This window comes from Physeter macrocephalus, chromosome 12, assembly GCF_002837175.3.
Source record: "Physeter macrocephalus isolate SW-GA chromosome 12, ASM283717v5, whole genome shotgun sequence".
NCBI classification, from domain to species: Eukaryota; Metazoa; Chordata; class Mammalia; order Artiodactyla; family Physeteridae; genus Physeter; species Physeter macrocephalus.
In genome coordinates, this window is record NC_041225.1 from 62,589,993 (window position 1) to 62,661,163 (window position 71,171).

The following is a 71,171-nucleotide window of genomic DNA, read 5'->3' on the forward strand; positions in this document are numbered from 1 at the left end:
GAACTTGATAGAGTGTTAGAGCTTCCTGGATTTTTCAAGTCAAGTTACATATTACATTTCTTTTCCTTAATAAGGGCAGTTCCAGAAATCCTTTCTGGATGATTAGACCATGTCCAAAAGCGGAGACCTACACTACTGACGCTGGTTTGGGGATTGTCATCTGGGTGCTTAGCAAAAACAGGATGGGAGGCACCGTTTCCAGAATGCTCCTACTTTCCTAGGTCTCAGCCCCTACTCTCCGGGTCCTTGCTAGGGAGGAGAGGAGCATGTAGACTATCCTAGGGTGAGGTGAGGGGAGGCCTGGAACAGAACAGGGAGATGTTCAGGGAACCCAGTAGCTAAAAGGTGATAGGGCCGAGGAGGGCTCCCACTAAGACGAGCTTTTTTTCTGGACACCTTGCCTGTTCATTGGCCTGTGCTCATCTCTATTTCAGTTTCTAAGAAAATAATAAGAGTTCTGTTAAAAAAAAAAAAACAAAACTTTCCTAAGGATAAAACACCACTGGCTATCTCTATAGTTTCTGCCTGCCTCACATGGACTATTAGACATTTTAATTTCCCTAGCTATTCCCTCACAAGCCAAGAAGTTCATCTATAGACATCAAGGTGCATCATTCACAGAAGGACTCATATCCAATTAGGAATGTGTAACTGCAGAACGTATTCTGCTTGAGGTCCCAGAACATTTGTGCTGCCCTGGGTTTGTTGTAACACGTAGAAGATATTTTAATTGTTTCCCTTTTCTTGAAACTTTTCCTCCAAGTTTCCATCTTCATGCTTTTAATCATGACCAATAAGCTCCGTGCTCCCCCATCCCTGTGATGGCATGAACTGCACCAGGCACCCCTAGTCCCACAGAGATCTACAGTACCAGGGCTTTATAAACAGAGCCCAGCAATGTGGATGTCTGTTGCTGAGCTGTTACTGCTTCGTTGCAGAGGCTGCCTTTCTCTGCACCCCAGCCCGCAGTCCCTGCACACGGGGAAGTTTAGTACACAGACCCTGAATTGAAAATACCCCACGAACAGGCTGCCTCCTGTCCTGCACCTGCTTAGTGCAGCTTATCTTTTAAAATAAGCCATCCTGCAAAGAGCAAGCTCCCTCGGTGGCCTCGGGGTTTGTTGGAGGTTCTCTAGAATCGGCAACTTAGCTGTGACCTCAGAAGCCTTGGCTCTGGCTAGGCAAGGTCTTTGCGCCAAAACAGGCTCAGTGCCCATGGAGATAATCACCTCCTGTAATATCCACACAATCATCTCATTGTCAAAGCACAAGGAATGCAAAAATAGAAGAAAGGCCACAACAGGGTTGCCCCATGGTTCAGCTAACCCAGGCTTCTGCTTCTGGCTGAGGGCACCATGGGACACCTCGGGAGGGACAGTCCCACCCGTTGTTCTGGGTCGGCCCTGATGCTCCTAACACCTGAGCTGAGTGCCTCTTTACCAGGCCTCACCAGGCCTGATTCTGCACCATCTTCTCGGGAACCCCTTCCCCCCCTTTGTCCTGGCTCGCTCCTGTTGTCCTTAATATCTCCCTGAGAAGCCCTCTGTAGTCTCCCTTTCTCCTCGCCTTGGTCAGGGCACCCGCTGTGCTCCCAGAGCTCTGGTTACTGACTTCCGCAGCAACGGTTTCAATCCTACATGTCAGGCGTGATTCTAAGCACACTGCTTGTGTGTAGCACTTATTCCACACAAGAGCCCGGGAGGCAGGGACTTTGAGAGGAGCTGTTTTACAGGACACCGAGGTCTAGAGAAACCTAAGTGACTTGCCCTGGGTCACAGAGGAAGCGTCTGAGCTCCCAAGCCCAGATGGTCCATCTGGCCCATGCCCTGGCCTGCTTGTCCATCTCCCTCACTAGGCTGTCAGCTCATTGTGGGCAGGGACCTGTCTTTCCTTCTGTATCCCCCAGTGCCGAGTGGACACTCAATAAATGTTGACTTAGTGAAAGCAAAATTTCACCAAACATAAATGCCAGATGGGATTTAAATTCCAAAGAGCCAAACTTCTTGCCAAAAGGCTAAAATGCAGAGGAGTACTTGCCCTTTGAGCTCAGTAATGGTGCCTTTTTAAAACCCTGGTTGCTTTAGGACTGTCTTCCACATGCCACAAAGTTGGGGGATGTAGTAGTGTGTATAGGACAGATGGGTTTGTCACAATCTCGAAGGCGATCAGAAGTCACTCCAATGAAACCAGAGCTGCCTCTGGCATTTTTTAAATAATTAGGAGAAACAACCAAGCGGGAACACAGAAAAGAGCATTTCTGAGTTGATTCTGGAGAAATGAACCTTATCCTCCTTCGCACCGGCAGCAGGATGTGCAGTGTCCCAGGCACAGCTGAGAGACAAGTCATGAGAACCACCACCAGGGTTACACAGCGCCCCTCCACTCAGGTCTCCCCACATGGGGGCTAATCTAAATGGTTTAGTCAAACCCACTGTGGCCTTTGAGGCTTCAGGGACTTTGGGGCTGTTTTTACCCTGGGCTTAAAGTCTTTCTCAGCTGCTGACTCACATGTTAATTATTGCTTTCCGCAGAACGGAATTAGCAGCGCTGCCCCACTCGCCTGACTGGATGTTATACGGCTGTGCAGCCCCCGGCCCTTTCCCGAGCAGTCAGGGGTCCAGCGTCGCAAATACAGAAACCAGCCTTTGCTTTAGAGTCTGTGGGGAAAGGGCTGCTGGGGGCGCTCCGCTTGGCCCAGGATTCTGAGGGTTAACCTCCCAGTCTTTTGACCAAAATCTCCTGAAAAGTGTAGGCAAGAGTTTCAGTTCCATGTCACCTGTCAGCATTAATGGACAGAACTGGTGTGTCACAGAAATAATATCGACTTATTTTCTCTTTGACTGCTGGGCTGGATAATGAAGTAAAAATGACATTATCTCTAATAAAAGTGATTTGCAGCAATCACTGATAGAATCTCAGTACCAGAGATTTGCCATTAGCAGGTTAGTCAGATAAGGGGAGCAGCTGGGTTCTGTTAACCCCCTCCTGGTCTGGTGTGTGTGTGTGTGGGTGTGTGTGTGTGTGTGTGTGTGTGTGTGTGAGGGGGTGGGGTTGAGGTTAGGGACTAGATTTTTAAACATTGACGTTTTAGCTAATGGTTTATTCCAAAGTGTGGGTTATTCTCCAACCCTACTTGCTTACCTTTAGGGTTGTATTGGGTTTTTAAATTGTTTGGTTCTTTTCCCTTAGGATTTTTGTGTTTGGTAGCTTTTTTTCTTCTTCTTTTCTTGGGTTGCCCCATTTTCTCACCTCCATGTTACATCACCGGAGGGGTGGAACCCTGGCCAAGCCCTGGCATCCTCCTTGCCAGAAATCTGACTCCCAGAAGGTCATCTACACATATGACATGAGGGCTTTGGGCAATGGGTGGTATTGGGCAACAGACTGTTCTGTTGTGTCAGGGAGGTGGGGTCAGAGGCAGAAACCTCCCTGCTCTCAACTGAAGGGTAGGGAAGAGGAGGGAGAGGAGGGGACAGGGGGAGTAGGGAAGGAGGGGGCCACCGCTGTCCGCGCTTGTTCACCAGTGTCAGTGAAAGCTGACTGGCATCTGGCTCACTGAACACCCCCTGTGATGTGGACAGCAGGCACAGCCAGCAGCTTCGGATGAAAACATCCTTAGGGTATGGGGATCTGTTTCCCAGGAGCAGCGAGGAGTCATCAGATATTAGGTAACCTAGTGATGAATGCAGCCACCATCACACCTCTTTATTAACCCACTTTCTACCCAGAAAGCAGCAAAGCATTATAACTCTGCAATCCTAATCCCACTGCTGGGGGATCACGGCTGGTTTAGCCTTCATCCAGCTCGCTGTGCGTATCTGAAAGAGCTAGACAAAATTGTTATCGTTGGGGTAAGATGCATATCTGAAAGAGCTAGACAAAATTGTTATCGTTGGGGTAAGATGCAGTGCCAGCCTCTGTCATACATAAGCAGCTTGAAATTTTGCCTCTGCCCTCAGAGAAGAGCCTTGAGATGAGGAACACTAAGGTGACGCTACCTTGCGGTTAAGTGAAACAGCTCAGTTCTCCGGGCGTTCGGGGCAGGGGTGAGAGGGGAGATCAATGTGGGCTGAGTAGTGTGATCAGGAAAACCTCTGATGGTGGTGGGCCTATGTTGGTTCTGAAAGTATAGGGTTTGGAATGTAGGAAAGGGAAGGATCACATTTCAGGTGGGGAAAAAAATAGCTGGGTGGCAGGTGGGGAGCTGAGTTATGGGTGGTGGTGCAGAGTGTAGCCTGGCTGGAGCAGGGGGTGTGCTGCAGACTTGTGGCAACTAGGGTTGGAAAGCAAAGCCGGGGCTGGTGGACCTTGAGGGGCATCTAGAGCTTGAACTTCATCGTGAGGGCAGTAGGGCGCCACTCCTCTTTTTTAAATAGGGGAATGACACGCTGAAATGGTTTGGGGGAAAAGGGGGGCGGGCTGGTGTGCTGTGCCTCTCTCTGAGGTCTGATTGGAAGTGTATTCTTCTTGATTGGCGGTCAAGGAGGTGAGGGGCAAAGGGGAAAGAGCTAGAGGACAGGGGCTAAAGTCTGAAAATAAACGCAACACCACTGGAGCCAGAGGAGGCGTGCCCCCTTGGTCAAGTTTGTTTTTCATCCCATGGGTAGTGTTTGAGTTACTATTCAGCAAGAATGCCTTGCTGAGGTCTCTGTGGGCTGAGCCGAGGCTCCAGCTTGTGGTGGCCCAAGGGTTGCTGCCATATTTAGAGCTCTTAACAAAGGGACTTGTTTCCCCTGGCTTTTCTCCCAAGGAAGAGGGGTTCTCATATTTGCTGTCCCATGTGGCAAAAACACAGCCAGCAGAAGAGGGATCCAGGCTGGGTTCTACGCTGCCCACCACCTGGTACCTCAGCCACTAACTAGTCAGTGGGGTAGGCAATTACCTGATCATCAGCTTTATTTCCCAGTTCTTTTGTTGTGTTGACAGCCCTTCTCTGCGCTTGGCATCTCGTGGTCACTCAGCCATGTGTGTTGAGTGAAGGCATTCTCCCCACTCTGACTTTTCCCATCTTGCACCCTCCCCTCCAGCCCCTCTCCTGAACGCCGGCACCCCTGCTCATTCCCCAGCAGTGTCTTTGTTCTCATTCCTCCTGCCCTCGTGACTGCCCCCCCGTAACTGCTCCTCCTTCGAATGCCCCCTCCGGTGCCGGGTTCCCCCCATGTTGTCCAGCCTTGCAGACTTTCTTTGCTCAAACTACTGTGGCATCCACTGACCACTGGGCCAGTCCTTTGGGACTTGACTCTTCACTTCTCTGCAAGCTCCCTGAGGTCAGGAGTGGCCGTCCGTCTTTCACTCTATTGCTCACAGCCCCAGCACATGAAAAGAGATTCACAAATATTTGTTGAATGAGTGGAGAGAAAAAGCTATTGCTGGGGGGATAAAAAGCCACAACCCTGTTTCCCAGATTGCTCAGTCAGTATTATCATTTGAGAGCATGATAGTAATATGGGGAAGACTTTTTGGCATTTCCCATGGTTTTTGATGACTTCTCTACCAAAAAATGGAGCGTAGCTTCTTAAATATGTGTGAACATCTCACTTCACATCGTAGTATGACGGGGCAGAAATGGGACAAAGCAAAGGCTTGACATGTGACCATATAAACAGGCTGAAAATTGTGGTTCTAATGGAGAGAAAGGGTCTCTGAGTTCTCTCTGGGTTCCTTTCTCTCTCCTTTCATTTTGCCTTTGCTTGCTTTCTTCATTTCTGTAGACAGGGAGGCTAGAAGGGGTTATGGGATGGGGGTGGGGGCGGGGAGGAACGAGAGATCCCATTCAGATCCCACCCTTCTCTTGCTGTTTTGAAATACTTTAAATACCAGGCACCAGAAGTTCTGGCATCCAATTGGGATTAGTAAGGCAGATCCTATGGGTGTTTCACTATTAACATATGATCAGGCATCAGTCCTGATGAAAAGACTAAACAAATGTTGTTTCCTTTGAAATTAAAGTGTCTAAAATAAAGAAGAGAGAACTGACCCTTAAAATCATGTTCAGTACTTGAGAAGAGTTCCCTCTGACAACTGTCTATTCCAGTTTGGGCTTTAAAAATTTTTTTCAGCCAGAATGTCTGACGACACTGCCAGGGGAATTTCTGCCCCCTCCTTCCTGAATATACCCAGCGCTGGCCCCTGAGGCAGCCCAGTTCTGTTTTCTCATGACACAGTGATTATTTTTGGCACTGCACATATTTTCTCTAATGTTATTACTCCCCCCTCACCCCCCACCCCGAGCCCTTGGTTGCCTTTTGAGGAGCAATTGTTTGGGCAACTGGGTGTAAAGCAGGGGGTTAAGTTTAGTTCCGTGTGGTGTGCAGGGGGAGTGGGAGACAGGAGGACTTCTCCTTTGCCTCCTCTGCAGCACCCCGGCCCCCATGAGGGTGCCAGCGCAGGGGTCCTGTCCCCCTCACCCCCGCTCATGAAAGAGCCTGCTCTCACCAGGCTCTGGGCTCACCATTCATCCTCTCTGCCGACAAGATTTGAGGGGCTATCTCGAGGTGACGCTGGGGGCTGCACCTCAGGGACGGCATCTTAATGACTTGACTTGGCGGGCGTTAGAACAGACCCATTCAGAGTGAGTTCACTCCCTGTGCAGTTGGCTCACTCGGCCTCTGTCCATAGATGTTCTCTTGTTCACGCTGCGTGAGGAAATGGAGATTTCCAAGTGGGAAGCAGACTTCCCAGCGCTTTAACTCTTCCCTGAAGGGGAGAGGAGCTGCAGAGAACGAAACACAGTCTAAGCTGACCCAGCTGCAGCTCCCGGGAGAGGAGCAAGGTTTTTATCTAATGTCTCCAGGGCTGGGGATGGAGGCCACGGCACCAGGGATCACATTTTCTTTCCTCCCCGAGAGGGAAAGGAGAAGAGTAAAGGGCGCACTTGAATTGTCCTTACAGTCAAGCAGCAAATACTTACTTAGTTTGTCTGCCCTGGTCCAAGGTCCCATGAAGGATGCACAGAAGTAGAAGATGTTGTGTCTGTGCCCCACCCCACCAAGGCACCAAGGTACTTACAGTCTAGTTACAGCAGCAGGAGGTTTGCATCGAAAAGCCAGCAAGACCCTTTAATGAGGGCCAGTGAGAAATTTGGGCAGGAAGCGCCTTGGAGAAGGGAGTGAAGGTGGCCAGGGAAGTGGCTGGGGGAAGTAGGGCTGGAACTGGCCCCAGGACAGCATCCGGGTAGCACTGACCCAGCCAGACGTTGGTATCTCCCTCATGTCCTTGGTCTCCAGATCTCATGTGTCCCCGGGTCTCTTTCTATTAAAACTGTGGACACAGACCAGTAGAATCAGCATCATCTAGGAGGTTGTTAGAAATGCAGAACCTTAGGCCCCAGCCCAGACCTACTGAGTCAGAAACTGCATTGTAACAGGATCCTGGGGTGATTCGTGGGCGGAGTCAAGTTTGAGAAGTTCTAGACTGTGTGACCCCACTGGCAACTGTCATCAGCGCTAGTTCAGACCCCAACTTTGATTCAAAGAGCTGGGGAAACACACACACACAAACATCTTTGAGTGTCTCTGAACTACGGCTCTTCCCAGATGGAAATCTTTTATTCTAATTAGGAATTGGATTAGAATTTTTGTGTCTTCCATTGTTTGTTTGTTTTTGTAATTACTTAATTTATTTTTTGGCTGCATTGGGTCTTCTTTGCTGCGCGCGGGCTTCTCATTGCGGTGGCTTCTCTTGTTGTGGAGCACGGGCTCTAGGCGCACGGGCTTCAGTACTTGTGGCACACGGGGGCGCAGGCTCAGTAGTTGTGGAGCATGGGCTTAGTTGCTCCGCGGCGCGTGGGATCTTCCCGGACCAGGGCTCGAACCCGTGTCCCCTGCATCGGCAGGCGGATTCTTAACCACTGAGCCACCAGGAAAGTCCTAGATTTTTAGGAATGATCTAGAACAGCAAGCAACTTTGAAGAATTCACAGAACAGAAATCATTTAAGTGGTTTTTATCTAATGTCTCCAATTTGTACCACTTTGTACTAATTATGCTTTGGAGGACTCCAGAAGAACAGATGATGGGGTCCTTTCCCTCCAGAATAGGTGGTCTAGTTAGGGGGACAAAAGCTACAGAAGTGAAGTGAGTGGAGAACAACACAGGGCCGGATGGTGCAGCACAGAGTCAGTCTCTGAACTGGGATGTGGAGAGGTCAGCACAGGTGAGGCCTTCCTGGAGAACATGGACGGTGGGAGGTCCTGGAAGATGAGTGCAGTTAGGTCGAGGGGTGAAGAGTATGTCCTCCAGGAAAGGTGTGGGGAGGGGAAGAGCAGGTGCTAGGTCTCAGCCACCGAGGGGACAGTAAGCTGCTCCCCACTCCCTCGAGAGAAAGTGCTTGCCTCATGCTGGGAAACCCATTTTACATCTGGGGCAGGGCACTGTTTTCTTTATCCTTCTGCTGTGCCATTTCTTTGTCGGTGCTCTTAGCTGAAGGCAGTGTTGCAGGAACAGGATGGCTGCATAGGCAGAATGCCTTGAGCCAAACCATAGATTGTGCTGTTGGAAGCTTGTGGGATCCAGAGGACGTAGGCTGCTGACAGATAGAAGCCTTAAGGAAAACCCTAAATCAGATCGGGTACCAGCTTGGGTGTGGGGAAACAGCCTCACGCCCAGGGAAGTGGCACCAAGGAAAGGAGTCTAGTGAGAGTGAAACCTGTAACCTGTGGTGTCTGTAGATGCTGAGAGCAAAGTAGGAACTTTTCTCCTTTGTGAGACAGACATCTCCAAGCAGAGACAAATGATCCCGCTGGGCCTGGTTTGTCACTGTGGGTCTGACCTAGGACAAGTGGGTGACCAGGATGTCCCCTCTGCTGCTTCCCAGACCAAGAGCTCATCAAATTAAGTATCCTTAGAGGGTTTCACGCCCGATACACCCGGCTCAGCTAAACCTTATGAACTTGCGAGAGGGATCTGCTCATGGGCATTTTGGGGAAGGTTGCCTGATTGCCATCAAGAGTATAGGATTTAGGGTCAAATGGTAGGTTTGAGTGCTAGCTCCATCACTGGGTGACACCAGGCATGTCACTAACATCCTTGGAGTCTGTTTTGTCATGTGTGAAATAGGGATGATGCATTCCTACCTCCCCAGATTGTTTCAGGATTAAGTCAGAGGCAGTGTGATGAGAGTTCTCCATCAAACGACAAGCACTGCGTGTGGTTCTTTCTTAGCTGTAGCAGCAGCAGCCCTTCAGCTTGCTGAGGTTAATTAGCCCCTCAGCTGGAGTCTGCACAGTGGAGGGGTTCGGGCAGTAGCGGGCATCAGAGGCCGGAGAGAACGGTGGGGAGCCAGGCAAATGCTCCTTGTGGACGCGCACTTTCCTCCCCTCTTCATGGGGAGTCTTCTCTATCAGTGCACTAGACATGCTGAGATCGGGGTAGGTGGAGAGAAAACCTTATTTTTACACTGGGGCATGAGGTCCTGCTGACCAACAAGAGTGGCCATCTTCGCAGAACTGGATTCTCCAGGTTCAGTACAGCTGGTCGTCTTTCTTCAGACGTTTTAACCTGGACACTGCATGAGGGGAAGAGGAAGCCCGAGAGAGCCGGTCAGAGGGCAGGGAAAGTTGCTGAGACAGTATGCACACTCGGCTTTCCTTCCCCGGGTATCTCCCTCTGCAGCACTTCCTCTGGGGCTCCACATTCAGTGATGGTGGCCATGAGCCTGCAGATGCTGTTACCAAATTCATCTCCTCAACTTTCAGAGGCGATCACGGTGAGGAAGCCATGGGCAGCTGGCAGCAAGCTGGATGTGTGTCATCTTGCGTTATAAAAATAAATTAAAAAGCAACACCTGATACAAAGGTAGTTATCATAGTGTTATTTATAACAGCTGGAAATTAGAAACCATTTCTGAACATCTGTCAAGCGCATTGTGATCCACCCATACAATATGATAGTGCTGGCTGTTAGGAATATTTCTAAAGAGTTCTCTAAAATGTGATAAAATGTTAAGTAACAAGCATAAATCCGGTGAGAGCTCAGTTTTTTTCTTAATACCTTTCTGTATTTTCAAAATTGCCTGCACTAAATATGCATTACCCTTATTCCACCAAAGCCTTTTTAAAAGGTGATATCTTAAACTAGGTTATGAGATGGTAATGCATAATAAAGGTCTATTTCCGATTGTGTGACACATCTAGTGCTGCGTGGCAATGGGCTCTCTGTTCACGTGTCCTTGAAAAAGTCGGAGCTCAGGGGTTTGGTTCCAGCTCCACGCATTCCCATTACCTTTCTGAGCCTCAATTTTCCTCATCTCTAAAATGGGAATAACGGTACCTGCTCTTTGTATCCTACTGGGCGAGATTTACAGATTAACGTATAAAGTGCTTTATAAGGTGTAATGAGTGATACAAACGTAAGGCCGTGTTACTCACTAATATGTTGAATAGAGAACCCCGCTAAGGTTTGGGCTTGGTGAAGCTCGGCATAGACACAGATCGTCACTGTCACTCCTGTGCATGCACGCTTTTCCCAGCTGGGCTGGAGACTGCACATGTCCTCAGATGACGTAAGGAGCTGGGTTATCTGGAGCCCCAGATGGGCTATACCTATGGGGCTGCTTGGTAATTGGGTCTGCTGCTCTCTTCCCCAAGGCTGCCTGGGGCCTAGAAGGCCACCAGATAAGCATCTCCAGTGGGCCCCGAGCAGATCTGACCATTAGAGGGCCATGTTGGGTGGGCCCCAGATATTACTGTCAGCTCTGAATGCAGTCCAGGCCCTGTCTTCAGGGGCACAGACCACCAGAGTGGGTCAGGGAGCTGGGGGCTTGGCCCCAGGGGAGGGGAGGTGGGGAGGTTGAGAAATGAGACACTTCCCAGGATTCCTCCTTCAGGGCAGGGCTGAGTGAAAATATCTGTTCTTGTTTTAGCCACTCCAGCCCTGACCTCTTCTTTGTATCCCTTCTTTTAGGGCTTTTGATACACTAGTCTGGAGTATTAGTCTTATCTCTCAGTTGGGCTGTGCTCTCTTTCAGGGCAGAGACCAGACCTCTCACAGAGGTATGCATATTGAAGTGTACTGATGCCTTTCCCCCTTGTGGGGTTCTGTCTGATCTGCCCAGTTTCTCCTGAATTTGCTAATGTCATTTCTTCCATTTTGACTGTCTAACTTTGATGCCCTTTCCTCTCCTATATAATATATAATCTATATAATAGATTCCCCTACGCATCACTACTGTCTCCGGCAAACATCAGACTATCCCAGAAAGTTGGCCAACGCCCCGCTCTTTTAAAATATTTTGCCACTCCTTTGGAATTGCCTTCAGAGCCAAAGACCATTCTTTTCACTACCTTCAGGTGTGGCAAGGCCTTAGCTTTGAGGGCCTATTTTATTCTTTCAAACAACTGAGACCCATCCACAGCCAAGTCGGGTGACTAAAGGGGGTGGCTACACAGGATAATGTCATTTGGGGTTTAAAATGATGTATGTTCTATGAAGTATTATGAAGGATTTTCTTGTGTGCCTCTGAGGTTCTTTCTAAAGGACCTCCCAAAATACTTACAGCAGTGGCCATTTCACCAGAATAAAGTTTGTACCTTCTCCCGAGGTGGCTATTTTGAGGGGTTGTTGCCTTTTCTGTGGCCTCGATTCAAGTCTGTCTCCTTATTTTCACCTCCCTCTTTCTGTCAGTCATAGCCTCTGGGACAGTGATGGCCACATGAACTCCTAGATAAATAACTGTTTGGTTTATGATGGTGACTCCAAAGTAGCCTGAGTGTGGACACGGTGCATGGTAGGGGGAGAGATGTGGTTAGGTTTAAGAAGTAGATCTGGGTTTCAGTCCTCCAGAGACAGGTGATCACAGGCTCAGAAACCTTTTACTAAGCCCTCCAGGTGATTCTTCTGCAGGCTAAAGTTGAGATCCATTGCTCTGCAAAATTGGGACCAATACCACTGCATAATATAAATAAGGATCAGATGAGAATGTTTATGAAATGCACCTAGCCCCAGTGCTCAGTAAATATCAGTTTCCTTTTCCTTCCACCAAAGAAACAAAACAAAACAAAACAACACACACACAAAACAGCCTTTTTATTTTAAAGCTGACTGCTTTGCAACAGCGGTTCCCAGCCCTGGCTGCACAGGAGAATCACACGGGAAGCTTCAAAACCCCTTGATAGGCTGCACCGCAGGCCTATTAAATAGGACTCTCTGGGGGTAGGTGTAGAACCCAGGCATCAGTTTTTTGAGGCTTCTCTGATGATTGCTGTGAGCAGCCAAGATTGAGAAGCACCAGCTTTGGTTCCGCTCTAATTTATTTAAATTTATTTATTTTATTTATTTATTTTTGACTGTGTTGGGTCTTCGTTGCTTCGCGCGGGCTTTCTCTAGTTGCGGTGAGTGGGGGCTACTCCTCCTTGCGGTGCGTGGGCTTCTCATTGCGGGGGCTTCTCTCATTGCGGAGCACGGGCTCTAGGCACGCAGGCTTCAGTAGTTGTGGCTCGCGGGCTCTAGAGCGCAGGCTCAGTAGTCGTGGCGCACGGGTTTAGTTGCCGCGCGGCATGTGGGATCTTCCCAGACCAGGGCTCGAATCTGCGTCCCCTGCATTGGCAGGTGGATTCTTAACCACTGCGCCACCAGGGAAGTCCTATTCTTCTCTAATTTAATCCATGAAGCAATCAACCCCTAGGTGTAGGGCAGCCACTCGTCCTGATCTCTGGGACCTGAAGCTGGCACGTTCCTTCCTTCAGGCAGCCCTCGTGCAGCAGTGGCACAGCCTCAGTGAAGGGTCACAAAAGCCCCCTTCCCACTGCATTTGACCTTCACTTCATCCATTTACAGCCTTCCGCGAATTGGCACCAGCTTAGAATTTCACCACCAGCCAATAGACTGATCCAAGCTGGCTGAATTAGCTTCAGTCTTTCTCCTTAACCTGCTGAAATCCATTCTGCTTCTAAGCCTTCGAACCTTATAGGGAACAGGTGTATTGTTTTGATACCCTGATGGCCCACAGGCATTAGGCATGGGAGCCCTAATCACGCTAAAGATCAGGAGACTATGGCTAATTAAGCAAGCAACCCCATTGGTTGCAGTGGGTGACATCTTGGGGGCTGCAAGCCAGGCTGACCAAGAGCTGATAATGGTTCTATTACTGACTTAAGTACGGATCTCTAAGCCAGGCTTAGAGCAATAACCCCAAAGTTAAGGAGAAATTTTTAAGATAATGAAGCTCTGGGCAAAGCGGTTTTTCCCTGGTTGAGTTATAGCATGTGCATGCTGAAGCTTTAGGACCGTCAGTTTTGTCTTATCTTTTGATTGGCTGCCTGGTCCCTAAGTGGTTTTTTTCCCTTAGTTGGGATCAAGTGTTTCAGAATTTGAGTTTTTAACTTGGGGAGAATACGTATAAATTTGTGTATATGAAATGTCCCCCCAAAATGAGAGAAACCGCTTGTTCTCCACCTGTAGCTTGGAGAGAGACATTCATGCAGGCTGGACCTGCAGCTTTTATGGAGCACTGTAGAGTCACTTCGGATGGCACTGCACCACACGCCCAGCCTTGCGTGATGCAGGCTGCGTTCCTGCACCGATTCCCCTTCTTCCTACTCACACTCCATGTAAGCTCGGGTATTGGTTCTTAATCCTCCACCTAAGGTTCCAGGTCTTTTTCCGAGGTGAGTGGGTGCTCACCTAAGGGCAGCATCCCCCCACCCCACCCCACCATGGAGTATGTCACTGTATCTTTTCCAAATCGTCACCCTTCTCTTCTTCCTGTAGTGTACACGGACATCCAGTTGGTGGGAAGGTGTCTAACACAGCCTGGTCCATGTTGAAGGTAGACAATAAATAGCAATTTCCTTGCTGCCAGGGGAAACCCTTTGATCTTGGACCCAGAAGAACTAGGTTTGAGACAATGTCTTTTAGCAAGTCACTCTACCTCTCTAAATCTCCACTTCTTCATCTACTAAATGGGGATAGGAGTTTCTATCTCTCGGGTTTTGTGAGACTCACATGAGATAAAGTGTAAAAAATGTGCTTTCTGCACCCCTCAAACACTGTAAGCTATTGCCACTTGTCCTTCTAGGATCAGCTGGACTCCTGCCTCACTGGGTAGCCTGCCCTGACCTTGTTTGCTGACATCAGCTTGTTTCTTATCTTAACCACCTATCGTGCTTATTGCCTGTGTTTATTTCTCTGGTTCATGGGCATGTTTCAAGTTGTTGGCTCCCCAAACAGACTGCGTACTCCTCGAGAACAAGGAACGTGCACCTCCTCCACAAGGTCCAGAACGGAGCTCAGTAAACACTTCTGGGTCCACCCGAGACACAGTCAACCAGGGCCACGTTCATGTGGTGTGTTCCGTATACCACGTATGGTGCAGGAACCCCCTGTGGTCTCAGGAGGACCGCCAAGAAAGACAGGAGCAGGGACTTTGTAGAAAGAGCAATTGGAATAAGAAATACATTTCTGAGTCTTTTCTGATGATCCGGAAAACTTAGATAAAATATCTTTTTACAAAAAACCAGAGAATTCTAATATGCCATGTCTAGAATTATCATTAAAAAAAAATTCTGGTCTATTGCAGTGAATTCTAACACCCACCTAGGGAGAGAAAATAAGGCACAAGTACTTCAGGAAATGAAGCCTCGTTGACCTAAGAAGGGTCAGCTGCATGACCCAACAAACTGATCAAAATCAGCCTGACCAACAAATACACCTGCAGCCCTGAGACAGCATTGACTTGGCAATGAGCAGCTGTAGGGCCAAAGTCTGACCGTGACTAATGCTCAGATTAGCCTGGCAGTGGGATCATTACTATCTGTCTTGAGGGTTTCATTGGTGGAGAGCTTTCTAGTACTTCCAGCCCTTCTATCCTCATCTCATTTGATCCTGACACAAAGAAGACACGAGATGGCTCCCATTTCAGAGATGAGGCAATCAGGGCACCGAGAATGCATTTTCTTGTTCAACATCAGACAGCTAGATAGTGTGCGGCCAGCATGTTAAAACACCAGTCCTCCTAACTTCCCGTCCCCTGATCCGTTGGCTCGAGAGGCCCAACCTGTGGTAGATGGGGTGAGGAGGTCAACTGGGTGCATCAGTTAGGCCAAGGCAGGTCTCACCTTTACACTTAGCATTAATTATTCTTGTTCTTCCGTGTTGCTAATTCAATATGGCAGCATTACACATGTTTGTCTGTTCTTCCCAGAGTCAACGTTAGACAGATATCTCTGGGCTGTGTCAAGGTTAACTAGATAATCCAATTAAAGTCATGCTGGTCCCAGAGCACAACTGCAAAAACAAGGTAGCTAAAGTGGAGCTCAGACTTTTAAACCAAGAGACTGCATGAGATTCTCAACCTTTCTTTTTCTAAACCTTAAGATGTTGCTGTTTCTTTATTTCTTGCTAACGCCACCATCTCCTACTGTTAAGCAGTAGGAAGAGTATGTATTGGCCTGAGAAGAGATGGGTTCTAGCCCTAGCTCTGCCACTAATTAGAAGAACTGGCCTAAGTAAGTAACTTAACCTGGTCGGGCCTCAGTTTCCAGATCTGTGAAATGGGGACAACAGTAGTGCCTGCCTTGCCCATCTGATACGCAGGGGGTGAGGATGGAATTAGACAGGGAGCATCCACGTGTCTCAGGACTTCTAAGTGTCTGCTCACTGACTGTACACCCTCCAAGAGCTTATGTAAGCACTTGCTTTGTGACCTTGAGAAGTTACGGATGACCTCTGAGCCTCAGTTCCCACGTGTGTAAATATGCTCACAATACCTACCATAATTGTGTTGTTAAGAGGATTATAATGAGGTAATATATGTAAGGTTCTCGGTGCAGCACCTGACACAAAAGTGGGTGTCAATAAACATTTGTGTGGCCAAGGGAGCGTAGTAGGAGCCAAATCTCAAAGGCCATTGGCAGACAGAGCACCGACTCCAGACGGGCTTTTCCTTCCCTGGCTCTTCCTCTCTGTCTGCTCTTCCACTTCAAAGAAGGGGCAGTGGCAAAGGGAAGCGCTCTGGATGCAGACATTGATGTAAATGTCACATCGATGTAAATGTGCTGGTATCTCTTTCACCCAGGAGGCCTTCTCTAGAGGCCCCTACTGGCTGGTCATGCGTTGATGATGCCTCTGTTGGGGAGCACGATGGTTGTGCTGGAGAGTGGAATCCAGTGTCCTAAAGACGCTGGCTCTCATGACACGCAGGTGTGATGGGTACAGTTGTAGCATCCTGTCCCCTTCCCACCCTCCCTTCCTGGGCCAGGATGCGTGCAAACCTCGAACAACTCCTTTCGCTCCACAATCAGAGGTCAGGATTAAAATGCAAATGAGAGGGACTGGTATACAAACTGCCCCTACAGGCTGGAGCAAGAGCAGAATGATCCTAAGGGCAGGTTCTGAAGGCGTGTGGGGTGCAGGGACGAGAGTTCTGAGAGCTGGGAGTCAGGGGCAGAGGAGGAAATGTGAGTTGGGGAAAGGAAACAGAAAAGGGAGATAGGACAAGAAAAACAATTTCACTCCTTTCACAATTTTTCTGAAGGCTCTTCCTGACCATCAACAGCTGTTGGAGTTTCCTCCTGCAGTCTGAGTCTATGATGCTTGATCCATCCAAGGAGCTGGTTGTTTTGTTTTTCTAAAATGAAGCATGTGGTAAAGTCAAAACCGTGCCTCTGCCCCACATCTTGGCGGTTTGAGAGGCGGCGTGCCAACATTCCGGGAATCCCCAAATACTGAATTTTCAGTCCAGATAACAGGCTGCAAAGCTAAACAAAAGGAGAAGCAGCCCCTGGTTTTGGAAGTCTCAGGAGAGAGGATAGAGCAAGCTGGAGTGGGTTGGGTGAGGCCTTGAGAGCCATGAACTGCATTGGACACCTTTTTTTTTTCAAAAAAATAAAGACAAACTTGTTTATTAAACAAGCAATATAGGTTTTTTTTTTTTTTTATAGAAACATAAGAAAATACAGAGAAGCACTAAGAAAAAAATTCCTACTAACCTCACTGACCTGACACTGTAAGATTTTTGAGGCTAGGGAGGCAGGACATCATTGATGGAGAAGAGCCTGGATTCCGGGGCCCAGCTGCCCGGTGCAAAGCCCCACTTCCCCATTTACCTGCGGAGAGGCTGCAGGTGAATTACAGCAGTCGCCCCTTATCTACAGTTTCACTTTCTATGGTTTCAGTTCCCCACAGTCAACCCCAGTCTGAATATATTAAATGGAAAATTCTAGAAATAAGCAATTCATAGGTTTTAAGTCTCATGCCATTCTGAATAACATGATGAAGTGTGTCCCACCATCCCATTCAGGACATGAATCATCCCTTTGTCCAGCATATTTGTGCTGTATACACTACCTGCCCATTAAGTATAGGAAAAAAACAGTACAGGTAGGGTTTGGTAGTATCCATGGGGTCAGGCAATGCACTGGGAGGCTAGAAATGAATCCCCCGTGGATAAAGGGGGGACTACTGTACTTAGTCTCTATGGACCCGTTTCCTCATCTGTAAATTAGGGGTAATAATAACAACTACTTCCAAGGGTAGTTGTGAGAATTAAAGAAGCCAGTGCAGTAGTGCTTAAGACAGTCCCTGGAACATAATAAGTACCATATACGTGATAGCTGTAAGAATAACAGTTATTAGTATTTTATTATATTTCTAGACTTTTCCCTATATAAGAAGTGTTATGTATAATACATTTCCATTAGAATAGGATTATACTGTACTCTTTTGTAACATTTTTACTCTCACGATTATCTTTTCATGAATATATTTGTTATTGATATTAGCTAACATTGACTGCTTACCATTGGGATAGGCCTGGCACTAAAGACTTTACAGAAGTTGGGGGCTTCCCTGGTGGCGCAGTGGTTAAGAATCTGCCTGCCAATGCAGGGGGCACGGCCTGGAGCCCTGGTCTGGGAAGATCCCACATGCCGCGGTGCAGCTAAACCCGTGCACCACAACTACTGAGCCTGTGCTCTAGAGCCCGCGAGCCACAACTACTGAGGCTGTGTGCCACAACTACTGAAGCCCACGCGCCTAGAGCCCGTGCTCCACCAACAAGAGAAGCCACCGCGATGAGAAGCCCGTGCACCGCAACGAAGAGTAGCCCCCGCTCGCCGCAACTGGAGAAAGCCCGTGAACAGCAACGAAGACCCAACGCAGCCAAAAATAAATAAATGAAAAATAAATAAGTTTATATTAAAAAGAAGATTTTACAGAAGTTATCATATTCAATCCTCCCATTAACTCTGTGGGGCAAGTACTGTATTACCACTTTACAGATGAGAAAACGGAGGCTAATCAGGTTAAATAATATAAACGTACAGAGCTGGCGAGTGGCCCTCTGTCCTGCAAGGAGAAGGAAGATGAGGCCTGCTGGTAGCCTGTCCTGGCAGGATTAAAGAGGGAATCGGGTTTGTGCTCAGTCCTTTTTAACCCTCAGCAGGTGTGCACGTCGGGACATCAGACTGAAAGGTGTCTGGCTGACTGTTCTTGGGCTCTAGTGGCATGTTCGATTTTTACGGTGGAAATCACTCTCTGACACGAAATGGGATCTAAGGTCCAGTACTGGGCTTCATTGTCTCTAAGAGCATTTTATCCAGAAGCAGATCTTCATCTTGTTCTCCAGAGGCTTTGACACAGCCACCTGGGCCACTGGCCACAGCTTCCTCGCCCTTCCCTCTCCGTCCCTGGGCATTCACGTCAGTCCCCAGATAGCCCTGGACCAGGTCCCAGGCATTGCCAGTGGATTGATTCAATCGGCAGGGCTTTGCTCAAACCCCACCCACGTGAAGCCCTGTTGTGGACTCCATGGCGCGCAGGAGGGGAAGGCGGCTGAGAAGACACGAGACGCGTGAAGGCAGAGCTGACAGTACAGAGCTGACTCTCCGCGGCTCAGGTGACTGGCGTGAGCCCGCGTCAGCTCATCGGGAGGGTCTGGTCGTGCCGTGGGTGGGGAGTCCCGGGGATGTCGTGACCAGGGGTGTGATGGGATGACAGTGACGTGCTAGAGACTAACCCCTGCCTCTCGATGTAGGAGTAGCTCGGAGAGGAGGAAGGAGAAGTCCCGAGATGCTGCCAGGTGCCGGCGGAGCAAGGAGACGGAGGTCTTCTACGAGCTGGCCCACGAGCTGCCCCTGCCTCACAGCGTGAGCTCCCACCTGGACAAGGCCTCCATCATGCGGCTGGCCATCAGCTTCCTGCGTACACACAAGCTCCTGTCCTCAGGTAAGGCTGCGGGCCCCCGGGCTCCTTCCCCACGTGTCCTCGCACGCAGGAGGCGCCACTGGGCCCGAGTTGGAAGGCCACTGGCGCAGAGGGAAAGTCTTCCTCCCCAGGAACGTCCACTCTGCAAACCTTCCACCCACAGAAACGCCATCATTGGCGCTTTGTTCTCTTTCGTTGAACATCTTTCCAGCGGTGGCCTTTGCAGTGAATACAGCCACGGGCTGAAGAGCAAGGGCAGGACCAGGGGAGTGCTTGGAAGCTGAGGGGACAGAGAGGGCTGCCAGAATGAGAGCAGCTTTTGCTGGCTCCCCAGTTCCTGTGCTCTGGCTGTCAGACCCACACTCCAGTCTAGGGTGAATGAATCCTTAGGAAGCATCTCAGTGCTTATCCGTGGGCCACTTTCTCCAGAAGCGGAGGTGTGCCCGTAGGATCTTTCCCTCTTACTAGCCAGGATGCCAGGCAAAGTATTCAGTGTCTCTGCTCGTAGTTTCCTCATCTGTTAAAAGGGGTTAAAATACTTACTGCGTGGGGTGTCTTTAAGCATTAACTGAGAGAACGTCTGTAAAGCACCAGACCCAGCCACGCTACTCTCCGGGGAGCCCCTGACAGGTAACAGTCTCCCATCAGAACCAACTAATTCTCACCTCCCCTGATAATCTCTGCAAGTCTCAAGTTCACAAAACTTTTTTTTTTTTTTTTTTTTTTCCCCCTCAGAGCTCACCTTCTTCAAAATACCATTTCCTGTTAGTCCTGACCAGAAAGAGGTGGCCTGGGGATTCTACCAGTGTCAGGTCTGATGCGACAGTCCCCTCTAGTCTGCCAGTCTCTTAACAAAACCAGGCAGTGGGCAGTGCCCCTCCGCACCCCACCTGGCGGTGGCACGGCAGGTGGCAGCATCCAAGGTGGTGAGCAGAGGAAGGAGGGCAAGGAAAGGTTCTCTTGTGCTGGCTTTTCAGTGTTCCTGAGTGAGCCGTGTGCCTTGGAGTGGGGTTGACTCTGCCATCCTGTCATGAAGTGGCTATTCTGGGAAAGAAACCCAGAGCAGAGGGCATCTAGTGTGAGGCGGGGAGGCCAGACCGGCATGTGCTATTCTGGGCCCTGGAGCACAGGAAGGATATGGGGGGAAGACTTTCAGAAAGTAGGATGACCGCTCAGTGGGTCCAAGGGTTGGAGGGCTAACCCTGGACTGCAAATCTAAAGAGTCTCAAGAAAGAGCAGACAGGAGGGAGAGAACCCAGGGCGAAGGCTTGCTCTATAAATACTTTGAAAGAAACGGTGCAAGGCAATGGCAGACTTGTCATCCTAGATGCTACAGGAAGAGGGAACTATGGGCTGAAGTATAAGAAAGGCTCGGAGGGGCCATCGCAGGACACGTGTGTACTTTTTTCCTTTAAAGAAGCTCGTCCTCCAGGACAGGTGGGGGCAGTGTCCGGTAGTGTTGGAATCATCTTCACATCTGCACAGAGTAGGGAGTGGAGGACTTAATGACTAAACGGAGACCCCCTGCCCACACCCAGAAGCATCTCAGCTTCCCCATTACAATACTTGGGATTCTCCTCTTAGACACCGATTTCTTTGGGTTTGTCGCTGCTTCCTTCCACCACCACCACCCCTGTTCCTCCACCAGCAGCGGGCCCCGAAAGAAGTAATACATTAGTCCTGGGACATCTCTCTGATTGAATTTGGACTTGTGGGATGTTTCTCCTCATTTCACAGATGATGAGAAGTGAGGCACAGCAAAGTTAAGGTTGCTCCAAGTCACACATTTAGCACCTGGAGTTCAAGTCCTTTTGAATCCATGGGAAGACAGACAGACATGGAGGGCAGGAGCATTCTGTAAACCTGGTCGGGCGAAGATGTCGATGAGGGCTGAGGACTGGGGGAAGGGGAGGGTCCTCCCTTGGAGGAGGAGCCAAAGTTAAACAGAGGCACCAGGGGCTAGCCCTGAGCATTGGGGTCTGCAGGAGGTCCTCACACACTCAGTGACTGTTTCTACCCTTGCTCTTGGTGCACGGCCTTGGTTTCCGAGCTCTCCCATGCATAACCGTCCCCCTCAGTGGTTCAGGGTTGGCTTGGACAGGACACGTATTGGAGGCTCTGAGCACATCTGCCTGCATGTGTGCTGGCGTGAACCCCCTGTGTGCCAGATATACCCAGGGAGATAGGACCAGAGTGGCCACAGCGAGACATCAACCCATCCCCTCCCAGGGCGGTTGCAGGTGTGGAAGCAAAGTGCCTGTGCTCTGGCTGGGCTTGGCCCTGGACTGACCAGAGCCCTCAGTGTGTCAGCTCTGGTCCTCTCAGTCCCGAGGAAAGAAATGACAGAAAAGGATAAAAAGTGTCCACGTTTGGCCAGCTGGTCCGGGCGTCCTTGAAGGAGCAGTTCTCATAAAACATGCATCACCTGGGGGAGGAGGAGATGGATGGCTTTCTGTACCTTCTCTTCCAGGCTGCTGCCACACATTCTTTAGACCAATTGTTGTTATCGTTTTTAGGACTTGTACGCGAGACAGGATCTTGTTCTTTTTAAATCACATTTTGCTTCTTCAAAACATGCAATGCAGCGAAAAGGAGTACAGGATTTGTGGACAGTTGGACCTGCCCTGGAACCTCAGTCGGGCTGCCTTCCTTCTCTGCAGCCTTGTGAAAACCTCTTGACTACCTTTGAGCTTTACTTTCTCATCTGCACAAAGAGGATACCAGTACTTACCGTGGACATTGGATATGAAAGCCCTTTTCCTCTTGCCTGCCACATATGGGCTCTCAGTAAGTTATAGCTTAAGAGATAAAACTTACTATGAACAAGCAAATTGGTTTATAATAAGTGTAGTCTTCTGGAAAAAATGATGTAAATGAAAACCCAATGTAAACCCTTACTGTCCTCTTACCACCTTCTAGCAATTTCTAGCAAAATGCAGAGTTGCCAAGCTTTCCCAAGTCAAAACAAACCACAGATCCATTATTGAAGCATTTCTAACAAAGGTGAGCGCCAATGTTGGCTCACTTTATGATAGGAAATAGCTGGTTGCATACCTCAGAGTTCAAAAGGCTAAAAAAGACCAGGTTTTGCTTTAGAAAAGTTTCTTCTTTACTTAGTAACACGTTTCCCTTTGATTTTCACAGTAGGCTGTTCTGTGTGGGAATGTTGGAGAGGAAACCTCAATGCTGAGAAATTCAGGCTGGGAGTCTGGGCGGCCGATTGAGATTTGTATCACAGGAAGCAAACTGAAACAATAGCTTTATGATATTAGCTTCCACGCTGGGCCGAGAACAGAACACACTCTGACGGGAACATCAGTGGAAATACCACTTGATTGTCTTAAATCCTCTTTCAAGAGGAGCTTCACAAACTGTAACCAGATGAGGTTCACTCCTGCATTCAGACGGCCTTAAACAGTGGTAGATATGCAGAGCTGGCTTTTCACTATAAAATTGATTTTTGGCTTCCCCCATACTCATATGAGGTAAAATCAAATTCATTTTACATGAGAGCTAGAGGTCAATATGCAGCAAGCTTTCTAAGACAAATGTCAGGTTTATTATTAATTCATTGGCATTTGCTTAGTGAAGACATCAGTCTTAATAAGAGATTATGATTTCCTCGTCTCTAGACTACTAAGGGAAAGACATTAAAATGTGGGACAAGTGATTTTAGTTTTTTGCCGTGACCTTTTCATGCAAGAAAGAGCGAGACCAGAGGGAAAGCTGTGGAGGCAGATATGGTTTCTGGTGCCCTCTTAGGTCCGCCCGTTCGGACTTCTTTTCCCAGGCTTTCACCTCTACTTTTTTTTTTCTTTTTTTTTTTTTTTTTTCTTTTTACTGTCTCACCCCCTTGCCCCACTCACCCTCCAAACCAAGGCCTTTTTCTGTCCTGTTTCGTGAAAAGCTGAGAGGCTGATTCATGCTAGGATGTTAATGGCTGAGAGCAGCTAATCATACAATCTCTTCTAGAGATGCTTTGTTCAGATCATTCCCTTAACTTAAACCAAAAAAGTCTGGTCAATCAGCAGGTACGTACTGACCCCAGCCCAGCGCGACATCTTATGAAGGGTAACACAGAGAAGTGAGATGGGATCTGAGTTATGCACAGAATAAAGGAATGAATTTCTAATGGTGGACTTTCAAAGCCCTTTGGGAGGCCTGCAAGGTCAGATAAAACACAGTGCCTTCTGCCAAAGATGTGAGGGTAGCCCAAGCCTACTACCAGGCCATGGTGGAGTTTAAAGGTGGGGCTAATGACCCAGTAAGTGATTCAAACATAGTTTCCTCATGGCTTGACTGGGTCTGCTTTTGCAGTCAGCACACCCAGGGCCGGGTGTAGTTGTGGGTCTGTGGGCCGGAGGGAAGAATTGGTGTAAAAGGAAAGCCCTTTCGTTGATAACTACCCGGTGACACATCTGCACGGCACATCTGCACCAGGAGGATCACATCAGGCTGATTTGAAGACTAGTCAAAACACTCCTGGCACTTCTCAGACTAGGAACAGGGGTAAAATAACCCTGGTGGAATAAAAATGCACCCTGACCAGCAGCCCTGGGACGATCTGGCCCCGGAGGCCCGGTCGAGAGCGTTTGCCCTGCCACCCTGCCCGCTCGCCCCAGACGCCCAGCTCCTGATGCCCCTCGGGTCCCGTCCCCCCTCCACCCCCCGCGTGGTGCTGCCTGAAGGAAATGCGCGGTGCTCCGGAAAAAGTGCTCCGAAACCTCAGCCCGCGCATATCCTGGCTGTGGGGAGTCATCAAAGCCTGTTTACCGGGGCTATTTTTAGCATTAAAGAACCTTGTTGTGCTCCTGGGCCCAGCATGCTGCATCTCTGCAGAGCGCCTCTGATCTGCATGACCCACCTCTCTTCTTTGGGGTCAGACCCTGAAGGGTCCTGGGAAGCAAGTAACTGAGACCTGGAGCCCAGGGCAATTTAAAGACCCTGTTGAGGGTTTATGGAGCACCTACTGTGGGTTCCTCTTTATTCGGCACCAAGGGTTTCTTCTGGATTGTTGTGCAGCCTTACGGCGGTTCATCTTTCTCTTCCCCACCAGTCTGTAGATTCCTTGAGGGAAAGGATGCTCTTACACCTGACTTTCCCTAGGACAGGACTGAGCATCTAGTAAGTGTCACTTGTTGACAGATGACCTGATTTCCTGCTTCGTGCCCAGCACGGGGCAGACATGTAGCAGGAGCGCGATAACTACGTAGTGAATGAAGGAATTTTCTATGTGCTTAGCACTGAGTCAGAGATTAATGATCCAATCAGAAGATGTGATGCTCCCGAGAAAGAGCAGGGGAGAAGGCAGAGCCATCTTCAGCCGGATGATGTGCCTGAGCCCCTGGCCCCTCGGGCGAAGGGCTGCATCTGGCCCCGCAGTTTCCACCCTCAGCTCCAAGCTGACAGCACGCTGGCCAGGTTCCTTCCGAAGCCCCCAGGAGGATAGGCAGGTGCTGCAGGAGCAAAGCCTTCCACAGACGAAAGAGGCCTTGCTGTCCCAGGGTTCCTGGGGGCCGGCCTGCTGGCTTCCTGGCCCCCCAGCCATTGTGACTTCAGTTCCAAGATGTTCTGTTTCCATTCGTGGGCCCTGTGCACCCCTCTCCCTCCCTCCTGGAGGCCAGCTGGCCAGCTGCTACAGCCAATTTCGCCACCTCCTGGAAGCAAGTGTACTGGGCACGGATGGAAACCAGTTTGGCTGTGTCGGAACTGTTAAAAAACAGGAAATTTTAAGCAGAACTATTTCCTCTGGGCCTAGTTAACCCAAATAGGGTTGTCTTGGGATTACTCCAGGTTTTGAAGTCAGCGTTGCCACTGAGATCAAAGACATTGAAGAGAAGAAAATCTCAATAGGCCAGAAATCACAGAGCTGGCCTCTGCTGTCTGGAGAAGGTGCTCACCTCTCTGGTGTGATTTTTTTTTTTTTTTTTTCCGACACGCGGGCCTCTCACTGCCGTGGCCTCTCCCGTTGTGGAGCGCAGGCTCCGGACGCGCAGGCTCAGCGGCCATGGCTCATGGGCCCAGCCGCTCCGCGGCATGTGGGATCCTCCCGGACCGGGGCACGAACCCGTGTCCCCTGCATCGGCAGGCGGATTCTCAACCACTGCGCCACCAGGGAAGCCCCTGGTGTGATTTTTAACAGTGCTGAAAACCTCTCCTCACCTATCCCCCAAATAGGTCACCACCTGCCAAACTTGGTTGATTTTCCCGGCATTAGGGTCGCTCGTAGGACCTTGAGTTAAGGCAGTGATTCTCCACCTGTGGTCTTAGGGCCACCAGCATCCACATCATGTGAGAACTTGTTAGAAAAGCACATACTCAGCCCCCAACCTGAGACCTACCGACTCAGGAACTCTGGGCAGGGGGCACATCCAGGGTGGCTCCATGACTCTGTGTGACCTGTGCGGTCCCGCACAGAAGGGCCCTGGGCATGGTTTAATGTTTCAACAAGAGGCCCCACATTCTTACTTTGCACTGGGCTCGGAAATCCTTGTTTTAGCAAGTTTTCTTGGTGGTTCTGGTGCACGCTCCAATTTGAAAGCACTGAGTCAAGTCATGGTCTCTCCTGAAGCCCTTGTTTAAATATAGGTGTTAACCCAGAGCACGAACACTGGCCGAGGCACCACCCACACCTGGAACTTTGGTTCACTATCATCAGTTCAGCTAACCAGTTAGATGGCAGGCGCCCGAAGCAGGGACCAAGTGTGGGTATGTGTGTGGTAAAAAGGCCATTCCCAGACAGTCTCCCCTCCCATAGGCTAGCCACCTGAATCAGGTTATGAAGAGGAAAGAATGTCCCTCATTTCACTCTACTATTTTAGCAAAACAGAGGGAAGTCACTAGGCTACTACTCTGTATGGCCCAACTCTTGGCTCTAAAGGCTGGCCCGTCCCTGGGCAGCATGAGTGACCTCGGCACATTCACCGATCATATGTCCTGAAGGTGGATGGTCCACAGTGGTGCCACTGAGGCCCCTTGGTAGGAACATCTCCTAATTTGGATTTGTTCTTCTTGAGGAGTAACAGCATATGGCCCAGAGCTTAAATTTAGGAGCTCCAGGGAAAAGAGAAAAGAGAACCAAATAAATCCAGTGCCCTTACAGAAAGGCCCTTGAACCTCATTTCACAGCATCCATGTGTCCCTTGCCAAGTGGCCCATAAATGCATTGCATTTTGCATTCCCTAGAACAGTCTCAGTTTGAAAGACTCCTTTTTTAGTTAAGTGAATGTTAACTTTTATAAGGGACAAATTATTCTCTAATCCTCTTGTTCTGTAAATTAAGGGAGGCATACTGGGCTTGATGTTTGTACTGGATGAATACAAATTTTTATAAGTAAATGTATATTTGGAGTTCAGTAATGAGCTAGGAGAAGCAGGGCTGAAATGAAGTCTGTGGTCTGAGCCATAACAGCCAAGGGTCTGGGGCCTGAGAGCTTTATTTGCTGGGACAAGAGCTGAGTCTGCCTTTTGCACATAGCAGAGGTATACTTCATAGGCCAGGGTTCCTCAAAGCGCTTGGCTGGGGAGTGGACACCTTCCCAGGTTGCCCCTAGCAACCACCTCTGCAGCCTGCCACCAGCACAGCAGCAGCCTCCTCACGTGGCTTCACACCTCTGGCCCTCACTCCGAACCGCCTTGCACGCCACTGCCGGATGAATCTCCCCAAAGCAGTGGTCTGAGATGCCACTGCTCCAGGCCACTGGACCCACCTCATGAGGCCAGTCGATAAGTCTGGGAAATGGACCCTCCTCTTCAGCCAGGTGGACCTGTTCTCCGTCCCTGGAGGGAGCTTTCTCCAGGCTCTGCCACCTCCATGCTTTCCAGTGTTGGCCCAACCCACTAGGCCCAGAAAGCCCTCCTTTCGTTTAACAGAGCGAGATCCCCGTTTTTCGTGCGTGTCTTCAAATGCCCTTCTTCAAACAGTTGTCTCTGACCACCCCAAAGCGACCCCCTCTTCCTATGAACCCTTCAGCACTTACTGTCTATATGCCTCTGGGGTGCCCAATTCTGTCAACCTGAATTTTTTACTGAGATTTGTGTCTCTGTGTGCCACGCAGCCCCCGTCCAGGTTTTGAGCAATCTGAAGGCAGTGACAGTGTCATAGAGGGGCAGAAGGGAGAGAGAATCGTGACAGTTGGCACGTTTTAGGCATTTTACATACGTATTTAATCCTTACAACTCAAAGAGATGGGAATTATTCTCTCTGTTTAGCTGATGAGGAAACTAATATTCAAAGAGGTTGTTACTTACTCAGAGTCCTAATAGCCTAATAGGAGGAACAGTCCAAAGCCTATGAATGGTTACGAGTGTGGCTTCTGTATTCAGCTGCCTGAGTCCACTAGCTACAGCCTCTATAACCTTGGGCAAATGACCTAACCTCTCCAGGCCTCATCTGTAAGATGAGACAAAGAAACAGTACTTACCCCACAGGTGTCTTGAAGATTATATAGCATGCTCAGCGCAGTACCTGATATGCTGTCATTGTTCAACATCCATGAGGGAAAATTATTGTTCTGACTACTCCTGTAACTGCCTTTGCATCTGTGACCCCTACTGCTGCCACTGGTACCACAAGCATGCGGCCACAACAACCGTACTGCCCGCAAAGCTCCTGTCAGGGTGTCGTCCTCTGCGCAGTGGGGTTCATCAAATGCCTGCCGCTTGAGCCTGTGGTGGACACTTAATGGTTGGCAGTGTGCGTTTCCCGAAAAATGCACTTAATGCCTTTGAGCCGTCCCTGGCAGACATCCGTCCATGCCAGTCCCGTCTGCTTTAACACACTGATGCAAGCCGTCCAACCCCTGTGTCTCTTTCCAGTTTGCTCTGAAAGTGAGCCTGAAGCTGAGGCTGACCAGCAGATGTACCTGAAAGCCTTGGAGGGCTTCATTGCCGTTGTGACCCGAGATGGCGACATGATCTTTCTGTCAGAAAACATCAGCAAGTTCATGGGACTCACACAGGTGACACCCTCCTCTGGCTCTTGCAGAAAGGGAAAGCGTTTCCACGTGGGGGTAGAAATTTAGTGGAAGGTTCTGATCCCATCCCTCCTGACCTCTCCTTGCATATGCCCACCCTGCTTCTCTCTGATTTCAAGCCTCAAACCTCAGGAACACACTGAGAGCCCCTGACATTGGGCTTAGCATTGCCGATGGCCACCCTGGTGGACAGCTCTGCCGACTGGATTAACAGACCCACCCTTGTGAACCACATCCGTCATGAAGTCTGTTACACCGGTGTGTCTGTGGACCTGTGGAGTGGAACATGAGAAGACCTGACTTAGCCTCCTCCCTCTCTCCAAATGTGAAAAGGGGGCCCAGCTTCCTCTTGGAGACGTCTTCTTCAGTGTTAGGAATAATGAAGCCCAACCTTGTTTTTGAAACAGGTGGAGCTAACAGGGCACAGTATCTTTGACTTCACTCATCCCTGTGACCATGAGGAGATCCGTGAGAACCTGAGTCTCAAAAATGGTAACGTATTCTTCATTGCGTTTCTTTCCTTTTCACACCACCTGGGAGGGGATCTGCCTTACCTTTGTCTACAAACGTAGGATGGTTGGAACATGGCCATCATGATCCAGAAAAAACTAACATCCATAAAAAACCCAGCAGAGCCTAGGAGATGATGAGATCGAGGGCCCTGGAAGGACCTAGTACTCAGAAGGATCTCTTGCTGGCTCTTCCTGGGGCCTGATGTCACACTCCTAGGGCACTCCTTCAGGTTAGGACACTGTCGCCAGAAGGTTTCATCACCTGAGCATCCAGTATCTCTGCCAAATGACACCACCCAGACCAATCGGCTCATCTGTGCCAAATGTTCCTGGGAGTTGTTGTGGTTGTCTCTAAGACAGTTGTGTAACAGACTGCCCCAAACATAGTGGCTTAAACAGTACTTTTATTAGCTCTCATGACTCTGCGGGTTCTGTGGGTGGTTCTTTTGCTCCATGTGATGTCAGGAGGCTGGACTTGGTGGGCTGACCGGAGGGCTCACCCACACCTCTGGGACCTTGTGGCCGGTAGCTGGAGGCTGGGGCTCGGCTGGGATGCGGGCACGGCTGGATCTCCCTCTCACTCTGTGAGGTAGCGGAGCCTCTCCCTCTCCCTCTCCACATGGGGTCTCCAGGGTAGCCAGACTTCTTACACGGCAGCTCAGGGCTCCCCCAAAGTGCAAAAGTAGAAGCTGCCAGGCTCTCCGAAGGCTTAGTCCTGAAACTGGTTACACCACCACTCTGCCCCGTCCTGCTCTTAGAGTGAGTTACAGGCCAGCCCCATTCGCTGTGGGAGGGAACTACAGGAGGCCCTGAATACTAGGAGATGTGGCTCATTGGGGCCACCTTTAGAGACTAGCTACCCTGGGAGCCAAGGAAGGAATCTGGCCTCCTGGTGATGAGAAATGGGACAGGTAGTTTTTGATGGAGAAGAGATTTATAAGGTCTCGTGCGCTGCACCCTCCCTGTGGGGCCTCCAGCAGATGCCAGTGGATTGAAGGGCCTATACAAGCAGAAAGCACTTTGCAGTGACAATCAGAGCTTGCTACTTCATCTCTTGTAACTGGGGATAGTCGAGCAAAAGCACAGATGGGCATATTGTCAAGTGGACTGACGCTTTGAGAAGAAGGGGACTTAATGACTTTCAAGGTCCCTTCTGAACCTGAGAGTCGAGCTCTGCCCTGGGCAGACTGTGCCTGAGTCTAGACGTCCCCTTTTCTATCTCTCACCTGTCACTGCCATGGAGTGTGTGCTTGTCCAACCTGAATGACAGAGGCAGTGGTATCAAGCCTGCAAGGTTTTGCTCTTATTACCACACATGCTGCAAAAGCAGACACTTCACTGGCCCACTTCTACCCTTGTTACAGACCGAGCCTGCACAGGGCAGGATTACCACCACCTCTACCCACCCCACCACGGCCTCCCCACCCAGCGCCTCTGCTCTCCCTCCCGAAGGCCACCTGGCTCCGGGCGTACACAGGCTGGGGAGCACTCTGGGCTGTTCACTGTCTTCTCTGTGCCGCTGAGAAACTCTTGTTTGGTTCTGTGAGGAAGGGGCTGCCAGAGCTTCTGAATCCCTTTCTAAAACAGGTGCTGGAAGCCCGAGAAAACCAAAAAGTCTCTTTATTTCTTCTCTGCTCTGGAAACCCTTGGGCCCTTGGGTTCTCAGTCTTAGTTCAACCTCTGACCCTAGTCTCAGTCTGATCATGTGATCTGAACCGAGTCACTTCATTGCTCTGTTCCAGGGAGTCTTTCTTTTCAAAGTGACAGTATTGGACCAGGCAAAGTCTAGGACCTTCCAGCTCTCAAGTGCCATGATTCAGCAGGACTCTACTCTGTTGATCCGAGTAGAACCTTAGATCTCTTGGTCTCTGGGTTGAGGACTTGGGATCCAAATCAGTGAATCAGCAAAGCCTTTGAAGGTGCCGACCTGAATGATCTGTAAGCACCGGGTTAGTGCGAGCACCCAGAGAAAAGATAAGGCTGCGAGGCTGGTGTGGAAGGCTTTGAAGGCCAGGAATTGGGCCTCGATCCTCTTCCTTGTAGACAGAGGGGAGCTGGTGGAAGTTTTGGGGCAGAGGTGGAGTAATCTGGTTGGAGCTGTGTTTAGAAAGATTAACCAAATGGCAGAATGGGGAAGACTCAGAAGTTAACAGGTCAGGAGGCCACGGCCCTAACCCATGTCACAGCCACAAATGAGTCCCTCCAGCCCACTTCTCAGCACCTGAGCTGGGGCTGGTGCTGTGTCCAGGCCCCAAGATACAGGAAGGTCTCACGATGTGCAAACCCCACTTGTGGGAATTAGAATTGTAGGGAGAAACATAATTGAGTATGGGAGAGATGGTTTTATAATCATGATGGAGGAATATTCTTTCTTTAAAAAAAAAAAAAATTCACCATCTGGTCTATTACTTAGTGGGCTCTCCTAGGGATGTTTAAGATAAATTCAAAGGTGCCACAATTCATTCAACACACAGTGATTTGGGGCTGTGTCACCCAAATAAGTCACAGTGCCCTGGGGGTTCAGGTGCAGAAGCTGGTGGCCATGCCAGAGGGAGGGGTGTGATTATTTGAAACAAGGCTCTGGGTTGTTCTGAGATGCTGGGCAGGGGGCAGGAGTGTACCTTGGAAGGTCCAGGATGGCAGAATTTAGACATGGACGGGGGGCTCAGCTGGCACTTACTGCATTCATCATTTTTTTTTTTTTTTAAACAAAAAGTGGGAGAGGTTCTGAATGGCCAGGCTATCTGGAGACTATAAGGAAGGAAGCAATCTTGGTTGTCTTGGTGATTTATTTAATTCTGGCTGAGAAAGGATATGATCTGTGTTGAGTGAATCCTCAAGGTGAACTTGCTCACTACAGGAGATTTGGACCAGCAGTCTCTCTTGAGCCTTGACCTATGTCACCTTAGGGAGAAAGCAAATGGTGCAGGATCCTGAATGCAGCCATTGCAGGTTGAAACTAGGGCACTGGAGGGACAGGAATGAAGAAAAGACAGGGCTGTCTAAGGGACATTTCCAACCCGAGAGGCTTATCCCCTTGGAGTAATTGTGGTCTCACCCAGACTGTCCCTTGGAATTCCGTCTATGGAACCTGGGCCCGCCCCGAGAGAGGTTTGCTGAGATCACGGCCGATGGTCACTCATCGCCTGGCCGCTCTGGAGTGCAAGGTGCGGTAGGAGATAACACACTGGAACAGCCCCGACACTTCAGCAGTGGGAGACAGGCTGGAGATGAGCGAGCCTTGGTCCACAGCCAGGGTGGCATGGAGCATTCAGGGCAGGCTTCGCGTGCTCAGAGAGCCGCTCCTCGGAGAATAAACACACACACGCGCACACACACGTGTTGCCCTGAAAAACTGCCCCCCCTCTGAATACAAACACGAAACTTCAGCTGGCTCCCCTACCCTTCTCTATCCAGGCTCTGGTTTTGGGAAGAAAAACAAAGACATGTCCACAGATCGGGACTTCTTCATGAGGATGAAGTGCACAGTCACCAACAGAGGCCGCACCGTCAACCTCAAGTCGGCCACCTGGAAGGTAGGACGTCAGGCCTGGGTTGGAGTCCCGAGTGCGCCCCCCCGCCCCTGGCTCTCGGCTCCACGTCTGACCCTCCGCGGCTGGTCTCCAGGTCCTGCACTGCACGGGCCAGGTGAAGGTCTACAACAACTGCCCCCCTCACAGCAGTCTCTGCGGCTGCAAGGAGCCGCTGCTGTCCTGCCTCATCATCATGTGTGAGCCCATCCAGCACCCGTCCCACATGGACATCCCCCTGGACAGCAAGACCTTCCTGAGCCGCCACAGCATGGACATGAAATTCACCTACTGTGACGACAGGTGGGGCCTGGCGGGGCACGCGCGTGCGCGCATGTGTGTGTGTGTGTGTGCGCGCGCCTGTGGTTGGGGTGTGGGTCTGCGGCATTAATGTTGTATTGCTGGGTGCAGGTCACTGTTTCATCCCATCAGTGCCACCAAAGGGTTCCTCATACCCTATTGGGCTGTCCCCTGTTGTCACAGCAGAGCTGATTTGGGGTGCCGCTGCTGTCATGGTGGATCGCGGTGGTGTGTACATATTCCTCCACATGTGTGTCAGGCTCCTAGGAAATCTCCAGGCCACTCTCCCTCCCCAGGAGACGAGGGTCCAAAGATCTCCATTAGCACCCCCAATTCGGAAGCCAGCTGGGAGCTTTGGTTTCTGGCCTGGAAGCTGCCCTACGGCTGCGTGGCTCCTGTGTGTTCTTTTCAGTGAATGAGCTCTTTCCTCGGCCTTTGCTCCTCCTGTGTCACCTCCATTCCAGCCACTGTCCAGTCTACTTTGGAAGGCTTTTCAAGGAAGGGAAGTAAGCCAGACCCTAACCCCCAAAGCCAGGCCTCGCTGGAGACTCTCTTATGAGAGAACGTAGTGGTTAAGAGCCTTGATTCAGTGAGACGGCCTAAGTTCCAATCCAATGGGAAGTGTTCGGTGTTAGCTGTGGTCCTCACCCTAAATTGCTTCTTTATTAGAGTAGTTGAAAGAGCACCTAAGACTGCACGTGTAATCCACGTCACTCTGGTTTCAGCTTGAGGAGAGGCTCGAAACAGGTGGGGAAGAGGCTTGGGTTGTTGTGGAGGGGGCGGGAGGGATAGCTCTGACTCCCGCCTGCCTGTCCTCTGCCCTCCCCTCTGTGCCTGGGCATTGGGAACATGGGCGGATCGGGAGGTGGAAGGAGGAAGACAGGGAAGGATAGATGCCGTGGGCAGTGGCTGCCATCAGAGAGGGAAGGACAGGCCGGGAGCAGGGGCTGGGCCGGGCAGGCCTGGCTCGAGGAGCTGCCACTGCAGTCTGCTGACTAGTGCATGACCAGAGGTGGCTTTCAGGGATCTCGCCACCTGACCCCAGATTGCAGCAGTGTCCAGAGTCACCACATTTGTCCAGAGTCATAGTTTTTGTGGCAGCTCTTTGCTCCTCCAACCTCTCCCCTCTCACCTTCTAGGGTTTCTCCAGAAACCCTGAGATCTCAGCTTCCCCTTCTCTATAATGCAGATGAGAATACCGTCTGCACCTGTTTCACAGGATCAGCGTACGATGAGATGATGGCTATGGAAGCGCTCTGAAAACCACAGACCCCATAACTGATGGGAGGCTTTTTGTTCCTGCTGATGTCTTGCTCCCTGTTTTTGCCCTCCCCCAAAGCTAGTCTCCCCACTAAACTCAAGGGGCCAAGACTACTTCTGGAGGCATGTAGAGGCTGGGGGCCTGGAAGGAGAGACCACCAGCAGGAAACTGCCTCACCTTCCCAGCCAGCCAGCAGGAAGCCAAAGACCCCGGGAGAGAGCTCCTGCTCAGCACCCCCCAGGCCTGCCCACCTTTCTCTCTTCTGCTGCATGTCCCATGGGTGTCTGGATTTCGTCATGGGTGCGGCCCTACTTTCCAGCCTCAGCTGGGTTTCTCTCCCCTGATTCTAGACTGACCTGGTGTTGGCTGGTGCCACTCCAGGTTTAAGAACTTTTGTAAAAGTGTCCTTGAGTCACTCCTGTCCCCATAGTGCTGGATTCAAGGCTCTTGGAGGTAGTGCATAGTTCCAGATGTAGAAAGAAGCGCTCTAACCTCATAGGGAGAAAATGTCCCGTGTGAAGACTTGTGTCCTGAAACTTTGACACAGTCAGCGTTTATCATGGCTGTGCATATTGTCATTATTGTGATACAAGGATAATTAGAGAGAGAGAGATTATTCCAAAGGCAGGCACCTGAGAAATCCATGCTGTGTGTAAGGTTATTTCTCGGAGGTAGTCTTTGTATTCCAAGAACCATCCTGGGCAGAAGATACAGTTTTGTACTGTGCACCCCTCTCCGTAATCTTCTGAGACAAGAGAAATCGTGCCGCGTAGCCCGCGTGTCTCCAGCTTCGAGGTGGGGTGGGGTGGTGCGGTGCTCCGCATGCCTTAGCCTTGGAGCGGCTGGAGCAGTGCAGACAGTGAAAGCTGCGTGGGAGGCACAGCCCTAATGTGACCCCAGAAGCACTGGGAAAACCCTACTGTTCTAGAAAATAACTCCTCATCCCTAGATAACAGAAAAGAAGGATTTTTTTTTTAACTTAAGACTTTGATCCTTGTTAATGTGAAGGGGAAAAAAATCCTCTGGAAAGGGTAATTTGAAGTTATCCCTCATTCATTATCTTGTTTTGAATGAATTTCAGGTCGTTTCTTGAAAGCATCTAACCTTTGGGTAAAAGGAAGAGGGGACAATAACGTGAGCAGTTGGGTGCCTAAGAGTGGAGAAGACCCTCTTCCCAGAAAGGGGAGGGGCCCTGCACTGACTTCTTAGTTTGGTTCGGGGCTGGTAGGCAGAGTCGATCCTGGCTTGACGGAACCTGTGATTTAGGGCTTTGTGACTCAGAGTGTGGAGGGTGATACTGCTTATAAGGTTTGCTAGACACAGTGTACTTTCAGCAGAATCTTGCCTTTCAAGAAACCTAATTACATGGCCCCAAATCTGAATTCAGAGGTGCTGGAAAGATGGATGCAGAGGCATCTAAAGACACAGAATGCTGTGCCACACAGAAGTTGTGTTTAACGGATTAGCAGATTAGTTAACAAGGGCACAGACATGGCTTAGACAGTTTATAAAGTGACTGTTTTAAGTCCTTAATACCTATGTGTTATTTCTCATTGCCTTGATGAAGACTAGGATTTTTTGGTTTTGGTAGCTTGTCTTGTTTACACTTTTTGTATTGGGATGGGGAGGGATATACACGTATTCATTCTCTCTCTCTCTCTCTCTCTCTCTCTCTCTCTCTCACACACACACACACACACACACACACACACACACACACACACACACACCCCTCTTCCAAGATCAATGCTTCAAAAACCAACACTTACATATCATAGCGGGGTAGGGGGCATTCCATTTTACTCAGGGAATTCACTAGATTTAATGACATTTGGCACACATGAGGGGCTGCGATTTCCCATAAAGGGATTTATTTTCCCAATGGGAAAGTTAGGAAGAATCTGATGAAAATGTAAGGCAAGTAGAACCCACAAAATCACTTTTGAGGCTGTTTGGTACTTTTTCTTAGATGTATTGAGACCACAGGCATAAACAAACAACAAAAAAGAGAAGGATCATGGAGAAAAAGACAGGGGAGAACAGAGAGGAAAGGGGGGAGCGACCAAAAAAATAGAAAAGAGTAATCTTGTGTTTAAGTCTCAGGTTTCCAAAATCAACTGAACCAGAAACAACTTATTCTGAGACATCTGAAGTTGAATAAAGGAATGCAGATGATTCAAAATGCATTCATCCTGCTCCTCTTAACAAAGGGTCAGAGGACCATGTTAAGTCCTGTATTAATGATCTGAAACAGCAAATATTGTTAGAAGTGAATTCTGTAACAATTTCTATGTCAGTCACACTTATATATACAGTCAATTGCTTTAGATAGGGGGAGTAAAGTTGAGTAGCAGGTTTAAAGAAGAATATCCTGATTATCAGTGTAATGGATGATCTCGTCTCCATTTACGATTCAAATAGAGGTGTTATACTCTGTCTCCTAAAATGAGCAGCCAATTAATGAACTGTTATTTATTGAGCATCTGCTATATATCTAACCCAGTGCCAGAGACTAATTATATCAAAGAAGAAAAGAGATGATTCCTGATCTCCAAGAGTTTGGAGTTTGAGACATGAGCAACTTAATGAACCATTCACCCAAAAGGAAGACAAAAACTGTTCTCAAGTAGTTTAACTTTAAAATGGGGGTGGTTCTGGGACTTCCCTGGTGGCACAGTGGTTAAGAATCGGCCTACCAATGCAGGGGACACAGGTTCGATCCCTGGTCCGGGAAGATCCCACACGCTGCAGAGCAACCAGGCCCATGCGCCACAACTACTGAGCCTGCGCTCTAGGGCCTGCGAGCCACAGCTACTGAGTCTGTGCACCGCAACTACTGAGCCCATGCGCCGCAACTACTGAAGCCCACGCGCTCTAGGGCCCGTGTGCTGCAACCACTGAGCCCGCTTGCTGCAACTACTGAAGCCTGTGCACCTAGAGCCCATGCTCCACAACGAGAAGCCACCGCAATGAGAAGCCCGCACACCACAACAAAGAGTAGCCCCCGCTCATTGCAACTAGAGAAAGCCCGCACGCAGCAACGAAGACCCAATGCAGGCAAAAAATAAATAAAAATAAAAATTAAAAAAAATAAAATGGGGTGGTTCTTAAATTCACGTGGAGGCGCCATCTGGTGGAGAAAGAGAATAACTGTGAAAGAAGCCAAGCTATCAAGGAGAGTGGGGCAAATCTATAATGCATATAATCCCACTGTGATTTTGTGTGTTTTATGAGTCTTCCTGTATGTTAGAAATAAATTATAAAAGCAAATTATGTGGATGAGAGAAGTATCACTGGGGGAAAAGTTATCATAACAGTAAAATTTTTCAAATTAACAGGGTCCTGTGATTTTTACAGATAAAGAATTTGAGGGCAACCCTGTTTTGTCATTGGGTTAAGGCAGCATAGGATGTAATAATATCAGGAGTTACAGTTTGATAAGATGCCTGCGTTTCAAATTCTGTGGATCAAATATGTGATGAATTCTTTTTATACGAAGAAGTTAGTAATAGTGATGATGATAAAAGTGAGGAGATAGTTGAGGATTGTAAAGAGGCTGTCAATAAAATTATAGAGAGCCATGAGTTGTAAAACACACACACATCAAAACACCTGAAAAGCAATAGTATTAAAGTCTGAGAAGAAAATAGACTGACTTTGGGCAAATTAATAGTAAAAGATTATATACTTTCATTGTGTACTGAGATACATTTAACAAATTATTTTACTTTTTTTTAGATGATAGGTGGCATCTTTAATCCAAAGTGGTCTTTCAGACTGATATATTACATGTCATTTTTAGTTTCATATTTAGTGTATTCTAAATATTTTTGCAGACATACACAGTAGTCTGTCTTTACCTATCTTACGTAAGATGGTATAGTGTATTTCTTTAAATCCCTGAGTTAGAAGAAACTTTAAACGCTCTCCTTGTGTATCTGTGTCTCCTCCAAACGACGATGTTCTGAAATCAGCCCTAAGAAAGTTTGAACATATTTATGAGAAATGCTTGTATATCATCCTGTCTAATCTGCTTGAAATACTCCTTGGAAGAGGCAGCTCTACAAATGCTCTTTGGAATTTATTTCAAAGTGTAACAGACCTCACAATTCAAAAATTATTCCTCTGCATGATCTGCTTCTCTCCTGCTACAATTCAAGGCAAATTTCCCCTTCCTGCTTGTGGGTTTCAAGGTAATGAAAGGCAGCTGTGGCATTTGGTGGCACTCAGGGTCAGTCCAGGATTGAGCCAGGGCTACCCGCCTATGTATACTATGAATAAATTCACCCCAACTGTAACACATAACACTGATAGGATGGAAATTCATTATCCATTAACTATGGAGCTGGTTGTACAGATATTCACTTAACCAGGTACTACTGGAGGAAAACACAAGGCAAAAGTATTGTTGTTTAAAGCCAAGAAAATCTGGATAGAAATATATTAAAACAAATGTCATTGAAATCTGTGTTAGTGAATAGTTTGGACACTATTGGGGAAATGCAGTTTCAAAGCTAAAAGCACATACAGAAACCAAAATGAGGTGAGTCAAGTGTTGCCTAGGAGAGGGCATTGCCAGAAGGCAGGAAGGAAAGAAAGCAGACCTTAATAAAAGGATGGTTTTATTAGCAAATGCATCCTTCGGAAAACAAATAGGTGGTTATGAAGTACTTAAAACTTTTATCCTCTCAAATAGTTTAAATGCTCTCTAGCCGTCCATGATTAGTTTACTGAGTGAATCCTGTACTCGTAGGGAACAGGGGTAAAAACTGCAGCCAGACCTTGTCTGACTCCGGGCTTGGCGTGTGAAGTAGGGAGCTTGCTGCCTCGTCCCTCGTGGGCGGGCGCGTGATGGAGCCGGCTGAGGGCTGCGCTGCATTCCTTCTGCCTAGGAGGCCACACGGCACTGACACTGCAGCCCAGCCGGAGAGTCCATTTCTTCCTAGCGCTCAGCCACAGGCAGTCCATGTTGAAAAGGGCCTCGCAACATTTTTAAGGGTAAAGAGCAATGGACGAGCAGTAACTGTCATTTTACATTGTGAGGCAGACCTGACTCCGAAATCCAGGGCCCAGCTGTCTGACCCACATATTTCCTTGGGGCGACGGTAACTTCAGAGTTTAACCACCTTTTTTTCCTCTTACGTTCTCTAGTTTCCTTCTTTTTTTGCGGTACGCGGGCCTCGCACTGTTGCGGCCTCTCCCCCCGTGGAGCACAGGCTCCGGACGCGCAGGCTCAGCGGCCATGGCTCACGGGCCCAGCCGCTCCGCGGCACGCGGGATCCTCCCGGACCGGGGCACGAACCCGTGTCCCCTGCCTCGGCAGGCGGACTCTCAACCACTGCGCCACCAGGGAAGCCCCTCTAGTTTCTTTTTTTCTTTCTTCCTCTGCCTCCTGGGGTTGCCTGTCAGTGTCTACATTTCTCTCCTCACCTCATCCTTGATCTGGTTCTTTTCCTACTTTATTATTAAACAGGGACCTCTGTGCTTCTCATTTCTGAAGTCTGCTGAATTAAGTCCTTTTATATTTTCTTCCGCTTTACAAAGAGAACAGCACTACTGAGTTGACTTTTGAAATTTATGGGTGATCCCAAACTGATTTTTTTTTTTCCTCCAGAGAGTCAGGGCCCCTTAATTAGAAAGAAAAAAAAAAATAGTTCCCCTGCCCCTGGTGAAGAGAGCAGATGAAATGGTGTTATCACAGCCCAGCTCCGGAGGCTTCCCTGGGACAGAGGGAAATGAGCAGGGAGGGCCCTTGTGTGCCGTGGAGGCCAACCCTATAAACAAACCGGGTTCGTTAGCCTCCCCGCTGGCGTCGGCATGCCTGCAGATTGAGGGCAACGACCATTAGCTTTGAGTTGGGGTTTCCTGGTTTTGTGAAGTCTGACCAGTCGAATGTTCTTCAATTGTGTTTGGGGTACGTGTATTTCCCAGTTTTTATAGTCGTCTGTTTAAAGGCATGAAGGAGGAGACGTTAAATATTTATTTTAGTTGACAAGATAAATGAAGGCTGCTACTGGGAAGAGAGCTGGCAATTCTGAAATCGAGGTTTGTTTGTCCACTTCCAAAACATGCCCATTGTGTGCCTCTGAATGGATGGTACATTAATTAGATGAAGAAATATTTTATTTGAGGCTGATTATAATAAACATTTACTCTGAGCATTTTAAAAGATTCTAATCTTGAAAGAAAGTGTAATCTCTTCACGGAGTAGAGTCAGATCTTTCCCAGAACAGCCTCGTTTTTGAGGGTCTCTAGGAAACTCTAGACCTAGTTCAGGAACAGAAGTAGTTTATCTGGCACATTGGTGAGCCTGTAAATGGCCAGCCCGTTGTCGGCACAGCCCACCGGTGCAATTCTGATTCCCAGGCTAAGGCTGAAAGGCATGGGACCCATCAGAAAAGCTACGTGGGTGTAGGAAAGGAAGGGCCAGCACTGTGCGGCCGTCTGCCTGTTCTCCCTGAATCTCCACCTTGGCTAAGGTGCCATGAGTGCCAGCCCTGGAGGTGGGCCACCGAGGAACATGTCTGTTGCTGATGAGTTCAGAGACCTCTCTGCTCAGGGCCAAGTGAGGGGACAGATCCTCCTGGTCTGAGACCAACTGGCTGGTGCAGGTGAGCTGCTGCAATCTCACTGGAGAAATCTCCGCTGGGCTAAATCAACTGAGACCTAAGCGTCTCAGCTCTGTTGTGTTGCCCGTTGTTTGACAAAGGCTTTAACCCCCAAGTCTCACCTAGGCAGAGAATTTGCCTCTTCTCTGCCCACTTCAACACCAGACACACCTTATGGAGTGGAGAAAGGATGGACTGAACCTCATGAGGGCTGCGCTGAAGGCTGTGTGTATGCACCATCACGCACTGAGACAGGTGACCATGCTCTAGGAAGAAAAGTGGACCATTAGTGCCCAGGTTCCTTAGCAGTGCTGGGCTAGACAGGGCTCTGATTGTACCTTAGGCCCCCAAAGGCTATCAGTCCACTGGTCGGCTACTCTAGCATTTACTGAGCACCCGTTGTAGCGGAGGCCAAAGGAGAATTTGGTCCCTGAGCTCAGGGGTTGGCAGCCTAGGATGTGGAGAGAAGCGTACATAACTCCTTGTGACATTGTGTTTGCCTGTTTGGACTCGATGAGAAGGGGAACCTGGAGAAAGCTCCAGGGACAAGGCGAGACCTTGAGCTGGCCCTGTCATCGTCAGGGCTCGGAGAAGAGAAGGCCTCAAGGCTCTGCGGCAAGCGTGGGTTTGCCGGGGGTGGGAATTGCGAGGAGAGGGGTCTACCAGGGAGGGGGGACCCGCCATGCCGCCGATCAGCTGCGAATCAGACTGCTTGGAAGATGGAGACAAGACCCTGGGGGCTTAGAAGTTAGGTGGAGTTTATTTACTCTGGATGTGGTTGGTCCTAGGTAAGCTGGAGATGCTTACGTAGAGGGGTGACAGAATGGAAATAATATTTTAGGGTGATTTCGTCTGACCTGGGCAAAACCCGTATGGAGCGGGAGAGAGGAGTAGAGACAGGAGACCAAGGAGCCACGGCTTCTGCTTTCCTCTCCACACTGTTCCTCTCCAGCGTGGACAGGTGACAGGGCTGTGCCCCCGGAGTCATGTATTCCAAAACAGAGCTTGTAATGATGAGGATATAGCATCACTTCTCGCTCGTGATAGGCTAAGCAAACAAGACGGTGAGCCCGTTAGAAAAAATGTGAGAGAACAAAGATGGTGAGAAATAATGTTGAGGTATGATGTGGGAAAGCAGTTAATCTGGTGGTTCTTGGGCAGGGCTCTGTTTATTTTAATGATTCCAGCACAGAGCAGAGGGTCCTCAGAGAGTTAAGTGATTCTTCACGGTTCTCCACATTTGCCTTTTCTCTGCCCACTTCCCATCTAAGGCAGACATCTTACACGGAAGCTGCCTCTTTATCAGAGTGTAACGAAGAGGCACATTTCTAGGACTATGATTTTGTATCTGTTCCTCTCGGCATCTCCTGCCCTTCCTCCTTTCCTTGAGATAGGAAGAACAAGTAGGAGAACCCATGAAGGCAAACCTGATGTCTAGGAGGTATCTGAGGTCACCAGGCAGGACCCGAGGGGAGAAGGTTTAAGCACAGACGGGGCTCTACCTGCCTGGGTCCCTCCTCAATCCGTGGTTAACACACATGCAAAGGCCGCCTCCATGCTTTTCCCAACTTGGGACCACATGATTTTCACTTTTCATTTATATCGCCCTCTACTAGAATAAGCTGGAATAGTCAGGATGTTCCTGTTTTCGTTCTTGCTCTGTCCTGGACACTTGTGTAGACATCAAGCAAATTGTCTACCCTCTCTGCATCTCTGCTCCCTTGTCTGCAAAAACTGTGGGTAGGGGGCAATGAGAGCCCCTTCCAGTGGTCACTGGAGCAAGGCACATGTGTCTATTTGGAGGTGGGAGGTAGGGAGCCCCTGAACAGGTGCTTTTCCTTCCTCCCCAGACACAATCCAGGAAGGGCAGGAAGAGTGGAGGTTCGGTAGACCCATGGTTGCAGGTTGACCACCATGTTTGTTGTTTTTTTTCGCTTGGATGAATGGTACGACCAGAACGTTTGGAGTGTGTTTCATTGAATGTGTGCATTTGAATTACCTTCTACATATAGGTTCTTGAGCCCCTGTTCATATTCATATGGTCTTTGTCTTCCCCCTTGCTTTTTAAAAAAAATTTAGAATCACAGAACTGGTTGGTTACCACCCTGAAGAGCTGCTTGGCCGCTCAGCCTACGAGTTCTACCATGCACTGGACTCAGAGAACATGACCAAAAGTCACCAGAACTGTAAGTTCCAGGAGTGCCCTATATGTCTGTGGAATCTGGCCTTGAGTGGGGTGTGACTGATGAGAAGGGAGAAGATCCATTCGCTTCCTTCACAGAGCCATCATCTTGTGTGGCAGACAAGACTCATGCCCTCAGGATGGTTAGAGAACCAAGGCTGCCACCATCCTGTATGACATGCTCATGCAAATTAGGAAAAGGGCACTTTTGGTAGGGGACACACAAACACACCAAGGCATACAGCCTGGAGAGTGCAAGGTGGGCTGAATCTCAGTCCCTACTTACCACCTCACTGAGCACACTTATGCAATGAACAGTCTGCTTAACCTTATGGAACAGCCCCGTAGAGTGTAATACAAGACAGCATGTAATCAACTTGGGTTATGTGCTATAGAAACACGTACATCCATTCAAAGAAGAGGGCTGGGGGAGTTCAGGAAAAGAGAAGACAGGGCGCTTGAGTTGGACCTTGAAGGATGGGGGAGCATTGGTCTAAACAGAGGTAGAGGTTGCACAATACCAACCTCATAGACGTGTTGAGGTGGGCCCTGGTTTTCCAAGAGCTTGCTTGCTGAATCAAGATAACTCTGTTGGGGAAGGCTGTCCAGGCAACCCAGTAATGGCGTGTGGAAATTGTGCCTTGCAGCTTGAAAGGATTCTAGAACAGGGCTGTCCAACAGAACTTTCTACAGTGAAAATGTTCTTCATCTGCGTAGTCCACATGTGACCTACGCTGTATGTCTAGTGCAACTGAGGAACTGAATTTTTAAAGTTTAGTTTTAATTAAATTTAAGCAGCCACACTTGGCTAGTGGCTACCATATTGGACAGGGCAGTTCTAGTGCATTTCAGTTGACTATGTTCCCAGTTAAGGCTTCCCATTTGCAGGTGATCCAAGACAATTTTCTTGAATCCATACAGCCCATCAACATGCAAGGACTATGGGTCTATAACCCTATACCTGGCCTACTGGGGGAAATAGAAATTGATAGGACTGATCCCTGCCCTAAGGGATCTCATTTCTGCGGAAGAAGGAGGGCTTTGGGCTCCGTGGGATCATGGTGGTTCATACTTTCTGCGTCAGTATCTAGCATAGTGTTTGGTACAGTACAGGCACTAAATGAATGACACACCCAAGGGCAAAAAAAACATATTTGGGAAAGAATGCTTCAAAATAAGTGCCCCCAGTGCAGATCGGGGTGCTGAGAGGATTACAGAAGGATTTAAAATGGGTATAAGTCTGAGAAGATTCCCAGTGGCCCTTTTCGTCTTGGACTCCAAGGATTAGCTGTGGCCTTGGAGTGGCAATGAAAAAAATGGAAGTGCAGTTATTTGTCTGTTGTTCCTACATCCATCCATCTATCCCAAGGTTAGGACACCTGAAGTTCAGATCAGCAGGCCATAAGCTGTATAGAAGCACGGTTAATATTCTCTTAAGGAATGAGATCTTCTCTTTCTAAATGGTTTCTTTGCTTCGTCCTCATGGCTTTCGGGTTTGATCCAACAGTGCAACAGGGCCCCGAATGATATCTCAAAGAAGTTTCTCATTGTGTTCTCCAGCAAAAAGACAAACAATCCAGCTTCCCCATTCAGGGACCCAGGGATGCGGGAGGGAGGTGGAGGTACTTCTTTTGTGTGCCCATGGATGTGGCCCAGCTCTAGCCTGCCCCAGCTTTGAAACTGTAGGATGCGCCTCCAGCCTTCACTCTGGGATTCCCCATGCTTTTCTGGCCCATGGTGGTTTCAGCTCCCAAAGTCATCCTGGTACTGGGACTCAGGGACCTGGCTCTGGCCCAGCTTACCCACTGATTCCCAGTGCCTGGCTTTCTGGGGCTTCCCTCCTTTAGATGTAAAACTGGAGAAAAGCCCAGCCTTCCTTCTCAGCCAAGGGTGAGTCAAAGTAGAGGATAATAGCAAAAGTTTCTGGAAATTCTTGCAGGACAGTATTGTACTTTACCTTCTGGGGTGGGAAAGTAGAGGAAACTACTGTCAAAGAGAACAAAAATGATGGCTTCTCACTAGGCCTATGGAAATGATGTTTTTTCCCTTCTCTTAGAAAATCTTTGATCCTTAAAAAAGAGCTGGGGTAAAAAATTGTCATCTTAGTTTTCTGCTGAATCCAGGGGAAATATGGTGCAGATTTATTGAATCTGTGGTTTTAAGCATTTAGGCACACTTAAAGGTAATTCACAACCCAAAGGGAAATCACAGGTTCCCTTCTTCCCCTGATGGAGCCAAGTAAAGCAGCTCTGAGCTCAGAGGCCTCTACTCAGCCAGCCTGAATCCAGCAAAGGGAGATCTGCATGGGGTGGAAATTGGGTTAATGCCAGCTAAACAGAAGCATCTATTTGTTTCTCTTTCCCTCTCTTTTTTTTCTCTCAGTCTTTCTCAATCTGTCTCTCTCTCTCTGTCCCTCTGACTCTGTCTTTCTTGTTGGGTTTATGCAGATAAAGTTGCACCACAGACCCACACTCATACTGTGGAATAATTGGAGGCCCAGGCTTGAGGCTCATCCGTGTTTACACACCAGCATCCCGAATTTATGCACGTATGTGTGTCTTAGCCTGTGAAAGTTTACCGTTGAAATTACTGGGGAAGCTCAGACCTCAAACCAAATTTAAATAATTGAAAGCCATCATTTCCAAATGGATTAGTAATTTATACATTGTTACCCTCAGAAGGTAAGGGTTTGGGGGAAGGGGGGTTGGTTTCTCTTTGTTGTGTGAGGACATTATGTGCTCTTAGGAAAACAAGATTAAAGGCCATAAAAAGCCTATCTACCAAGTAGCAGGCCCCTCACCAAGGCTGGCATTAATGAGCAGATGATTAGAAAGCTGGTGTAATTATATTCTACTGACAGAGCAGGCCCTCGCCTGCAATCGCTAGAAATGCAGTTAAAAAAACCTTTGCTCACTGCACTGTTTAATCAAAAAGAATAAGATCCCTGAATCTTGTCTGCATTAAGAATAAGTTAATAAGTTAATGAATAAGTTAACTCCAGGCACTTGAAATTGTGCAAGAATCATGTCTCTCGGGCATGGGAGCCTCAATGGGGTAGATAAAGGGAGATGAGGGAGGAGCCTCAATGGGGTAGATAAAGGGAGATGAGGGAGGACAGAGTTATTTCTTTGGCCAAAGGGTCCATGATGGTTTAGGACAGCAGCAACCACCAATTCAGTCTTCCTTGTGAAGTGTCGCCCGGGGGCATGTAGTAGGAGGGCACTGTGCTGCGGGCCACAGGCTGTCGCGTAACCCAGACTGTTGTCCTGTGTGATGTAAAGCAGGTCACAGTCCCTCTGGCCTTAGTTCCCTCATGTTAAAAAAAGATGGTATCTGTCTTCCCTACAGCACAGGATTTTATTAAAAAGATTAGACAATGATGATATGACCACTTTGGAAAATAACCTGGCCGTATCTTATAAAGGAAACATGGACTTACCCTATGACCCAGCCATTGCACCCCTAGCTGCACTCGCACTGTATGTCCAATACAAAGATTTGTACACAAATGTTTGTAGCACCTTTATATTCATTATAAGCAAAAACTGAAAACAATGCAAACATCCGTTGACAGGTGAATGGATAAATTAGTTATGGTATCTCCATGCAGTGGAATATTACTTAGCAATGAAAAGCAAACCAGGAATACCTACAACAACATGAGGGCTCTGGGAAACGTGCTGGGTGAAAAGAAGGCAGACACGAAAGAGCTCCTGTGTGATCCCACTTAACGTGTGAATGGAGAGATCATTTCTATGTATAGCGACGGAAAACAGATCAGTGCCTGGGACCAGGGGTGGCAGTGGGGATTGACTGTCAAGAGGTATAAGAAGTTTGGGAGGTTGGATGATGGAAAGTTCTATACCTTTGATTGTGGTGACTGTTACAAGGGTCTATACAGTCGGCAAAACTCATTGATCTGTGCTTAAAATGGGTGCATTTTTTATTGAAGGTAAATTAAACCTCACTGAAGTTGACTTCTTAAAAACGCAAACGAAACCAAAAAAACTTAGGACCCTTTAATTTGGACTATAAGCCTGTCGACTGTTTCCGCGGAGGGGGCCTTTCAGCAAATCTCACTCTAAGCCTCAGTTTCTTCAGATGGAAAACAGCAATAATAATAGATACCTCGTGGTGTCACTGTACAGCGAACGAGGTGATGCTAACACTAATGCTGTGGATGCTTTATGTGCCAGGCACTGTTCCAGTTCCTTTGCAGAAATGAATTTATCTTGCGAGATGGTTTTGAACCCTGCAAAGCACGATACACATGTAAGTTATGTGTAGTATGGTAACAGTGCTTCCTGTAGCTTGGAGGTGCTTGTTAATTTCTGAACAGGAGGAAATGTGCCAAGAAAAACATAAATGTGAAGGATTACAAGCATGGTTAGTACGAACCGAGCCGCATTCCTCAACCACACAGTGTGGTGAATGGGGAGTGATTCCCTAGCCTACACGGAAAAGTGGGGAGGTTTGCGACGTTTACAGAGAGTCTGCACGTTCTCCCACAGGGCCCCTTGTGACATTATCTACAGACGTGTCCTGTAGACGTGACAGGGCCTGGGCACTGTATATGTTAGTAACTTTGGAGCAGAGGGGCTTTTCCTATACAGCATTTGTCAGTGACATTCAGCCACATTTTTGTACCTGATAAACCAGGCAGGCAGATTTGGTCCTCACTACAAACAGCTATGGGACACGGGGTACTAATAATTATTATCATTACTGTTATTAATACCCCACTTTGCAGATGAGGAAAACCGAAACCAGGATTTCCTAATCCTGCCAGCATGCTTCTTTCTCTGTGATTTGGGGGTTTCTGAGACTGGGATTCAGAAGAATGAATTCCCAAGAAAGAAAGTAAATGGGCAGTTCAGAAAGCTATCAGAAATCCTAACAATAGTAAACTTTCATTTAAAGGGACTTGATTCTTTTTTTAATGAGAGCAGATAGAGCATTCTGGACTGGGGAAGAGGACGATCTGGGATGCAGGGCCCTTTCCCCGATGTTTTTATAGGGTAAAACAAATGTTAAATGAACATTTAGAACATTCTGGAAGAGGAAAGAAGTCATACGCAGGCAGCCTAGCTGGGCAGCTGGGAGGACTTACCAGGGCTTTGACGAGGCTGCGTGTAGAGGCTGGCGGGGGGCTTGCTGCTGCCTTTGCTGTGGGTCACAAACTTGCCGTGGACCCAAAGGCGGCAGGTCTGACGGGTGACCTGGAACAGTTGAGGATATCTGGGGGTTTCTTTAAACTGCTTTTATTCACAAGCAGAGTACCGATGGTGGGCCTGCTACGAGTGGCTGCCCGAGGGCAGGCGTTCTCCACGCTGCTTGGAAGTACCCTGCTGCCTATAGTGGGAGACAGAGGAGGCGTGCCCATTTGGATCCAGAGGGCACCCCATGGAGGGGCTTCCTCTCATTGACCTTGGCGGGGAAGGAAGGGCAGGTGCTGCTCTTGGTTTCTGCTCAAAGCTGAGCCAGGGGTGAGCCAACTTGTCAAGGGCTTGGCGATGGCCACTCCCTCACAGCCAGCCTAGGGAAGTCAGTTAACCTCTCTGGTCACTTTCCTCATGTTTAACATGAAGAGTTGAGCGAGATGCTCTAAGCTCCCATCCAGCTCATTCTCCCCCATCTTTCCCCTGCACGCTGCCCTCCCCGTGGGGTCTCCCTCCCCCACCTCCTGACCTCAGGCCCCATTTCTCCTCCCCTAGTGTGCACCAAGGGTCAGGTGGTGAGTGGCCAGTACCGGATGCTTGCGAAGCACGGGGGCTACGTGTGGCTGGAGACGCAGGGGACGGTCATCTACAACCCTCGCAACCTGCAGCCCCAGTGCATCATGTGTGTGAACTACGTCCTGAGGTGAGCGTGTGCGGGCCGGGGGACCACAGGCTGGGGTGCAGGGTGCTCCTGAGACTGAGGACACAGCCCAGGAATGCCGAGCTTTTCAGAACCCGGCACCACATCGGCAAGCTCTTTTGCAGTGGGCGTCCTGGGAGCAGTGGAACACTGGGATTTCCCCTTTACAGGCTTTTTTCTGCCCTTTCCCCCTTTGTCTGTCATCTGTCATGCCTCTGACCCACGTGGGGAGGCAGCTAGAACACAGTCGTCACTTAAGTGCTTTCTGAATGGGAACCAAGGGAAGAGAACCACGGTTACTTTTTGGGAGAAGATGTAACACCTTTGCTCGGTAGCACCTGGGAAGGAAGCTAGAGAAAGTCATTGCTGGGGTGCAACAAAAGCAAAAGCCTTCAAGTCTCATGCATACCACGCAGCCCACGTACGATATTAACACAGCATCCAAGACAGATACATACTTGGAGGGTGCTCGCCGCGTCGCTAGCTCCACGACTCCAAACTTCCAGGGCACGGTTCTTTACGGAGCGCCAACACACTGTCCATACCCATGTTTTTGTCTGAGAGGCTTAGCTCTCAGGACTTCCATGTGTCTGGAGAGTAAAAGGGTCTTGCTGGAAAATGTGGACGGTCTGAAGCTCGCTCTTGTCCCACCAGTGAGATTGAGAAGAACGACGTGGTGTTCTCCATGGACCAGACGGAGTCCCCGTTCAAGCCGCACCTGATGGCCATGAACAGCATCTTTGACAACAGTGGCAAGGTGGCTGGGTCTGAGAAGAGCAACTTCCTGTTCACCAAGCTGAAGGAGGAGCCCGAGGAGCTGGCCCAACTCGCACCCACTGCAGGAGATGCCATCATTTCTCTGGATTTCGGTGGGTGCTTTTTAGCTGAGCCAGGGCCGGTCGAACCCTCTTGGGGTGGGGGGAGGCCTCCCTGGCCACAGCTTTTCCTTAAGCAGAGCTGCCACGTGCCTTCCCCGAGTCTTGCTGATCATCCGTTGGTGGCCAGACCCTATGCTGGGCACGTGCGCTCACCGCAGCGTAAGACCGTCCTATTTCTGACCTCGTAAAGCGCCGAGCGGGGGTGGGGGGGGGTGTTCAGGTTAGATTCTCCACTGTGGGGAGTGGGGAGCCTGAGACGAGAGAGTGGGGCAGCGAGGGATCTGCTCCGAGGCCATGGGCATCTTTCCACGGGGTGGGCAGATCTCCACCTGCGCCTTGAAGGATAGATTGCTTGTTTAGGCAGAGGCCTGCTAGGTTGAAATAATGTTGGGAGAAATCCTTCCAGAAACGTGGATGGAGAAAAGATTCAGGCCCAGGAGTAAGCCCTCGAATGCACTTCTTTAAACGTGTGCCTGTCCCACGGGGATGCGAGTCCTGGTGGCCCCAGCGGAGTTTTCAGCTCTTGCCCTGTGCTCTGAACGCGGGAAGCCCCTTCTTCCCCATGTCGCAACCCACGGTCACCCCCCGCAGCCTTGCTGTGGCCGCTCAAGCAACAGCCACACCTCCCCGTGCTGGCCCTGGACTGGCTCAGCCCCGTTAGGTGTGTTGTGAGAGGCCACCGGGGAACGGTGATCTCAGAGAATCACAGAGAGCAGCCCTGGGACAAGGAGTCAGGCAGCTTCCCAGTTTCATGGCAGTAACGAGGCAAATTGCCCAGTTTTCATAACCTCCTCCTCTACGTTCTGGATTGCCCTTCAGGGAAGAGTGGCTCCTACTACATTTAGTCTCTGAAAATTAAAGGCTCCAGGAGGGTGTTCCCATTAAAGGGAGTCTGTACACTGAACCCCAGCCCCAGTTGAAGGCCCCTTTGTCCCAGCGAAGCCTCAGCACACGGGGGGCTGAGCCCCGGGCACGCTGCAGGCCCTTTTAGGGTCACTTGTGCATCCTTCATGCTTCCTCTGCCCTGGGGTGAGCCCAGCAGCTGGGGGTGCGAACCAAGCCAGGCCCTTGTCTCCACAGGGAGCCAGAACTTTGAGGAGTCCGCAGCCTATGGCAAGGCCATCCTGCCGCCAGGCCAGCAGTGGGCTGGAGAGCCGAGGAGCCACGGCGCCCACACTGAGGCCCGGAGCCTGCCCGCCTTCACCGTGCCCCAGGCAGCCGCCCCGGGGAGCACCACCCCCAGTGCCGCCAGCAGCAGCAGCAGCTGCTCCACGGTGAGTGCCCCCTTGGGTTGAGGCCGTGGAGAGGGCGGGCTCCTCCTCTGGCTGCTGCCGGATGGCTGAGTGGACAGGCCAGACCCAAGTCCTGCCCTCCTCCTACTCAGGTTACACTGGAGCCCCCTAGGGGGGCTGTGATACTTACTTGCCACGCATTAGAGCTGTGCGCTTGCTGTCAGTACCCATCCACCCCCACCTATGTGATAAGGCCCTTGAAGACAGGGGCCGAGGGGCACACAGCTGTGAGCCCCGAGCTCAGTCCCGATGCAGGGCAGTAACCCTCCTGCTGGGGGCACAGAGCCACACAGTTTGCAGAGCCCGGCCAGCCATGCCTCTATCCTGTTTGCTGTTCAGGACAGCCTCATTTTATGACGAGGAGACTGAACTCAGAGAGGTTCACCCAGCTCCTAGGGAGTGGCTTCTTTACAAATTCTTATTCCGTGGAATAGAGTTGAATCTGTGGGTCCAGAAATGTATTTCTCCTTCCACCTTGGACTTCTGGGGAAACCAGTGCCGTAGCCTTGACTTGGTCGCCTTCCTTCCTGGCCCCCAGCCTAGCAGCCCTGGAGACTATTACACATCTCTGGATGATGATCTGAAGATTGAAGCAATCGAAAAGCTCTTTGCCATGGATACAGAGGCAAAAGACCAGTGCAGCGCCCAGGTAGGTGCCGTGGGGAAGACTGGAGTGGCGGGCCAGGCCTACCGGCTGCTGGTGGTGAAGGCTGAAGTCTCTTCTTGCAGCCTCAGCCCTTTGTTGCAAAGACTGGTGGGAATGCTTGGCCAAGGCCACAGTCCCTTAACTGGGTGAGGGTGCAGGGAAACGGAGCCTGTGGTCGTCTGCTTCTCTCACTTCTGCCCTCTGCTTTACCCGTGTCAAATCCAGCTCTTCTACTTTTAACTCTCGCTGTATTTATGTCCTACTAACTTGGATATTTCTTAATGCTCATGAAAATGAAAACTACAACTGAACCTTTCTTTAAGGATCCGTGCATTTAAAAAGCATACCCAGGGCTTCCCTGGTGGCGCAGTGGTTGAGAATCCGCCTGCCGATGCAGGGGACACGGGTTCGTGCCCCGGTCCGGGAAGATCCCACATGCCGCGGAGCGGCTGGGCCCGTGAGCCACGGCCGCGGAGCCTGTGCTCCGCAACGGTGAGAGGCCCGCGTACCACCAAAAAAAAAAAAAAAAAAGCGTACCCAGATGTATACGACTTTTGTAAGCATAGGGAACAATTAGTCCCTTTACAAACTACAAACATTTCCATTTTAGGATTCTTTGAAATAACTTATTTTAAATGCTTTTTTTTTTTTTTTGCATTATGCGGGCCTCTCACTGTTGTGGCCTCTCCCGCTGCAGAGCTCAGGGTCCACGGCATGTGGGATCTTCCCGGACCCGGGCACGAACCCGTGTCCCCCGCATCGGCAGGCGGGCCCCCAACCACTGCACCACCAGGGAAGCCCCTAAATGCATTTTAAAATGACATCTGACTGACAGATTTTCGTTTACATGTAACTTTTCAGAAACTTATTACATAAGGCCAAACGTCTTGTAAAAACCTGTGTAAACAGGCTAGTGTGTGGGTGGATGGGTGTGTGGGTCACAAAACCAAAAGGAAAATCATTCATCCCCATTTGTCCTAGTCTGGGTTATTCATCCAGATTTCTGCCTTGCCTCCTCCGTTTGTATCTTTGTTCTGCAAAACTCTCCCTATTTCCACCCTGCACTTTCTTCTCTGAGCTCCAACAAGATTTGTTACTTAGTATTTGGTTATCACTGCTTCTGCTCTTTAACCATTTCAGGGGGTTGTAATCAGCTGCATCCTCCCAGGGAGCAGTGAAACATTTATTTTTCTGTGTCTGCTTGGGAGAATTCATGGTCGTGGGAACCTGAGGGTCCATGTCTTAGTCCTTGTTGATCGGAATGCAGGTCCCATAGGTAGCACTGGGCCATGGTTACTCTCTGAGCAGTCCACCGATACACCCTGGGTGCGTGTGAGGTGATGAAGACAAAGCTGCCCTTGGCCCCCTGGGAGCCATCATGCTCACCGGAGCGGGCAGGGATGGCTTCCTGGAAGAGGTGGTGCCTGCCCAGCGTGTGGGAGTGAAGGCAGGGTTCGGACTGGGAGATGGGAGAGCATTTGGGGCTGGATGGGGGTGGGTGGAAGGATGCCTGAGTGGAGACTCAAATGACTGGGGATTTGTGGCACAGGCTGACCAAGGAAGAAAATGCACGGGAAGCTGCCGGCGCCTGCCGGGAGACCTTGCACGCTCAACGGACACATCTGCGTTTTCTTCTCCTGGGCCCTGAAGGCCTTAGCACTGTCAGGCCGTGCGGGAGGAAGGCCTCTGGCAGGGGTGGGGTGGATGAGGGGCTAAGATGGAACAGTATCCCTGAGGCAGCGCCCGCTGCTGAGCTGCTTTGCCTGTGGTCTGTGTCTCCTCAGACGGACTTCAATGAGCTGGACCTGGAGACCCTGGCGCCCTACATCCCCATGGACGGGGAGGACTTCCAGCTCAGTCCCATCTGCCCCGAGGAGAGCCTCTTGCCGGAGACACCCCAGTCCACCCCCCAGCACTCCTTCAGTACCATGTCGAACATCTTCCAGCCACTGGCCCCGATGGCCTCTCACAGCCCCTTCCTCCTGGACAAGTATCAGCTGGAAAGCAAGAAGATAGAGCCCCAGCAGCGGCCTGTGTCCTTCATCTTCTTTGACGGTGGGAGCAAGGTGTCCCTGCCACAGTGCTGTGGCCAGACCTGCACCCCTCTCTCCTCCATGGGGGGCAGATCCAACACACAGTGGCCCCCTGATCCGCCATTACACTTGGGGCCCACGAGGTGGTCCGGTGGAGATCAGCACGTGGAGGCCTCGCCATTGGGGCCCCCCATCACCGCACCCCATCTCTCCTTGTTCAAGAAGAGGTAAGTGGCAGAGACCCTTGGCTGCTTCAGCAAAGACCGTGCTGTACAGGGAGGGCACACAGAGGTGCCCCGAAAGGCCCTCCGCCCCGTCACCAATTCCCACTCCACTCAGTCTGATACTCCACTCAGCCCTTCTCAGAACTTTGAGAGCTTGGGCTTTAGGGGACTCGCCCCGAGGGATGTGAGGCCTCGAGGGGGACACGTTTTATCAGGGCTGGAGGACACCACGAGGGGCCTGTGGCCAGGGAGAGAAGGAGCTTGTCCAGGGCCCTGAGCCCCAGTGGCTCCCCGGACCACCCCTCAGAGCGCCTCGTTTTCTGCAGAGCTCCTGAGCTGAGCTGCACAACACGGCTCGGCCGTGGAAGCCTGGCTGAGAAAAGCGAAAAGATGCCCGTGCCTTGCCCCTGCCTTCGGCTGCCGGGGTCCAGCACACCCTCCCCATCCTGCCCTCCCCCAGCTCCCTCCCACCCAAGTCCTTTCCACCCACTGGGAGCTCACCTCAAGCTCCCAGGGCCCATAGATTAGGCTTCCTCGGGGCCCTTGCCTTCTACAGAGCCCCCTCCCTGGTTCTCGGTGGGGAGCAGTCCAGGCAGGGTAGGGGCGACGGGGCAGCAGCAGCCCTCCCAAAGACTGCTGTCACGGAGCTGGGTGGCCGCAAACCAGGCCAGGACTGCAGGCTGCCCGGGTACGGGCGGGCACGTGTGTGTGGAGGGAGGGAGGGGCAGGTGCCCTGAACCCTCAGCATCTCACCAGGTAGAGGGCACTGCGGAAGGAAGGAGAGCCCGGGCCTCAGGCCCACCGCCCCTCTCCTCCAGGACTCTGCCCTTGGGGTCTTAGAGCCGCCATGGCCATGAGTGTTCGTTGTGGGAGGGCCCTGGGTGTGTGGGGGGCTCCAGACTCCCTCACGGCCGTCTCTCGGGCTTGGCAGGTCTGCAAAGGGCTTCGGGCCTCAGGGCCCAGACGTGATGAGCCCGGCCATGGTCGCCCTCTCCAACAAGCTGAAGCTGAAGCGACAGCTGGAGTACGAGGAGCAAGCCTTCCCAGACATGAGTGGGGTGAGCGCCGCCCTTGGGGAGGCCGGGTGGGGGCTGAGCACAGAGATCCAGGAGGCCGGCGCAGAGGGCCTTCCCGGGCCCGCCTGCCTGTCAGAGGGAGCGCTGCCCACCTCACCCTGGTGCAGTTGGACGACCCGGGTCTCTGGCCTCTCCCCTCAATCTCTGCACCTCCACACCCAGGGGGATCCACCAGGCAGCAGCACTTCACATTTGATGTGGAAAAGGATGAAGAGTCTCCGGAGCAGTGGGAACTGCCCCCTGATGCCGGACAAGCTGCCGAGAGCCAACGTCCCCCGTGGTGAGCACGGGCCTGGGGCGCTGGGGGCCCACCCCGCCTGCCCCTCCGAGCCTGGCTAGGACAGGAGGGTGTCTCCGCCCCCCTTTCCACTCTGGGCTCCTTGGGTGAAGGAAGAGGGACGTTGGGGGCGTCGTGGTCTCTCCCCTCACTGTCTGACATTGGCCTTTCAGATGAGTTCATCCAAAATCCCATGAGGGGCGGGAGCCAGCCCCTGAGACACTTACCACCGCCACAGCTGCCGTCTGCCGCGAGCCCCGGGGAGCCCGCCAAGAGTGGGTTCCCCCCGCATTGTTACACCCCCCAGTATCAGGACTACAGCCTACCAGCGGCTCACAAGGTGTCAGGTGGGTGCGCTCAGGAATGGGGGCACTGTGCCAGGGCCTGCTGTGTGTGGGAGGGTGTGGGCCAGGGGACGGACAAGGCAACGGGTCTCAGCTCAGCACGAGGATGAACTTGCTCATGAAAGGCAGCTGCCTGGAGAAGGGCGAGCCCTCTTTTCCCCCAAGTACCGCAGCAGGGGCTGGAAGGCCACGTGTCCACAGGGCTCGAGAAGGAACCCTCCACTAACCAGGTGACAGCCGAGGCTCTTCCACCTTAAGAGCCCCCGAGCCTGCCGGGGGCATCACTCTGAGCTCAGGCAGCAGCTGAGCTGAGGACGTGCTGCTGGGAGGGGGGCCGGGCTGGTCTGGGAAGAGTCACCCTACTGGACCTTGCTTTCTGGGAGGACTGGCCACCTTAGTCTGTTACCATCTTGTGAAATGTAGATGTTGTCACGGAAAGGTTGCTATTTAAACATGAACGTAACTTGTAGTTTGGGTGAAACATGCTGCACCCCTGCCCTAAGAAAGAGAAATTTGCTCAGCAATATGGTTTGGGGCAAACTGCTGCTCAGTGCTTCAGAGTCCAGGCTTTAGCGTCACAAGACAGTCCTGGGCTAAAAATTCTGCTCGTTACCGGCTGGAGGACGGAGCAGGCCACACATTTAGATAAGAGGCTTGCATGCAAAAGTGCAGAGTTCGTGGATATGTTTGCATTAAGTGGGAGCCAGCATTATCATCCCTGCTGTGCACCCAGGAGTTTCCTTGTGTGGAAACTCATCCTTTTCAGGGGAAAATAATAATCATTTTTAAACTCAGGTCGTTTCTTAGGGCGAGTAAAAGAAGGGGGGATTAGAAAGGGCTGGTGAGCAAGTATCCGTTGCTACTGTGGTGCTGCAGAGAGGCGTGAGACCCGCCCCGTCCACGAGGGAGCGAGGTTGAGTGGGGGAGGAGGGCCGGGGATGAGGTGCTGCAGATAAGCCAGGGGAAGGGAGAGCGGGCACCTCGCGTTACTGGGGCCGATGAAGGGCTTCCGAGGGGAACCCGGGCCTGCTCTTCCCGGGAAGTGGGGTTTTGGGTGCTGGGAGTCTCCCCTTCTCTTCTCAGCAGGAGAGAAAGAGGGGCTGCCAAGGGTGGGGATCCTGAAACTGGAAGTCAGGCCCTTGAAGGACCCGTGTGTGTGTGTGTGCACACATGTATATATGCATGTGTGTACATTTTGTGTACGCGTGTGTGGTATGCGTGCACGTAAATGTGTGTGTGCAAGTGCGTGCTGGCACCAGCTGGTTCAGAGCTCCCTCTCTCCGTTCGGCCTTCCTTCCGGCTGCCAGTGCACAGTGGGCACGGGTCAGTTGGCGTTGGCAACCCCAAGCCTTGCCCAGGTGCTGGCTCACGCCTCCACCTCCCAGGCCAGGAAGCCTTCGTGGGCGCTCCTTCCATCCAACCTCCCTGTCCCCTGCTCTGTCTTCACTGCACACTCTCCCCCACCAGGGTCTCAGCCCCTCTCACCTGATGGGATGGAGACGACATGCTTTCTGCTGGGTCCCTGCTCTCTGCATGGGCTGCTGGGTCACTAGGGAAAGACAGACAACACTGAAGAAAGTGAAATGAGGGCTGCCCCACCTCTGCCCCCGAGTCACGAAAATTGGAAATGCCCCTTGCTCTCCCAACACGTCTCATCCATGCTGGCCTCTTATGGAATAGACCCTTTTCCAAATGTTTGATTTAGGGTTTTGAAAATAAGGGCACTAACTCTTCTTTCAGGCATGACAAGCCGGCTGCTCGGACCCTCGTTTGAGCCCTACCTGCTGCCGGAATTGACCAGATATGACTGTGAGGTGAACGTTCCTGTCCCAGGAAGCTCCACGCTCCTCCAAGGAGGGGACCTCCTCAGAGCCCTGGACCAGGCCACCTGAGCCAGGGCCACCCACTGACAGGCACCCCTTCCCATGCCATCCCACCAGCTTCACGGTCTCCGTCTGTTTTTTTGCAACTAGATATTTCTAACACCAACACACTTTTTACAAGATATACTTACCTGGCAAACTTGCCCAGGTCACCAAGTAGTGGCCTTTTTCTGAAGATGCTCACTTTATTATTCATATTTTTAAAATACAATTGTTTGACCTGCTACGTTTTGCTCTGTCAATGGAAATGTTCTTAAATTTTATAAGATTGTTCTTTCCCCAACTTCAATTACTTCTAATTTATATTCACGGGTCTCTCTGTCTCACACACACACACAAACAATATTCATACTAACAAGTTTGGTGTATGTTTGTTTGTTCTCCTTTAGGGAAAGCTTTGGCTTCATTTAACTAAAAGGATTTTGTTGTTGTTGCCAAAGAGAAACAAAATAATTTTGCTTTCTAAGCTTGATTTGTGGCCTCTATCTCTCAGCCCTCCTCCTTTCTTTTGTAAAACTAATCACTGTAATGTAAATTTCAGTCTTTTTTTTTTTTTTAAGCCAACTCTTTTTGCTCTAATTTTGATACGACTTTTGGGGGGGGGGGAAAGAAATGTGAAGGGTGAACTCCATTGTATGTGGTTATCTGTGAAAGTTACACAGTATGGCTTTTCCTAAACTGGTGTTTTTCCCCTGCATTGGGTGGAGTTTTTTAAATTATTATTATTCAAAAACGTAACTGAGTTTTTTAAAAAGAAAATTTATATCTGGGTTAAGTGTTTATCATATATATGGGTACTTTATAATATCTAAAAACTTAGAAACGGAATCCTGCTCACAAAATCACTTTAAGATCTTTTTTAAGCTGTTAATCTTCTTTCTCCTGGTGTTGCTGACATTGCAGAATTGTACAGAACTCCACGGGCCTGTACTAACCCTGCTCAAGGTCTCCCTGTCTGTTGCCTTTTTGCTTTCGGGACATGCCGCAGGCGTGACACACAATCCAGAAAGTGGAATAATTATGTGGGAGCATTGCAAGCTGTCTTCTCCTCATGTTCTGTATGTATTATGTATGTATGTATTATTATTATTACTGCCAAGAGGGTCTGACGGCACGTCAGGGGTGGGGGGTAGGGACAAATCTAAGGGAGGGGAAGCGCTTTAAACTCTTCTTCAGGTTTCATTGCCAGCCCTTCAAGTGCACTGAGTTATGTGACTCTAATGGTCTTTCATGGGGCACACTTGGATATTTCCAGAACTACCGTGAGATGGTTCAGATGGGAATTCATGAAAGAAAGTGAGGATTTGGAAATGGTATAGGGACCCAGTCCACATCCTCCCAGCTCACCACCTTGGAGCCCATGGAGCTGGACTGAGGGAATGCACAAAGCGGGGGCTCCTGGTCCTGACCAGCCGCACCCTCATGCCCCTCCCTCAGCCATGCCATCAGATCGCCCTACACGGCCGAGATGCAGCGGGCAGACCTCCGGGGCCAGCCCCTGGCCCTCCTTGAGGTCTGTCTGTCCCCAGAAGTGACGTGTATAGGTAGGAAGCACTGAAAACAGTGTTCTCAGAGCGTCTTGTAACTCACCAGGTAAGAGGGACGATGCCATTTGTTTTCGAAATAGCAATCACGTGAAACTTTTCCACCATGGGTACAATGAAGACGTTTCTAGAAACACACAAAGCAAAAAACACAGCAAGCCAAGAATTTGGTAAGGCTGGATGGACTTACTGCCCAAAACAAAATAAAATTTAAATTTCAAAAGAAAAATTACCTAGTCGCTGTGTTGCCAAAAATGTTACTTTAGCACCACAGCCCTGCCTCATATACGGCAAGCGGCAGAACTTGAAGGGTTACTGACATGTAAGCGCTGGTGTTTGATTTTCTCTGTTTGCCTCAGCATGAAGGGCATTTTACCCTTGCAGTTTTACTAAAAAACACTCTGAAAAATATTCCAAACTTCATATTAACTTTATCTATCAACATAATGATTTCGTGAACATTATTATAAATGTCAAATTCCTACTGACAACATTATTACTCTACGGGAGCTTAACTTTATAAGGAAATGTATTCTGACACTGCTATCTTATTAAAGTGTTCTGATCCTACCACTGCTGGCGGCTCTTGTTTCCTGTGGGTTTATCATGGGCTACACTGATGTAAAGTGAAGTATTTATTTATTAAACAGTTTACAGAAAACAAACATGGGCACTGATCTTTGTGAGACGACTGAGGCCAGCTGATTGATAGGAATCTGGAGAAAGGAAGAAAAGGCTAATGTTAAAAGTCGGCAACTAAGACCAGGAAGCCACGCCGCACGGTCCATGTTTCTGCGGGCCTCTTTTTCTGCGTTCTCTGAGGGACCCGAGGAAAGAAGTCAGGGTTCCTGTCTTCAGAAAATTATAGGAAGCAGTCTGAAAACTCTGCTGCCTGCGTGTATTCACACGCCGCACTTTGGGATGAAGGCTCTCAGGGGAAAGGAGCAGCCTGAGCTCTGGAGCTCAGAGGGGACCTCAGTTTGGAGGTGGCAGGGCTCACGCGGGCCCTCCCAGCTAGAATGTGCACGGGAAGGGCCAAGATAACCTCAGACGGAGACAGAGCTCGGCAACAGCCGCACCTGGACATGGGCGTGATGGGTTCCCTAATTCAAATTTTACTTTTCCAAGTCATGGCCTGCTTGGAAAGAAGCGCCATCTCCATGGTGGGATGGGGGGAGGGACCCAGCAGTGGCCTCTGCTCAAAATGGTCAGTCCTAGAATCAGCGTTCCCGGGTCACACACTTAGTTCCCCTAAGAGTTCAGTCCACATGGTGTGGTTTCACACTTACCTTGTTAGCTCACTCGATCCTCGGGCTGAGCAATCCATGAGCACCCATTTCACAGATGAAACTGAGGGTCATATTAAGTGGCTTAGGCAAGTCACACCCTGCTAACAGAAGAAAGAAACGTAAGCATAGTGTTGGCTGTGCTTTCTCCTCTCACACCGACCGTGCCTGCTGGGAGGCATAGTTCATGGCAGGGCTCTGTTTCCATTCCCAAATAGACCATTCCTGTCGTTACGACTTTAACCTGTAGACCTCCCTCTGGTTCTGTGCTTACTCATCTCTTCTCTTTCCGACTGCCTGGATCTTCAGATTGGATTTTCTGGGCTCTGCCCGCCATCTTGGACTTCCTGAAAACATCATCTCTTCTTTTTCTGAAGCTCTTCCACGAATGACATATTTTAGCTCGTCCTTCAGGAGCAGAGTTGCCTCAAAGCATTGGCAAGCTCAGGACTCAGACCTGGGTGGGTGCTATCCTGAGCCCCCAATTTAAGTGGGCTGTGGGTCTATGAGGTGTCCTTAGGTGAGGCCATTGAACAACCACCTGAAGGCTGTGATTGTGTCCTCCAGCCCATGGGGGTGCAGGGCAGCTCCAAGCTCCTCTTGCTTCCAAGTGCAGCAAGCTGGGGTGGGGGGTGTCCCTGATGGATTAGAGGAACTCAGGCCCTCCAAAGCACTCAAGCACAAGACATGGGCCCCACCCAAGTCATCCTGCTTCCTTTATGTTTTGTCTCTAGCAATCGAGTGAAGACTCTGATCTAAAAGCTCCTGATTTCATATTTCACTTTCCAAAATGCAGGTGGCCACTCTGCCGTACACCGGGAACTAACAACAGCGTAAATCAACTACACTTCAATTAAAACCACAATTTTTCAAAAATGCAGGTGGCTTAGGAGTAGGTATGTACCTGCATGGCCAGGTGTGCAGGGGCAGCGGCCTGTGTAGAATTAGCAATAGATCAGCCATTGGGGTTCCTCCTGACTCTGGATATGTTCTCCTCCAGGCGGGCAAACCTTGGTGGGACGTGGCACCTTCCCAGAGCTTGCTTTGCTTGGCAGCCTCCAGATGAGAAGTCTGTCTTTTATGGGGGGGTGGGGACACTCAGACCCAGAGCTGAGGAAGGAGACAGCCCCACCTGGTGGAGAAGGGCCAGCCCTGGCTCCCTCTGATCCACGTAGGGCAAGATTTACCCGCTCCTGAAGCATGGGCTCTGATGAACATTTCAAACTGGGCAGGGGGGTGAACTGGGGGTTTTCCTGGAGATGCAGTGCAGAACCATTTCCTTCATAACATACAAGATTCGACCACCTACAGCCCTGCTCTCCTGGCCCCCGCGCATCCTCGGCTTTACGTGAAAAAACTTTTATCGGGGGGCCTGCTTAAGAGTGACCAGGTTAGCTGGGCTCTTCCCCTCTCGAGTCAGGAGTGTCCCCGGTAAGACAGTACTGGATGTATTTTCCCAGATGGACTCAAGATGCTGAAAAGGACCTGGAAATGACATAGCCCGACCCCGTCATTTCTTTTTTCAACCTCTTAATTCTAGAGATGAGAACACCGAGGCCCAGGGCGACAAAGTGGCAGGGCTGGGAGCAGAACCCAGGCCAGCATCACGGGGACTGAGGCTGAACTCACCATAAGACATAGCCCGACCCCGTCATTTCTTTTTTCAACCTCTTAATTCTAGTTCTAGAGATGAGAACACCGAGGCCCAGGGCGACAAAGTGGCAGGGCTGGGAGCAGAACCCAGGCCAGCATCACGGGGACTGAGGCTGAACTCACCATAAGTGAAAGGGGCCGCGTCCTTGGCCCATGACATCAGGTCTTGACTTCTCAGCCAGTGCGCAGGCCCTTCCCACACACGGCCCTTCCCACCACCACCTCACAGGCCTGGGCCTTGTCTCTTCCCTCAGGGTACTTTCAGTTCTTCTAAAATGATCATGATCACAGCGTCACCCCATTTCTTCAAAATATTCCTTTGAATTCAGTGGCCCCCGTGGGAACTGCTTGGCCTCTCTGTGACCTCGGTGAAAACTAAACCAACTCCTGCACTTCTAGACTGACTCTTCCTTGGCCTCCCAGGCCCCAGGAGAAAAGGGTTTCGAAGTACTTCTCAAATAAAAAACCACCCCGGATAACTCAGACGCCCGTACAAGCTGGTGTATAGTGTCGGAGGCCCACAGCCCACATTTTCCCAGGCAGTGCCAGTCACAGATATCGTGTTTCAATGTCACCCAGGTGCGCTTGTGCTTGGGCCAAGGACCCCCATCTTGGGTTCAGAAAGCGTGAACCTTATAGATACAAATGAGCCCTCAGTTGCTTTAGGGTGGACCCCAGGTCCTGGGGAAGTTCAGAGGAGGCCAGGACAGATCAACCTGGGCCTCAGGGGTGGAAAATCCTCCCAACCAGCCCTGGGATGGAAGAGGATGCAGAGGGAGGCGGGGTGGGGGAGGGTTATTCTAGGAAATGTGGATGGACGAGGGGGGCAAAGGCATGAGGCCAGAATGAGCAGCACGTGCAGAAAACCCTGCGGATCAGGCGGGATCAGGAGCTGGGATGGAAGGAGAGGGCGGTGGGGCAGCCTGGCCACTCACAGCACAGGCCTGGAGTCAGACAGACCAGGGTTCAAATCCTGGCTCTGCTGCTTCTAGCTGTGTAACCTTGGGGAAGCCCCTTCATGTCTGATAGCCCGCGTCTGCTTTCCTGTGAAAGGACCATGATAACAGTCCCTACCTCATAGGGTCGAGGCTGGAGATGTTAACTTGGGGATTGACAGTAGGTAAACTGTACTTAAATCCCTGAGACTGGATGAACTACACCTAGGAGGTAAGAGCACAGACAAACAGTAGAGCCCTGGGCCATGGCAGCGCTGGTAGAAGTCAGAGAGAGGAGGAGCCAGCAAAGAGGCTGGTGGGAACAGCAACACATAGGAACAAAAAACAGGATTTCAGTATCCCAAAAGCCAAGAGAGGAGGGTGTTTTAAGAAGTAGGAATAGTTAACTGGATCACATGCTAGACTGAAAGGCCAGGTAAAGTGAGGAGGAAATAATGGCTCTGGGGTTTGGCAACATGGAGATCATCATGACTAGAGAGGTTTTGGTGGAGAGCTAAGGACGGAGGTGTGATGGGAGTGGATCGAGGCATGAACAGGCTGGGGTGAGGGCACAGAGACCACAGCAATACACAACTTCTTCAAGAAGTTTCCCTGTGAAAAGAATGAAATGATGCCATTTGCAGCAACATGGATGGACCTAGAGAGTATCATACTAAGTGAAGTAAGTCAGACAGAGAAAGACAAATACCATATGATATCACTTATATGTGGAATTTTAAAAATATATAAATGAACTTATTTATGAAATAGGAACAGATTCACAGCTATCGAAAACATATTTATGGTTACCAAAGGGGAAAGGAGGGGTGGAATAAATTAGGAGTATGGGATTAACAGATACACACTACTATACATAAAATAGATTAGCAACAAGGACCTACTGTCTAGCACAGGAAACTATATTCAATATCCTATGATAAACCATAATAGAAAAGAATATGAAAAGGAATGTATATATTTGTATAACTGAATCACTTTGCTGTACAGCAGAAATTAACACAACATTGTAAATCAACTATGCTTCAATAAAATAAATTAAAAAAAAAAAGTTTCCCCATGAAGGGAAGCAGGGAAATGGAGTAGAGCTGGAGGAAGGGGTCAGGGGAAGTCTTTTTAAAAAACATTTAATGAACTTTTATTTTAGAATAATGATAGATTGATAGAAAAGTTGCAAAAATATTAGAGTTCCTGCACTGAGCTCCCTCTACTGCTAACTTAACTGTGGCACGTAGGTCACAACTAAGGAACCAATATTGGTATGCTTTTATCATCTAGAGTCTGTACTTTATTCAGACTTGTTTAGTTTTTACCTAACATCTTTTTTTCTGTTCCAGGATCCTATCCAAGAGACCACATTACACCTAATTGTCATGTCTCCTTAGGCTTCCCTAAACGGTGACAGTTTTCATAGTCTATCATAATAGTTATTCACACCTTCTGTGTCATTGATGACCTTGACAGTTTTGAGGAGTGCTGGTCAGATATTCTTACAGAACAGCATCCTTCAATTTGGATTTCTCTGATGGTTTTCTTGTGGTTGGACAGAGGTTATGGGTTTGGGGGAGGAAGACCAGAGGTAAAGTGCCACTGTCATCAGCTCATATCAAGGGTGCATACTATCAATGTGACTTTATCACTGTTGATGTTAATCTTTATCACTTGGCTGAGGGAGTGTTTGTCAGGTTTTTCCACTGTAAAGTTACTGATTTTTTAGGGGAAATGTTTTTTGACGCTGAGCCATATTAGGGAATGTTTCTCTTGTGACGGCAGAGAAGAATGTTTCTAAGAGAATGACTATTACGATGGACCATGAAAACGAAATTGTGTGAGAAGGAAAGAAAAAATACGAAGAGGTTGATGGCCAGTGAAAAAAAAGGTAGGTTCAGTGAATTAGAGGTCTTAATGAGGTCAAAGAGGGGTCAGAGTGAGGTGTAGAAAGAGGGAACCATGCAGATAGTCATTGTCAGAGGAGGGGAAACTTAAAATTGAGGTGTCATTTATACTTACATATGACCCAGCAATACTACTTCTAGGTATTTATCTTAAAGAAGTGAAATTTTTTAATTCCCACAAAATCTGCCCACCGATATTTATAGCAGCATTTGTAATCACCAAGAACTGGAAACAACCTGAATGTACTTCAACGGAGGTATGGATTTAAAAAAAAAACAACCCTGTATTTCATTGATATGATGGAATACCACTCAGCAATGAACGTTAACAAATTGGATTCAAGCGGCAACATGGATGAATTGCAAAGGTATTGTGTTGAGTGAAAGAAGCCAGTATCAAAAGGTTCATTCTGTGTAATTCCATTTATATGACATTCTGGAAAAGGCAAAAAATATAGGAACAGAGAACAGATCATTTCTTGCCAGGGCCTAGGGGTGGGAGAAGTTTCAATATAAAGGGAGAACAGAGGGAATTTTTGCAAATATCACGGAACTGTACATCGGAAAAAGAATCTTACTGTATGTAAATTTCTTTTTTAAAAATAAAAGCAAAATTTGAGATTTCAGAGGCAGCTAAAATAACACTGAGGAGAAAGTCTGAGGAAGTACGGTAGACAGGATGCTGTCAGGGCTATGAAGTGGATGTTACGGTGACACGGAGCATAAAGGTGAGCTGAGAACTGAAATCACTGAGAGCTGTGAGGCGAAGCAAGAGTCCAGTGCCATGAGCGGGAGGGAAAGGGGAGGAGAAGGGGTTTGGAAGCAGCATGGCAGAGCCAGGAGGAGCCCTCTGCCTCCAGGCCCTGCCTGACACCTGCCTGTAGGAGAGAGAATCCGGCCCCTTCCTGAGGGCTGGTGGGGCAGAGGCCCTCAACCGAGAGCCAGGCTCCAGTTAAAGAGGAAAGTGATGACATGCTCAGAGAAGACAGGGGACCTAGGAGGTGGCTGACGTCAGACCGAGCTCCAGAGAGTGCATGGCAGGATCTCAGGGTGGGGAGGGATGGGAGATGGAGAGAATGATGGATGAGAACTGTCTGGGGACAAGGGCCTGGTGCTAACACGTGGCCTGGAGGCCTTGGTCTGCCACAGGTGACTGAGGGGAAGAGAGTGGGAGAGATGGTGTATCCTCCTGAGGGCCTCTTAGGGGTTCAAGCCAGCAGGCTGGGGTCTGACCCCTCCTGTAGCCTCAGGGGCAGCGCAGGGAGGCACACAGCTTCTCCGCCATGTCTGCGGAGGTGGCTAGGCTCTCCTCATCTCCCGCAGCACCCAGGGACCATCGTACGGATGCACTCATTCAACGTAAGGTGGGCTTGTTGCTTTCTAAGGTAGGTGTGAGGGTGCAGGGGGCGGCCCCCTCCCTTTCTGCCTGTGGGGACCTTGGTTTTAAACCCTGTGGGTGGGCCCAGCACTTGCAGGAACAAAGGAAGACAGTGCAGTTGGAGGACCCAGTGGCCTGAAACAAAGTGATGTTTTCTCGTCCTCATTAGCCTGGTGGAGGCGAGGGCAGCTGAGCATGAACATTGACATCGTTTGGGGGCCTTGCTTAAAGGCCAAGGCAGGACTCCAACTAAAGATTCAAATCTGGACGAGAGAGCTGGCTCAGATCGGGGCAGGTCGGCTGGGACGGTGTGGGAAATCCAGGGCTTGTGTATCTGCTCCTGCTGCAGCTTAAAACGTGGAGCGGCAGCTGTGCTGACCAGGGTGGCCTCTGCCGAGGGCTGGGGGCGGTATATGCCACCACCCCACTCACCGAGGACCCATGGGTTAGGCACCAACCTTGCTGAGCTGATAGTTCTACAATAGCGTGAGGAGGCAGCAACTGCAATATATTCTGTCCCTCTCTGAGCACCATACTCGAATAGAGATATAGATCAACAGGAATTTGTTCAAAGAAGGACAACTAAAATGGTGTGGGACTTGCAGCATAGCACAACAATAGACTGGAGAAGTTGGGATAGTTTATCCTAGAGATTTGGGGGAGCTCAAAAGACCACCTTCAAATATCTGGAGAAGAGTTTTTCTGGGTGGGCCCATAGGACAGAACTAGGCCTGGAGGTTCAGAAAAACAGTTCAGCTCAACGCAAGTATACTCAAGAGTAAACCTCACTCCTCTCCTGATGTGTCAGCATTTGTTTGCTCAGTATAACAGGAAATAACATCTTTACTCCGATCACCCAAGAAAGTTATTTACAGGATAATGCCAGGGAAGGCTATCTGGCAAAGATAAAGAAAAATCATAATTTCACATCTTTGTGTAAATAAAGGCTGGCCGTCAGACATAGATGGCCCCATGGAACCCGAGATGGGTAGAGGGAAACTGGCGCTGCCCCTTAAGTGCTATCTCCTGTCTGGGCAGAAGAAAGTTAGTAATGGGGGAAGTAGGTGCAGGGCAAATGGTAATTCTCTGTGCTATCTTTGCAATTTTTGTGTAAGCCTAAAACTATTTTTTTAAATTTAATTAATTGAAAAATGATGCCAGATAAAAACAAAGAAATACAGGAGGAAACAAAGAGCAAAGAAAAGGACAAATGAATAAATCTAAGTGAATACTGACTGTTAAAACAATAACAATGATAATATATGGTGGGGTTTTAAATAAATGTGAAATTAATGTATATGAAAGCAATAGTACAAGAGGTGGGAAAGGGTAAACGGAGTAAAATGACTTTTAGTTTCTGCATTGTCTAGGAAGTAGTAGATGTACTAATTTATATTAGACTTTAATAAGTCAAGGATGTGTGTTGTAAAATAATGTGTAATTAACAAGCTAAAAGAGCAGGGAAATGGAATCTTTAAAAAATATGAGATTATTCTAAAAGAAGACAAAAAAGGATAGAAAAAAGGAACATAGGATAAGTGGGACAAATAGAAATCAAATAAGATGCTAGATCAGCTTGGTGCTCTGTGAGGACCTAGATGGGTGGGATGGGGAAGGGGGGAGGGAGGTCCAAGAGGGAGGGGACCTATATACATATACATATATGTATATGTATACATATAGCTGATTCACTTCATTGTACAGCAGAAACTGACACATTGTAAAGCAATTATACTCCAATTTTTAAAAGATGCTAGATTTAAATCTAAATATATCAGAAATTACATAAAATATAAGTAGGTTAAACATTTCAATTAAATTAAAAATATCAGACTGGGTTTAAAAAAATAAATATAAGCAGCTTACAGGACACATGACTTCTAAATAGGAATACAGAGAGGAGAATACAAAAGGACAAAAAAAAAAGGGCAAACACTAAAAAAAACCTGGTGTAGCACACTAATATTAGCTAGGTAGACTTTAAGGAAGAAACATTACTAAAATAAAGAGGGACATTTCATAATAATAAAAGTGTCAATGCAACAGAAAGATAATTCTATATTTGTATGCACCTAATAGGCCTAAGAAATTGATACCATTACAAGGAAAAGTAGAAAATCTATCATCATAGTCGGGGATTTTAACACACCTCTCTCAGTGACTAACAGAACAAGCAGGAAAAAAGTAAAGACAACCCACAAAATGGGAGAAAATATTTGTAAATTATATATTTGATAAGGGACTAATTTCAGCATATATAAAGCATATTTACAATTCAATAATTAAAAGGAAAATAACCCAATTTAAAATGGGCCAAAGACTGTACACATTTCTCCAAAGAAGATATACAAATGGCCTATAAGCATATAAAAAAGATGCTCAAGGTCTTTAGTGATTAGGTAAATGTAAATAAGAACCACGATGAGATACCACTTCATACATCACTAGGATGGCTAAAATCTAAAAGACAATAACAAGTGTTGATGAAGCTGTGGAGAAATTGCAACCCTCATACATTTCTGGTAGAAATGTAAACTGATACAGCCCTTCACAAAACAATCTGGCACGTCCTCAAAAATTTAAACACAGAATTACCATATGACCCTGCAATTCCAGTCCTAGGTATCTACCTCAGAAAACTGAAAACATATGGTTACAGAAAAACTTATACACAAATGTTTATAGAAGCATTATTCCTAATAGCCAAAAAGTGGAAACAACCCAAACGTCTATCAACTGATGAATATGTAAACAGTATGTATATAATGCAATATTATTCAGCCATATAAAGTAATGAAGTACTGATATGTGCTACAGCATGGAAACACCATTCTGAGTGAAAGATGCCAAATGCAAAAGGCCATATATTATCTGATTCAACTTATATGCAATGTTCAGAAGACGTAAATCCATAGATACAGAAAGTAAATTAGTGGTTACCAAGGGCTGGAAGAAGGGGAAAATGGGGAAGGTTTCTTTTTGAGGTGATGAAACGTTCTGAAATTGGTGACAATGGTTGCATAATTTTGTTAATATACTGAAAACCACTGAATTGTACACTTTAAAAGGGTGAATATTATGGTATGTGAATTATATCACAATAAGAAATAAAGTAGATAAGGGTATAAAAGATTGAAATATACAGTTAAGAAGAACTAATTGACATATGCAGAACTCTGTGCCCAAAAACTAGAGAACAGACATTCTTTAAAGCGCACACAGACTTCCTAAAATTACTAAAATGGCTAATTTACTAAAATTAGCCATGTACTAGAGGGTACAGGATTAGTACTAAGCAAGCTGTAACACATTTCAAGGTTAAAATGACTCAGAGTATATTCCCTGACCATAGTGAAATTAAACTAGAAATCAGTAACCAAACGCAAGTTTAAGAATCACATGTTGAATTTTAAGCAATACATTTCTAAATTACCCATGGGTCAAAAAAATCACGTTGGAAATTAGACCATATTAAGTATGAATGAAAGCAATGTGTCAAAGCTTCTGGGATTCAGTTAAAGCCATGCTTACAGGGAAATGCATAGCATTAATAGATTATATTAGAAAAGAAGAAGGGATGAAAACCAATGATATAAGTATTTATATCAAGAATTTAGGAAACAAACAGCAAATTAAGCCTAATAGAAAAAAGAAATAAAGAACTTGAGAGAAAAACTTAATGAAATAGAAAACAAGTGTAAAACAGAGAAAAATCAACAAAGCTAAGGTTGTATTAATCTTTGAAAAGATTAATAAAATTTATAAACACCTAGCAAGATGTATCAGGAAAAAGAGATAGTAGGTATAAATTACTAATATCAGAAAATAAAAGATTATAAAGGAATATTAGAAAAAACTTTGCCATTAAACCAGTGAAATAGACTAACTTCTTGAAAATTCAAAATTATTGACACAAAAAGTGATAGAAAATATGAATAATTCCATACCTATTAAAGAAACTGAATCTTTAAATAAAACTTTCCCACTAAGAAAACTTCAGTCCCAGATGGCTTCACCATTAAATCCTCCCAGATGTCTGAGGAAAATTAACCTTTCTCAGGACTTCCCTGGTGGTGCAGTGGTTAAGACTCCACGCTCCCAATGCAAGGGGCCAGGTTTCAATCCCTGGTCGGGGAACTAGATCCCACATGCATGCCTCAACTAAGAGTTTGCATGCCACAACTAAGGAGCCCACCCGCCGCAACTAAGGAGCCCATGTGCCGCAACTAAGGAGCCTGCCTGACGCAACTAAGACCGAGCGCAACCAAATAAAAATATATTAAAAAAAAAAGAAAATTACCCTTTCTCAAACACATTTAGCAAATAGAGGGCATGCTTTGAACTCATTTCTGAGGCCAACATACCCTTGATACCAAAGCCTGACAAACACTTAACAAAAAAGAAAATTTACAGAAGGCCACTCTCTCTCATGAACATCAATTCAAATACCTTCAACAAAATATTATCCAATCAAACCCAGTAATATATGGGAAGGAAACTGCACTGTGAGCAAGCTGGGTTTATTACAGGAATACAAGGCTAATTTAACACTGAAAAACTGATGTAACTTAACATTTTAAATGAATAAAGAAAAAACTCAATAGATGCAGAAAAGGTATTTGATAAAATTTGAAATGCATTATTAGGGAAAAAAAAGAATTCAGCATACTAGGAATAAAGAGTAACTTCCTCAATATGATAAAGGGTTTTAATTAAAAGACTTACTACAAACATTACACTTAATGGTGAAATTAATACTAATAGTAAAAGCTTTCCCCCTGAGAGAAACAAGATAAAAGAGGCCAACTATCATCACTTCTATTCAACATTATACTAGGGGACCTAACCAGTGTAATCAACAATAAAAATAAATAAAAGTATGAGGATTAGAAAGAAAAACCAGAACAAAACTCTGCCATTATTTACAGTCTACATGATGGTGTATATTAAAATGTAAATGGATCTTCAGATAAACCATTATGGTTTATTAGTGAATTTAGCAAGATTACTAAATTCAAAGACAATATACGAAAATCAACTATTTTTATTTATCAACAACTAACTGAAAAGTTACATTTTTAGGGACTTCCCTGGTGGCGCAGTGGTTAAGAATCTGCCTGCCAATGCAGGGGACACGGGTTTGATCCCTGGTCCGGGAAGATCCCACATGCTGCGGAGCAACTAAGCCTGTGCACCACAACTACTGAGCCTGCGTGTGGCAACTACTGAAGCCCGCGTGCCTAGAGCCCATGCTCTGCAACAAGAGAAGCCACCGCAATCAGAAGACCACACACCGCAACAAAGAGCAGTCCCCGCTTGCCACAACTAGAGAAAGCCCACACGCAGCAACAAGGACCCAGGGCAGCCAAAAAAAAAAAAAGTTACATTTTTAAATGACAATATGTACTAAATCAATAAAAAATAAAATGTCCAAGAACAGATAT

The 71,171-nt window shown here is 48.8% G+C and overlaps 1 protein-coding gene across 1 annotated transcript; it reads left to right on the plus strand.

Moving 5' to 3' along the window:
* Positions 1-18,810: 18,810 nt before the first annotated feature.
* On the plus strand, positions 18,811-59,132 carry EPAS1 (endothelial PAS domain protein 1). The gene is made up of 16 exons (XM_007105118.4): positions 18,811-18,830; positions 18,969-19,159; positions 27,956-28,098; positions 28,521-28,605; positions 32,043-32,161; positions 32,253-32,458; positions 42,404-42,510; positions 48,221-48,368; positions 49,020-49,234; positions 50,324-50,517; positions 51,074-51,184; positions 52,966-53,441; positions 54,370-54,496; positions 54,677-54,794; positions 54,965-55,138; positions 56,876-59,132. Exons 2-16 carry the CDS (start codon positions 19,111-19,113, stop codon positions 57,025-57,027), a joined length of 2,424 nt encoding a protein of 807 aa, XP_007105180.2. The 5' UTR covers positions 18,811-18,830; positions 18,969-19,110; the 3' UTR covers positions 57,028-59,132.
* The last annotated feature ends 12,039 nt before the right edge of the window (positions 59,133-71,171 follow it).

Coding starts and splice junctions, on each gene's coding strand:
- EPAS1 (XM_007105118.4), top strand. CDS start 19,111: ATGCGGCTGGCCATCAGCTTCCTGCGTACACACAAGCTCCTGTCCTCA. Junction 51,185..52,965: donor AAGACCAGTGCAGCGCCCAG/GTAGGTGCCGTG, acceptor GTGTCTCCTCAG/ACGGACTTCAATGAGCTGGA. Junction 54,497..54,676: donor CCTTCCCAGACATGAGTGGG/GTGAGCGCCGCC, acceptor CTCCACACCCAG/GGGGATCCACCAGGCAGCAG.